Source organism: Caloenas nicobarica, chromosome 26, assembly GCF_036013445.1.
Source record: "Caloenas nicobarica isolate bCalNic1 chromosome 26, bCalNic1.hap1, whole genome shotgun sequence".
In the NCBI taxonomy this organism is placed as follows: domain Eukaryota; kingdom Metazoa; phylum Chordata; class Aves; order Columbiformes; family Columbidae; genus Caloenas; species Caloenas nicobarica.
In genome coordinates, this window is record NC_088270.1 from 5,581,399 (window position 1) to 5,650,674 (window position 69,276).

A 69,276-nucleotide genomic window follows, 5' to 3' on the forward strand; every position below is an offset into this window, starting at 1 on the left:
TTACCCGCATCTCTTGGGGTCCCTGATACCCCCTGCTCTCTCTTTGCCCCTCTTTTCTACCCTTAGTCCTTCATTCATTCACCCCCATGAGCTTGAGAGGGTCGCCTCCCCACCAAGCCCTCCACTAGGTTTAACCCAGTTCTCTTCCTAAAGCTACTTCATGGGCTTTAAAAATCTGGAATTAAGAAACCTGTAACTTGCCGCTTTATCTCATTATCTCCTGTTTTGCATTTTAATGTGCCTGCTCTAAAAAAGACCTCATTGATATTCTGGTTCGGCATGTGTTTGTTTGTGTCTCTTGGGAAAATTGGCTGCAGATATTACTAAGTCAAAAACACACACAGGAGAGTTTGCTGCATATTTTCCTTTCCTTTTTGCCTTCTTTGAAATAAGATGTTATTTTATTCATTTTCTCGAATGGCAAGCGAATTGATAGCACGGAATTTTGAGGCAGCTCGGTGTGCAGGATATCATCGACTGATCTTGGAGGTATCTGTCTCCAGCTCTGTGGCCGTAGCTCCCGGATTCCTCCTCCCCTTCTGCAAAAGGACCCGGTGATCCCGCTCTGAAATGCAGGTCACTGTGCCTGGCACCCTCCCTGGGGACCCACGGGCAGCGCTGAACCAAAGGTGACCCCAAAAGCCGGTGTTTCTGGTGCCGAGCTCAGCGCCGTTGACTCTGGAAAGGGTTGGGTGACAATTTGGATGGTTTTCTTTCCACCAGTCACTGCTCCAACAAAATGTTGCCGGAGCGTTTTTTCCCCCTCTCCCTTCTGAGGCGCAAAATTAGCTTTCTGCCCTTGTGCAACTGTTAAAGATCCCTCTGGTGCTCCTCTCGAACGGTCATTCAACTGAAATGGTCCTGACATGTTTCTTCTGCGTAACTGTTTGCTGCTTCCTCCTATAATCCTATGTTAGGAGGTCTTAGGATGGGAGAAATAACCCTCTGGAGGTAGTGATGCCTCTGCAGACCAGAGAGGGAATTTAAACAGCTACTTCAGACTAGACATTGGATTTTTTAGGGGGATAGAAATTAGATAATGTGAATCCCAGCTTGGCTGCTTGGGAAATCAGTGTAAAATGAATCCTTGAACAGATTTTATTTTATTATTTTTTTTATGCGGTTGTTTTCAATGTGATCTCAAGCACCATAAATGTTAAAATATCTGTCCTCAGCCTGGGACTCGGCGTACAAGGACTTCTTGATTGTACCACCCTGGGTTTTGGCACTGCATTTTGTACAGGTGCATCTTTGTGGTGAGAGGAGGGGATAAATATGAATAAACAAGGAGGCTCTGAGTACATGTGAATTGGCCTCAGAACCGTGGCAGCTTTAGGCTTTACCCAGGGCAGGGGATGGTTTAGTTAAGTCCTGCCATCACGCCTTAGGCTGGATGGCCCAGCAGAGGCATCTTCCCACCCAAAAGATGTTGTCATCTTTATTAATTGATCTCCCTTGCATGCTGCACCACGATGCGCTGGTGTAAGCAACGAATCCTGTTACACAAGACCCCAGGTCCATCCTACTGATGGCAGCAAGGCTGCTTCTGCTGCTCTTTTTGTAGCGGTGCCACAAACTCCTCCAGCAGCCTCCCCATCTCCCCAGAGTTCGCTGCATGTCAGCAGCAAATAAAGGCAGTTCTGAAGAGTTTACCTCTCAGTTTCTGCAGCGCTTTGCCCTCTATGAATTGGAGCAGTGAGCAGCTCGGTATTGCTAATGGCAAAAAACTGCAGTGAAGCATTTTTCATCTTCATTGCTCTTCGGGGGCTCAGTATAAGAGACTAAGCAGGGACTCTTCATGCAGAGTTTGAACTCCGGGGCCGGTTCGTGTGTACACGCTCCACAGCACGGCGCGTTCGGATCCCTGCGTGGCAGACAGAAGTGCCCCCACCTGCACTCGCAGCGCTTCAGGCACTGCAGCCGCCACCCCGAACCTCTCCCGGGAGACAAAAATATCGAACAGCAGCACATCCCGGCGCCAGGGGCCCGGCGTTCGTCGCAGAGCTCTGCGCCGGCAGGTATCCTCCCTGCCCCTGCCCTGTGGCACCTTGGAAACGACTTCTGGCCGAGGTGGTTCATTTTGCCGTCCTGCTTTCTGGACTCCCAAAGCTGAGGCTTGAACAAGACCTGCGTTTTGAAGGAGTAGACTCGTTGTGGGCAGCAGGGTGACCATGAGCCAGCGCTGGGCCCTTGTGGCCAGGAAGGGCAATGGGACCTGGGGGGGATTAGAAGGGGGTGGTCAGTAGGTCAGAGAGGTTCTCCTGCCCCTCTGCTCTGCCCTGGGGAGGCCGCATCTGGAATATTGTGTCCAGTGCTGGGCCCCTCAGGTCCAGCAGGACAGGGAACTGCTGGAGAGAGTCCAGCGCAGCCACCAAGATGCTGAAGGGAGTGGAGCATCTCCCGTGTGAGGAAAGGCTGAGGAGCTGGGGCTCTGGAGCTGGAGGAGAGGAGACTGAGGGCTGAGCTCATTCATGGGGATCAATATGGAAAGGGGGAGTGTCAGGAGGATGGAGCCAGGCTCTTCTGGGTGACAGCCAGTGACAGGACAAGGGGCAATGGGTGCAAACTGGAACACAGGAGGTTCCACTGAAAGAGGAGAAGAAACTTCTTGATGGTGAGGGTGCCAGAGCCTGGCCCAGGCTGCCCAGGGAGGTTGTGGAGTCTCCTTCTCTGCAGACATTCCAACCCGCCTGGACACCTTCCTGTGTAACCTCAGCTGGGTGTTCCTGCTCCGGCGGGGGGATTGCGCTGGGTGAGCTTCCGAGGTCCCTTCCGATCCCTGACATGCTGGGATTCTGTGCAACACGGATCTGTGCGAGGCACCATTGTAATCTAATTTTTCATTGCCAGTATTTCTACCTCTTAGGCGTGCACGTCTTAAAGTGTTGTAGGCACTATTTTTTTTTAAATGACGTTTTTATTTTCCCTGAGTTTTTGGATATTTCCAGTGGGGCTGTTTGAAACCAGTGCCTTTCTTTCCCGCCTTGCACTGCTGACCACCCCGACACAGCAGCCCCGGTCAGAAGCGCCGTGAGCCAAAGGAGCTTTCTGGGGACGGCTGTGCGAGGGAAGAAACGGCACCGTTGCCAGATGCTCCAGCGAGCAACAGTGTCAGAGCCCCGTGATTTCCCCCTGCTGTACAGAGGGCTCCCGACAGCACCGCAGCCACGCACTTAACTGACTTTAAAAGGGACCGAGGTGAAGTAACCCTTCTTTCTTTATTTTTTTTTTTTAAATACCCTGTGGTGCCAAACTGAAATTGCAGCCAGCTTCTATTTTCAGAGGCCTCGGTAAGAGAATGTTTTTATCTGGAGATACAATGACTGTCGCCCTGTAGCCTGCAGTTCCCATGCTGGTGCTGCCAGGGCCCATGAATGCGTGCTTTATGAGCTGCTCTCGCAGGTGTTCGGGGGGCATGTAATCACTAATGAATAGTACGGAGACATAGAAACTCGAGGCAGGCTCTGGCACAGGGAGCTAGGCCAGACTTTTTTCAGTCTGTGAGAAAGGGGAGAAAAAGGAAAATACAGTGCCTTTCGTCCGTTCCCTTTGCCTGTTTGACTGCAGAGAGCTCTCCCAGCCTCTGCCGGGCTAGCTAGTTACCCGCTCCGTTTATACTGACACAGATGTAAATTTGGCCACAGAATTCGATGTGTTTTGTTTGGGTTTTTTTTCCATTTTATCTCCCTCAGGGAGAAACTGGCTGTAGGAACCCTGAGCGATGCTCCCGCCAACGTGGAGTTTGCAGGAGCTGGTCTTTGGTATTTGGCGCAGCGTTTTGCACTTTATGCTCCCCGTTCTCTTCGTGCCAGAGCTCATGCATGAAATAAGTCAGGAACAGTGACTGCAGGATGAGTGCCGTCCTCGGTATAATTTGGAATGTGTGTGCTATGGACGGGGCCTATTATGATAATGAAGATTAATTTGCCATTAAGCCTGTCTGATACTTCCCCTTCTACAACCCTATGACAACCATAAAAGCTGGCGTGGTAATGCACAGGCACAAAGGGACGTGGACTGAGTTGCACGGGCAGTTCCAGTTTTGGCAGGCAGGACTCTCAAATGCTTGACTTTGCAGCCAAATAACACGCTCTTAACAAAGTTCTGTGTCACATGTGGAAAAAAGAATAACAAAACCAACCCCGAGCACGGTGTATTTTAAAAGAGGAAAATATATCTGTAATTTTTCTGAATTTTAACTGGTCTAATGGCAGAGTTGCTGGGTATCTGTGCCCGCAAGATTTTGGGAGCAGAACCTGAACGGGAAGCTAACTACCCGTCAAAGTGGTAGGATTTCCCCTGGGAAAACTTCCAACAATTTCTGTTTCTTATTCTTGTTGTTGTTGTTATTATTTAAACATTCTGTGGAAGAGAATGGCCCTCAAGTTATGATTACTTTTATCAGTCGGTGTGAGGTTAACAGTTATCTATAAAGCAATATAACCTTAAGCTTAAAAGGAAGACGCTATTTTGGAAAAATATTAATATTCAGGGTGTGCAGCCTCAGCCAATGTTTTTATTTGTGCTCATAATTTTCATTGCCTTTCTTTTACACCTCAAGGACTCATTTATGATCTCCTCATGTTATTTCACTTCTGAGGTGATGGTGATGCCTTGAGAAAAAACAGAGCTCACATTAATTTGGCCCCCACAGCCATTAAAGTGCTTGTGGAACAGAGAAACGTGAGTACAGTTCTTGGATACTTGGCTGCGTTTATCAGGAATTTACCATTTTTTGCTTTATATCTGCAGTACCAACATGTGCAAAGGCCTAATATTAGGGTAGCGCATGTTTTCTTTAGAAACAGAGGAAGAGTCACACACTCCCCACCCTCCTGGAAGTTGCATCCCTGAAGGATTTGTCCATTACATAAAAATCCAGGGTACGGTCTGAACATGCCAGAGAAAATAAAACCTTCATCACTTTGTCTATGTTTGCAAGTAGCGTTTTACCCTCCAGAGGAGGAAGCCGAAATGCCGAGGTGATCTGCCAGTAAATGAGGATAATTAACTGATGAAGAACAATAACATTGCGCTTGCAGGACACGTTTCACACTAGTCTCTTCTAGTACTGGTCTGGTGGTTTTCATCCAGTTATTTCAGATGATTTCTCAATTTATCCAGATCGTTTTGAAGGCCAATTCTGCCCTTAACATACTGACGGTCTCTCCCAGCTCTGTGCTGTCCGCACATTTAATAAACATACTCTCCGTCAAGGTCATTGCGGAAAATGTTGACTAGAAACAGGAGCATAACAACTGCTTAAGTTAGACACCCACCATGCAAAAGTTGGCCCAAATCATGCTGGTTTTAGTATCAGGGGAATTAACTTCTCTCAGGAAAATCACAAGCCAGCAGCTCTCCCAGATACTTCCCGTTCTGCTTTGTTGTCAGATCTGTGTTTCACCTTAAAAAGGAAAAAAAACGACCTCCCCCATATGACTGAAGTATTTTGAGATTTTTAAATAGCACCTTTCCACTTACAAGTAATGGGACCGCGTATGTACTTAGGATCACATTTTCATTCATAAAGATTCCAGGATCCACCACAACTCTCACTAGCATATTTTACTATCTCCAGGGTGGGGTATAGCAGCCGTTTTAATGATGCACAATTTAAATTTGCACATGATTCACTCAAGTCGTGGGTTTATAATTCCGTGGGGTTACAAAGTTCTTGTTCTGTAATCAGTTGCTTCCTAACTTGAAGTCATCTCAAATTATAAATTGCTTCTCTAACCAATGCAAAGTGTGGCAGCATAATATCATGATTGATGCTATAGAGAAAACTCCGGTACAGTTTGCACGCTATCAAATATAATCCTGGTGCAGGTGGGTGACTGAAGCACGGGGTAAATGCAGTTGATTAGATATTTTGTCTCATTCAGGATCCTTTTCTGTGAGCACTATATGACTAAATGCATATTGCATGAGGGGCCTGTTCCAAAGTCCATTGAAATGAACGGAAAGACTCGCGTTTCCCTCGGCACGCTTTGGATCAGGGCAGACAACGGCGAGGTTTTCTCTTCTAGTGACAAAAACCTATGTTTTGTCCATGATGTACGGAGCTATTAATGACAGTAATTCCTTTGAGAGCCTGATGATTTGCAAATATTGGATATATTCCCATTTTATAAGGGAGCGTTAGAAGTATGGAAAATGAAATGAGATGGCCAGGTCCTTACAGAAGAGCCAGAGCTTTGACCTCTGTTATGGTCTAAATACGCAGGGACACTTATCCCAGCAGCATTGCGGGGAGAATATGGCTGTGATTGTGTTTCTTGCCTCTACATTCATTCCTGATGGGGAAATGGATGCTCTTTTCTTCACGGTGTGTGAGTCCAGCCGGGTTGCTGCCAGTCTATGGTAGGAAGACCTCGGGTCACACCAAACACCAGTGAGAGCAGGAAAAATGAAGTATTGGCGTTTTCCGAGTCCCTTCAGTAGCCGATGTGCCGTGGCAGGGACAGGCCCAGGCCGCCAGCAGACTGTTCGTGTCCCTGCGGAGCTGCATCCTCAACTGGGACCCAGGAATTGCTCCCGGAGCCCAAACAGGAGGGGTGAGGGTAGGGAATTGCAAAGCTGAGTATATTTTTCTCTGTGTTTTTCAACCAAGCCTAAGGGTTTTTCTGTTTTCCTTAGAAAAAGTGCTTTACCTGGCTTGTATTTACTTGTTGACGGTGATGGGGAAGCAGTGTTGTCTGAACCAGGCGGCGCAGAGGCTAAACCAAGACAGAAAACACACGGGCAGCCAGGAGAGAAGGAGAATTGTTCAGGTTTTGCAGGGGTGGGACAGACATAGGGACACCATTGCCAGGCTGGGAAAGGAGTCAGGGAGTGATGCAAAGCGTTGGCGTTGTGCAGGGAGCCTGAGTTGTGACCAGCCATCCCGACCGCCTGCGACAAACTCCATTTAAACGGGTTCCGGCTTCTGCTAAATGTTCATATTTATACGTGCAACATTTCTCCTTCTCCTGCCCCTTCTTCTTCCTCCTCTCTCCCTATATAGCCGTGCAAGGCACGGCTTCAAGGAGCTGGGGCAGCTTGCCAGAGTCTCCGACCTCCCTTGCCAACGCCGACTGCTCTCAAGAGCTGAAAATTCAGTAACAATTTGCTGCATCATGAGACGTTATTTGCGCAAAATAAAGAAATGGGGCGATGGACACCTAGAGCATAATGCAAATCTGCAGCTGGAGGTGCAGCCACCACCTTGCAGCCCTCACCAGGGAGCAATAAGTGGAACTTTGTTCCCCCGAAAGGCGTGTGGGGTTTTTTCGCATTTGCTCATCTCTAGCAGTGCTCGAGACCTCCAAGAGGTCTGGGCACAGATTGCAGTGACTTCCAACCTCGGCTCCAGCTCTTTGTGCCAATATGGCATTATTTGTGCCTTTTCTTCTTTTTCTTCTGCTGCTTTCTTTAAAAAGCCGTAAAACAACAAGTACTATTCAGTGATTAAGATTATTTGGGTTCACTTCAGTCCTGGCATGGTGCTAGTAAAAAAAAATGTTAAAGGGTTTGTTCTCTCATTTGCAGAAGAAGCTGTCTCACTATGGGAATGAACAATTAACAACATTTAAATGAGCTGAACTTGGTCCTTTTCTTCCATTGTCTTTGTGCCTTTTGAATCATCTGGAATTGGATTTTCTCTGCTGTATATTTTCCGGTGCGCTAAAATGTTTTACATAAATTGTAGACCAATCCTGAGATGTAACCCCCTCATCCCCGTGGTCCGCAGCGCCTCGAAAAATTATGAAATGTTCTGGTTAATCACCTGGATCACTTGTACGATTATAATCTTTGCTGATCAAGATTTTTGTCCCTGCCTTTTTTTTTTTTTTTCCTGTAAAGGAAATACAGTACAAAGATGGGGAGGGCGTTTTCTCCCATTCTGTATCTGCAGGCATTTCTGCCTTCATTAATTAAAAATGATAGCAAGGAAGGCAAGCAAAAGGTTTTGATCTCTGCATCGAAAAAACAGCGCGCAGCCTCTGCTAAAAGCTTTTAGCGGCAGAGTTAAGCGCTCCTTTCACACGCTGCAACCTCAGTGGGCTGTTGGTGTCTTAAAATATCGCCTCCCTTCCCCGGGAACGCGGCGGGACGTGACGCATTCGATCGGACACAGGGCGAAGCGATAGTGAGAATACCTCGCGGGGTTTATGGCTGTCTCGTAGGTGCTGCCTCGGGTGTTCCCACCGGTTCGTTTTGCAAAGCGCCAAGTGAGGAGCTGGTCCTTTGGTCGCAGGGATGCGCGGAGGGGTGTTTGGGCCGGGCGAGCTCGGGTTTGCCTCAACGGCCGCCCGCAGCGGGGAAGGCGATTTGGTGGCGCCGCGAAGGAGCCGGGGGGAGGATCGAAAGGCGTTTTTCTGCGAACTGTTAACCTGCATATGGGGCTGGGGAGCAGGGGAAAGCGCAGCCGGCGCTCGGCGTGGTGTGGCTTTAAGATTCGAGACTGAAACACCTCAAATGAACTCTGCAGCAGACAGCTGGAGAAAAAGCGCCCTGGCCATGATGTCATTTTTCAGGTGTCAGTTTGCCGGAGCGAGATTGGAGCAGGCCTTGTTGCTAGGACATGAATGCCAAAGTGCCTTCCCATTGGCCGCCAGAGATTTCCCGGCCAGCCAATCGGGAGGGAGCAGTCGGCATAGAAATGAGAAGCAGAAAAAGCCGCTGACTGGGACAATTAATGTGTTTGCGGTGTCAGAGCAAATTGCGGCGCAAAGTACCGTGCGGGTAGCATTAAACCCCAAAAATCTCCCCCTGTGCAGGCTGGTGATGCTGCCCTAATGGACCAGCCTTGGGTCTGAGGCAATTTGCCTTCTGTTTGAGTTGGCAGCTCGGAGCGGCTAGCGCGGAAGGGGGACGTTCTTCACTTGCACTGCACAGAAGATTATATAAAAATTTTATGACCTTCAGCCTGCAGAAATAGAATAGGTAGAATTCGTTTCCTCTAATTTTTGTAATTATTGTCGTTTATCACGCCAAGAGGAAAAAGTAGCAGCATGCTGCAGCGACTGCATGTAGGAGGAAGGAGAGAGGGGAAAGCAGCTGGTGGGAAAGGTTGGTTTCCTACCCTGTGCAGCCCTGGAATAAACACTGCAGCAGCGACAGCAAAAAGCTGGCAGAAGCCTGCTTTCTGCAAAGGTCTTTGAATAGAAAGTATCGCTTTATAAAGTGCAATTGAGTATGATTCTGTTATTTCAGACCCCGGCTATAAAAAGCATTCCTGTTTAATTTGTCGGTGGTGCCTGCCTGACAGAGGAACAGCCAAGTAAGCAGATTTGGCCGCCTGTCACCCTTAACCGTTTGCTGTCGCCGCGCTCCCGCGACGCTGCTCTAGCAGGGCTGGTTTTCTTGCATAACCGCCCGGCTTTTCTGCAGCCGTCCCCCTTCCCTTCGGGTCACCGCACCCAGCCCCTGGTTTGCCGGCAGCCGCCGCGCACAGTGCATCTCGGAGAGGGACGGAGCTCCCTCTCCAGCCTCCCCGGGGCTCCTTTCCATCTCTTCCCCATCATTACTTTTCCTGGAGAGTCTCCGTCAGGAGCCCAGGCCTGCTGCTGGCACATACCGGTGGCGCATGGTCCCCATCTGTGGCCACCGCTAAGACGGTTTTGCAGGGCTGTGCACACCCCAGGGAGGTCAGCGGTCCTGATAACAAAATTATGAGTGTCATGTGTGGAGCGGGCTGAAAGTCGACATTTGCTCGCACGAATCGCCGCGGGGTGCAGGGTCCCGCTGGCCGTGGGAGGCGGAGGAGCTCCGTGCTCTGGTCTCACCCATGAAACGGCAGCAGGTACCACGCTGGCTGGCACCAGTTCGCGTTACCAGCCCCCGTAGCTGAGGAGGCCTTGGGGCTGTAGGATGGAAGGAGCAAGTGCCACAACCGGTTGCTCTCCTGCACCGTGGACAGGACGGTTTGCTCTGCAGCCCAGGTGAAAACCACACCGACCCTCGGACCGCATCTAAAACCGGCCATTTCATTTATACCAGCCCAGAAGCACCGGGTCTAACCTACACCAATTCCAGATTCGGAGCATTTGCATTTCTGGCCCCTGTCCAAAATGTAACAAAAAAAAAATTTCTGTGTGTAACCAGAGCTCATCCTTAAAGCAGCCAGTTAACCGTTTCAGTTCCTCCCTTCTCCCAGAGCAGGAGCTCCTTTAGGTGGGTTTCTCGTGGCTCAAGGAAACTTTCATTTGCACCTTCACCATCTTAAAATATGTGAATTTCCATGTAAGAGGCTGGGGGGGTGCAAAGAGGGAACACAGACGCACAAACCAGAGCCCTGATGCAGAATTAGGGCAAAAGTCCGGCCTTGTTTATCCTCAATGTAAATCAAAAGTAAACCCAGGCAATTTTGTCATTCTCTGCTCTGACGCATTACTGTAAATCCTACTTTCGTAACTCTGTCATTATTTATGAGTATTACCGCAGTGCTATATGAGATCAGGGCAGAGATATGCCTGGTCACATGTGTGTTTTAAGGACTACGGCTTGTACGTTTAAGTAGAGGAGACAAAGGCAGTCGATCATCTTCATTTTACAAATAGAGGCGTAGGATTACACGATCTGCTGGAGAGCGTGCAGGAAGCCAGTGTCTGGTCTGGACAGGAAATGGTTTTCCTGTCCTGAAAAAACTTTTCGTAGTAGGAAAAAAAAAAAAAAAAATCCCGTTTGACATTTGGGTGAAGAGTTTCGAGGGCAGGAAAACGTGGCCTGACGAGAGGTCCAGATTTGAGCCTCGAGTCCGCAGGGAGCAGGTGAACGATGTGGCTGGGGGGAGCTATGGACCCTGTAGGATATATTTCTGCCTTATCTTTGCTATTACGTGTACCACATCACCTATTTACTCATCTGCATGGCAATTTGAATGTTCCCATCTCCTGCCCAGGCTCTTGCTGGCATTGCCCTTAGTCTTTGCTTACAAGCTGATCGCCCTTAGGACTGGACCACCTTTTCCATTTCCGAATTGCCAGTATTTACCACTCAAAGACCGCTGACCTGTTCGGTTCTTGTGTGCTGGGATATCTTCTGCTGGTATTTAAGGATTTTCTCCTGTTTTGTTTTGCCATATTATTTTCCTATATCTGGCCGGACGACTTAAATCATGGAAGACAAATGTAAATACCATACAGTATAGTAGCCTGCCTTGTACCGACGAGGTCATGCATGCAGCGTGCGCACAATCACTGCGTCTCGGTAATCTCATGTTTCTGCATAACTCCACACCCCCCGTCTGACTTTTCCATCTCAAACACAGTATCTGCTAAAGCCAGATCAGGTAAATTTAATGCCTCAGTATTGACCTGGGAGGAGAAAAACGACTTTCTAATCTGTTGAAGACGGTGTTTTCTTCTCGAAGCAGCCCGTCCCCTCCTCCTACCATCATGCGGGAAAGATGAGGTCTCAGCCCAGATATTGCAGTCTTTGTTAGGCACAGTGTGTGCATACTGCAAAAAATACTTGGGAGAGCTGAGCAGGTATCTCTTGGAGGAAAAAAAAGGCAATTAATTAGACTAGATAAACATATATTAGGGTGCAAAATATGCACAGCCAAAATGAAAGCCACATTGTGGTTCATTAAATCTGAATAGACTTCACACATTTTAAGCCGGTAATCATATTCACAGATGCATACCCCCTTCCCAACCTGCCCCCCTCCCGCGGATTTCACACCTTGGTAATGGCTATTGTAAAAAGGAGCTGCCGAGCGCAGGCAGGGGAAGGTCTGGGGGGGAGCGGAGGCACATGCGGCAGGAAAATGACTGTTTACGGTGGCATCTATGTCAGGTCCTCGCCGCAGAGTCTGTCATTACCCGTTCAGGTGCACGAGGAAGAGGAGGAGGCACGAAACCCCAGCCCGTCCTCCCCTTCCCACCCCGTTCCCATGTCCTGCAGCCCCTGCTCCCTCCCCTGTGTTACCAGGGAGCCGAGCTACAGAACATATGGAAGCGTCATGCGTGTATATATAGAGGAGAAGCGAAAATGGATGCTCTTGGGGACAATAAACATTAGTGTATCTGCAGGGGAGGGAAAGAATTCCAGCTATTTGTGCTGCTTTGGTGAATTTTTGTCAGTGGTTTTTCGCTATTGTTTGTAAAAATAAATATATATATATACATATAAAATTTATTTCCATTAGTAATTCTGTGCAAGCCAGGAGTCATTCTTTACACGAAACTTCTGGTTTGGTTTGGTTTGTTTTTTCAAAATGGCACAGTCAGAAAGAAAGATGTTATGACTGCATGCCAGCAGATATTTGTAAGGAGACATTTTGAAAAACCGAAGTGATCAGCATGAACGTTTTCAAGATGTTGGGGCTCGTTCTGGAATACCTTGGTGATTCAACGCTTTCCTCTGGTTCTAGATAAAATGAGATAAAAATTCAAATGTTTGCAAAATTGCACACGCGGCTTCGTTCAACTGTTTCTTTCTTTTAGTGTTTTTTCCTGATTCAAAAAAAAAAAATCCAGTGTGTGCATATTATTCAGCAAGGAGGCAGCTCCCTGGCCTGCAGCTCACCATATTCTCTCTTTTCAAGAAAGCAATCCTGAGGAATTTGATGCAATTACTCAAGAAAGTAAGAAAGCTCAGCGTAAGGTGTCTCCCACAGAAACCTGGATATCGTGGTTTCTGTGCCTGGATATCTTGATCAGTTTAAGCTGATTAGAAAAGCTTCTCGGTTCATTCTTGGGCAAGCTGGAAAGTGATCCCTGCTTTGTATAATGAAGGATGTTATCTATCCTGCCCTATCATAAATCGAGAGCGGGGTTGGAGGGGGATTGTCATCTGGTCTAAATTAGCATTGCTCCACTGATGTTGATGGCGCCTTGACATTGCTCACCAGGTGAGGATGTGGCCCGTTTAGGGAGTTCCCATGGGGTTACAAAAGCAGCATTGAGGACCACAATTTGAGAGAAGGAAAGAAGCCAAGAAAGGAACAGGACAGCTTGCAGGGAATCTTAAATGACATTAATTGAAATCTTATCACTTCCTTCATCTTAAGGTGAACCTGGGGCACAATAAAGAGCAATTATCTGCCATCTTCCTTCATCTGTCCCAAGTGCAGGGAGGGGAAGGGTATATCCATCACTCTTTCTGCTCTCCCTTTTTTTTTTCAGTAGACAATACGATATATTTACAGACCTGTCACCCCTTCAAACCCCTGTCTTTCATGGTACAGCTGAACAAAAGCAGGTGAAAGCAGTGGAACCGGGAAAAGAGAGGGGATCTGGAAACTGGAACCAAGTGAAAATGGGGGGTTCAGCCCTCTGAGAAGCTGTTTAAAAGACTTGGGTTTCCTCACGCCGGGTGAGCTGTCACGGGAGGTTTTGCTGCAGACTGGAGGGTCAATCATCTTCATTTTACCAATAGGGGCGTAGGATTAGACGTATTCTATCCATTCTGCAAATACACAGAGGACTGCAGTCCTGGGGCTGCTAACTTGGCACCCTTCAGTGCTAAAATCCCATGGAAGGTTTCAAAAGCCACAAGGGTGTGCAGGGTTCTGCCTGGATTCCCTTTACCTGCAGGTTATGTGTCTGAAAGCAACTGCTTGGGTACCTGAAGCATTTCTGGACAAATCAGCTCACTCTGCAAAACGTAACCCCGGCTTTTGTTTAGGCATCTGGGAGGAAATTTTATCAAGTCTTAATAGGAAAATGTGACCGGAACGTTTGAGGTGGGTCAGGGAGTGGAAGGAGGGAGCAGAAGGACATGGTGTAACCATCAGAGTCTAGAGAACCAGATTTCCTTGGTTTTGCTCACTTTCTCGTGGTTCCCTGTGAGAAGAGGAGTGACATTTCCCCCACAGCACTACAGCAGTTGGAGGGGAGCAGGAAAGGGCACCGGTACCTGAAGTGCAGCCCATCACGGGGACTTGGGGCAGGTTCCTATCGGCTGGATTTCGACCGAGCGTATGGAAACTCCAAGGCCATGTTGCTTTCTGACAGCAAATCGATGCTGCTGCAAACACGAGAACAAAGGAGCTCGCGGAGGAGAGGGGGGAAGGAACAAGGAAAAGGGAGAGATGGAGGCAGCCAAAGCTAGAACAATGTTGGGAAAAGCTGGATGACTTCGGTACCTATTCATACCCTGGCCAAAGCTGGTTGCTCGCCCGTTTCCCAAGGCCATCGAGGAAGTCGTGGCCTCGAGCGGATTAGGTGTGAGGGCGAGAGGGGAGCGGGGGGCTCGGCCGCTGCTGTGCTCGGTAGCCCCGGGCTGCTCGCTGGGAGCACGATTCACTCCCAAGGTTTGGGTTTTTAATCCCCGAGCCGAGGGGCTGGATGAGGCAGACGCTGTACATGTGCAGCTGGTTAGGGCTGAGTGTGCCCCTCCCCTGGAAAGAGTTGTGCCTCATGATGGATATCACTGGCAGGGTGAATTCCCATTCATTTGTCCTGCGGCTTCAGCAGCGCGAGCGGTTTCCATACAGATCCCACAGGAGAGAATACCGTGGAAAAATGGGGTTTTGGGAGCCAAGACACTGGGACTTTCTTCTTTCCAGCTCTGCAGCAAAGAGCAGATCTGGGGCCCGGAAGGTTTAAGTTTGGGACGCGGTCTGGCTCCTGACCTGACATTGAGGTCGTGTGGATACTCGGGTTTGGGGTTTAACCCATCACATATAGGGTTCTTTCAGATGGCCCAGCTCAGAGCACCGTGCTGATCTGCAGCCGTTTCCACCAGCGCTGATGGAGCAGGAATGCAGTCAGATGGTTTGCAGGTAGAACATGCTGTTGGAAGGCTCACGCTGCAGTGAAGGCAGGGTTTTCTTGTTTGGTTGGTGTTTAAGGCTCCTGTATTTTCTCTGGCTGACGTTGGGAAAGGCACATGGAGGAGCTTTAAGGATCCACCGTGAACGGGGAGAGGGAAGTTTGGCGCGCACAGCTCGGTCCCTGAGTCTACCCATCTGTAAAGAATCAGCATAACAACACTTAATATACTCCCCCAACATGGCAGTTGTGGGGCTTAATTAAACTGTGCAGAGTGCTCAAAGATCCTCAGATTAAAGGCTGTGTGTACAGCGAATTACAAAAGCAAACAACATGAAATTTTCCGTGTGTTGTGCTATAGCTGTCTTCATTTACCAGAAACAAATCATTAATGTACCTCTTATATGTAACTTGTTTATATAGGATGTGCTTATTATTCCAGTAGGAGGGAAATCTGGTAGATTTTGATTATCGTTTCTGAATACGTAATCCAGATAAGGCACAAAACGTGAATATGATGGTAAAATAGTACAAATAGGATTTTTAACTATATATGTGTGTGTAATTATCCATGGGAAACGTCATCAGTTTTAATAGGCCTGAAAGACAGAGGGAGGTAAATGTAATATAGTATAAAAATAAAGGTAATCCCAGCAAAAGACAAGCGTGGAGCGGTTACTAGAGTCACCGCAGGCAGAGACAGTACATGTTTTGTGTCCAACAATAGCAGCGTACGTGACTTGAAATGCTCTTTCCTTATAAAACAAAATACCCACTGGTTTGGCTTATTAGCACTAATCTTCAAAGGGAGAAGCAGTCCTGAGGTTCCCGGTTCGATTCATAAGTTCAGCTCCGCTCCGGCAGCGCCGGTTTGACAAAGTGCCATTGTTGCCCACGGTGTGTGTGTGTGTGAGGTTTAACCTTCAGCATTTCCCCTTCTGGGCTGCACAAGGAATGCCCAAAGCCGCGCAGAAATATGTCTCTGATGTATAGTTTACACGTGAAAACGCCGCATTTGAACTTGCACTGACTCTGCTCAGAGTGGATCGGGTTAAATGGACTATTACAATGGCAGGAGCTCATCTGGAACTAATAATTTTTGAGGCCACCAAAAGTAAAAAGTAAAAAAAAAAAAAAAAAAGAAGAAAGAGGGGAGAGGAATCCCAGTGAGTTTGGTGGCTGGTGACTCGAGCTTCTGCTGCCATCTACTGCAAGTGGGTGGCAGTAGGGCCGGGAACAGCTCGATTTGGACCCAAAACAGGTTAAAGAGTGAACCATCGGTTCTGGTACGGATGGAACAGGTCCACAGCCCCGCACACCTCGCTCAGCCCTTCGTATGGCTGTAGCTGGGGTCTGGCTTTTCTCTAACCGGAGCATCTGGTGGGTCTGTTACAAAGGGAGCCGAACACGGTGCTTTAATTGTCGCAGGTTTCGAGCCGCGCTCGTTTTGCTTTGTTGCCGCTTGCTTAGGATTCACCGCCACGGTGGAAGTTTTTGGCTCCATTTTGGGGGGGCCGTTAACAAAGCTCTCTCATCGATCACAGGCAAAGGGGCCGCATCGCAAACCACACGACAAAACCGGCGCTTGGTGACCGACATCTGTTTTGTCTCAGAAAGCACAGCACGAAAGAGTGATGCTGGTCGGTAGCCCCACCCGCTGGAACCGGCTCAAGCATTACCGTGCTTGCCGGCCTGGCTAGACAATAAACGGAGTCTATTTATTTATGATGGCTGGACTCTAGCAGGTCATTGGCATGGTCTCCAAGGACGATGCATTCGAATCCCTTTCTCAATTTTCTCTCTTCCATCTCTCCAGGCTGCCTTCTATTCTTTGTGTCTATTCTCCCAGGAGATCTGGTCTCGAAACAAATAGCTCACCATCGTTGTGGCTCTTGGTTGCGAGGTTAAATAAGTTTAGGAGGAAAAGTACATTTGAAATGGTGCTGATCCAAATAAATGAGCCAAGTGCGCTATTGTCTTTACCAGCTCCGAGTCCACCATGGTAATTTCCTGGGCACACAGACATGCTGGCTATGAGTTACATATAGCAAAGTGGAACTGGGTTGAAAATAAGGAGAGGAATGGAAAAGTGTAGAAAAATGTTTGCGAATGGCTCATTCAGGTTCTGAATTCCTCCTTGGAGGATGTCTGCTTTCCTTCGCTGGCTACAGCAAGATCCAGGGAAAATAAGCCTTCTTGTTTGGCCGAGCCACCCTGGAGATGCAAGGCTTGGTGATGTGAATGCCACGTTTTGTCCAACTCCGTATCAGATCCTCCGTCTGTAAAATATGTTCCCCTCCTCCTGTACAGCCAGTATCAGGTTGTAGCAAGCTTCAGGATGTATTTAATTAACTCCTGGCCGGTTCACAGCAACATTCCCCGACTGTCTTCCTGGCTTTCCTCCCCAAATCACTCTTTAGTTCCTTTTCCATCACCCTCCATTGTACTCCAAAGAAGGGGGATTTTTTCCAGCCCACGCAGGTGCTTCTGCTGAATATGAGGTCAGTTCCACTCCCCGCTTGGCTCTGCAGGGCCCAGGGTGAGCGAATCTGCTGGGCATCATATGAGCCCAGCCATGAGAATTTGGGGGATGTGGGCTTTTCGATGCCTATAATTTAGAGGGAAGAAATAAACCACACATCCTGGAAGAGCCCCGGGCTGCCATTTCTCTGCGTCCCACATTTGGCAGGTTGAGAGGTTTGTGGTGGCAGCCAAGATGTTGATGGTTAGCATGAATCTTTCCTTCCCACAGAGTCTCTCCTCCCTCCTTAAAGCAGGGGCTGGACTATCAGGGAGCTCTAGGCTTCCCCATCCCAAATTCCAGCTTGAGTTCTGCTGTGAAATATCCTCAGTTATTTCATCTTTCCTGCCGAGAAAGGCTAAACACAAGCGTTCAGGAGTCTGGCACAAGAAACTCAGATTGCTTGCTCAAAAGAGGAGCAGCGAGCCAGAACTTCAGCTGCTCTCTCTCAAGATCAGAGCGCATCTATTTCGTGAAATGCTTAACCCATGCTGGGAAGTGCTTTTGCGGTCTTGGCCTCGCTGTGTTTCCACCTGGCTTCCTTGCTCCTGCAGGCAGCTCACCAAGTCCTAAATCAGCGGTTGCGGTCCATCCGCTGGATGTTGTGGGACAGAGAGATGTAGTTTCAGGAACAGCAGAGTGAAGGGAGCCTGGATCTGGCTGGGTTTGCGCCCTGTGCTCCAACCGAAGCTCCTCCAGTGGTTGGGTTTCTCCCCCTCGATGGGTTCTGTCGGTTTCATAGTGGGGAAAACTGTTTTGCAGCAGGAACGCTCACTTGGATGTCTTTCTTCTGCATAGCCTCCTGTTTTCAGTGAACACATAGGATAGTGGCACCTTCCCTCTTTTGTCAGATGTGCTTGATTCGGAGGGTGCTGTGGGGAAGGGGACACGGGGAGAAACGCACGTGTGAGTGATGATGCCTGGCTGGGTTTCTGCACGAAACTCTGACTCTCCAGCCTGAAAGCTGGAGGTTCCACTGAAAGAGGAGAAGAAACTTCTTGATGGTGAGGGTGCCAGAGCCTGGCCCAGGCTGCCCAGGGAGGTTGTGGAGTCTCCTTCTCTGCAGACATTCCAACCCACCTGGACACCTTCCTGTGTAACCTCAGCTGGGTGTTCCTGCTCCGGCGGGGGGATTGCGCTGGAGGAGCTTCCGAGGTCCCTTCCGACTCCTGACATCCTGGGATTCTGTGATTCCGTGAAAGCAGTGGGGAAAAGAGACCCAGCATGCTCAGGTTGAGATGTAAAACAAAAGGCAACTGGGGTCTCAAAGAGAAAACGAAGTCACATAATGAGCAAAGCTGGGAGATTCATCTGAGAACTGCCGACGTGCTCAGCAATATTTAAGATACCGTTATTTGTTGTTATACGCTTATCAGTGAAGCTTAAGAGTCACGGTGACAGCTTTAGCAGAAAGTAGGTGCACAGGAATGAGGTGTAACTTCTTGTACCTCCTGTGGGGAGCAATCTATTTCTGCAACAATAGTGAAAAACCAGCTTCATTCACGAAGAAGGGGGCAACAGGGAGGAAGGAATGGCTGTTTGTTAATGTTGCCTTAAGCTAAACATTAATGAAGTGCAACACTTAAGATGCTTGCGTGCCTCAATTATGTCCACCCAGCTCACATGTTGCCTTGCCAATTATGTAGGCTAAAAAATGAGGTACGTGTGAAGAGACTGGTGCCTGCTCATTACCAGTAATTCCGCTCGCTTTGGGCTGCTCGGGATTTTAAATAGCAAGAGGCAAACGGTGCAATCGCTCCACGCGGCACAGGAATGGGATTGTTGTGGAAAGGGATTTTAACCAGGGAAATAATGTCTGATGTGAATGGCAAGTTGTTCTGCAGACATGGAGGGGAAGCTCGGAAAGGCTCAAAGTGTTGTCTGGTGTCTGAGGGTGTTGCTTACTGACTGGTGCTGCCCTTGACTGCGAACCAGCCAGATACGTGACTGCATTATCAATGTTAGTGGTACCTTCCTGCTGCTCCTTCTGCAGAAAAGCTCAATTCTCCTGTTTGAGATCATCCTGGTAGGTTATACAATGTGCCTGTCTAATGTGAAATAAAAATCAAATACAGTTCAGGAAAAAGTCTCCTTTTTATTGCACTAGACACACAGAGGCCAGATAATAATTTTAGAAACCAGAAATTGTTTTGTTTACCCAGTCCATTTTTATTATTACCATTAAGTGGGAAAAAAAAAAAATGACAGACAAAAATTCCTTCAAAATTGTGCAATAATAACATAGCAGAAATCAGTGAATGAAAAAAAAAATGACACAGGGTAGCAATTTAAATGGTATACTATTAAACTTCACTTAAGGAACCAGATTAGACGTTGACACTACCTCTAGAAAACTCATTAGACTGGCTGCTTGTAGACTGCTGCCTGTTTTGGAGAATTAATTATAAAGGTTATAGCTAGTTCCAGTAACGAAGGTGCTTTCTGGGTCCAAGAGAAAGTAAATTGCCCCATTTCCCTTCTGAAGTCCATTTGCAAGAGACTTTAAAGTTGTTTTGGAAAATGGTATTTCCAAACATTTCACTGGGTTGCTATGAGGTAAACCCACATCTCTTCCCAAAAGTTAGGGTAAAGGGTCATGTCACATTGCATAAGGCTACTGAAACAAAACCAGAAAATATGCATCCACATCCACGTACCGTATTTACACCAGAACCCTCCCACCCCATGTACATCTCTGTGAACAAGATCCCGTGCTTCAAAAGTACATAAAAATATACAATTTACCCAGAACTGCATCTGTCCTGCTCAGTCCCCACGTGGGGCTTAGACTTCTCTCTATATAAAACACACTAGCCCTGTGAAGTTGCTTTGCTTAATAAGGAGGGGGTTCAATGCTCTTTATCTCTGATTTCAGGCTTTCTTTCCTGTATCAAATCTTTAGATTTGAATCTTTGGAATAGTTCAGCCTCTGGGTCAGATTCTCATTTCTCTATGTAGCAGTAATTCTAGACAAATTGATCTATACATGCTGGGTTGATTTACTCAAAATTTTTACCCCTGAACAGCACCTGACCCACTAACAAGATAAAAATAATGCAACTCTGCAAGCTTGCTGCTACTTATAAAAATCTGAATAAAGTTTGGTCCCAGCTTTGGGGGAAAAACTATCACCGGGAATGAGAACACTAGTAATTGAAAATAGAGTTAGTATTTCTATAGAGTATCAAACCATACAGAATTTCAACTTTTTATACATATTCTATATGTGAAATTAAATGGATCAGTCATGTATCAAAACATAGTTGGCCTCTCAGTTCATCTGTAGGAAGACTGCAATTATAACTTACTTTACACAGCAAAAATACTTTTGGTTTAAACAAAGGAAACAGTGTGATGAGACAGTGTGCTGTATTTCAGTGGTGCGAAGCTTTGCATATATAGAGCCCGGACAGGCGTGACCCGTGAACACCCACTCGTGTCGTCGCTCTGGGGTTGGGGGGAAAAATAGATGTAAAAATAAGGATTTTTATTATGGCAAGAACAATGATGGGGATGCCAAGATGCTACTGCCTTGCAAGATAAAGTGGCACATGTTCTACACAATAATGTGTACCATGTCTGATGACTTTGGAAGTCTGTTCTCAAGCAGATTTCCCAATAAATTAACACAACAAAAATACTTTCATATAAAACAAAGTACAAAGGATTTTTTTTAAAGTAGAAGCAAAACCTTCAGGGACTATATTACTTAGCTCTCTCTCTACATATATAATCTCCTGAATTTTTTTAAAATAAATTTATTATTGTCTTAGAAAAATAAAATGAGTAGCCAATTTAGTCAACGGAAAACATCTCACAGACTTAAAAGCATGCCCAGCAAGCATAGCCTTGTAAGACTAAATCAATGTTAAATCAAAGCAATTTGTTACTAAACCAACCTAGTCTGCAATTCACAGTTGATTACTACAAAGTGTATTTTTTAAATTTTTTTTGGCCCATATAAAAATAACATATTGCAACTCAAAGTGCATTTTTAAAATAAACAATCAACTATTTTTATCAAATAAAATATTTACACCATTTGGTTTTTACAGTCAGAAACGCGCTTCATGCGATGACCATGGGAACATCATCTGAAAATCCAGTTATCATTGGGGCTTCGTCATCTTCATCTCCTGAAAAACAAACCCAGAGCTCTGTTACGTGTTTCACAGAACACACGAGTAAATCGGCTTCTGAAGCTGGCCACAAACTGCCCTCAAAACCCGCACGTTGTGGCATTGCTCGCGCTGATGACACCGAACTGGGAGGAGCGGCTGACACTGCAAGGCTGTGCTGCCATCCAGAGACCTGGACAGGCTGGAGAGATGGGCAGGGAGAAATTGAATGAAATACAACAAGGGCAAGTGTAGAGTCTTGTATCGAGGCCAAAAAACCCCAAAATTGGTTCCCCTGGGGTCGCCGTTTTGAGCCCTGAGGTGATTCTGGTGCCGCCATTTTGAGCCCTGAGGTGATTCTGGTGCCGCCATTTTGAGGCAGCTTGGGGGTCACTCCCTTGTTCTCCTCCCCCAAACAAACTGGAGCACAGGAGGTTCCAGTGAAAGAGGAGAAGAAACTTCTTGATGGTGAGGGTGCCAGAGCCTGGCCCAGGCTGCCCAGGGAGGTTGTGGAGTCTCCTTCTCTGCAGACATTCCAACCCGCCTGGACACCTTCCTGTGTAACCTCAGCTGGGTGTTCCTGCTCCGGCGGGGATTTTGGGCTGGATGAGCTTCTGAGGTCCCTTCCAGTCCCTGACATGCTGGGATTCTGTGTGATTCTGTGCTCTCTTACCTGGTTGTTATATCTGTTATGTTCAGGTTTTAACTGGTGTACGTTAGAGGGAGTGGTTCAAGCGAAGCTACTAAAAACATTTATCTTGGGCTAGCTTTGTACTCTTAGAACAGGATGAAACACACAGGTTTTTACACCAAAGGTGGCCCAAAGCACGACGGAGAATTTAGGTCTTGCACTGATTTCATGTCCTGTGCATGAAACCGAGGGCTACGTACCTAAATCGTCTCCCGAGGAGAATATGGCCGAGCCCAGGCGGGAGCTGTAGTGGCTGTTGGCGAAGGCGGTGAAGCTGTTCTGCAGCCGCCGGTGCCTCATGTACAGGACCACAAAACCGATCCCCAGCGTCACCAGCAGCAGGAACAGCACCGGCACCACGATGGCAGCCACGTCGGTGGATCTGCTGGCTGCCGATGCAGAGGAGCCTTCCCCTAAGATGAGGGAGGGAGACGAGTGCCATTAGTAACCGTAGCATATTTTTCTAGTGAGGTTGCGAGGCTTTTATTAGTATTTGTTAAGGAGGATGGTGAAAATGCCAGGACTTACCAGTTCCTAGCTCATCATAGAGAAGCGTGGCTGGCTCGCCGCACATCTGCCCGCTGTACAGGCACCTGGCCTGAACGGTGAACGAATAGTTGTGACCTATCTTCAGGTTGGAAACTTTGAAGAAGTTTTCTGTGGTGTTCCCGAGATAAGCCGTCATGTTCATCAGGCTGTCAAACATGTGAATCTCGTAGCCCTGACAGTTGTGAAAACAAAGACACAAACCCCAAATTACTCGGCTGCAGAGGTCGGGTTTTGCTCCTTCTGACAGGGCTTTGAAACTTGTTTTTCCTCCCGAATCTAGCTTTGATGCATCGCCTTGCGCTATCAGCAGGGAAGGAGAGCAACGTGGAGCCTCCTCCAGGCATCTGTCTGTGTGCAGTGACCTTGGCTGGTTCAGGGAGGAGAGAAGATTTCGGTCTGTCTGGTTCACTCTATTCTTAGCATCCCCCGAGACCACCCAAAACACAGAGTCCAGTAACAGCGATGGCTTTTTTTGGCATAGTTTTCCACCTGCCTATGCCCCAACAGAGAATGTCACAGATTTTCTATCTGAGTCTAAATAATGGCAACTCTCAGATGCGACCGATGTGCCTCCCAGCACTGTGGGGCAGTGTCCTGTTCCCAGTCCTTTCACACGAGACAGTTGACCTTTTGCAAGAGGATAATTATGTTCCTAAAAGGTGACTGATTGGATCTATCAAGTATAGTGCCTTAGCTGTGATAGGAATTGAAGTGAGCTCTGTGTCGAGGGCCCATCAAGGACACTCAGGGGAGCAGAGCGTACTGGGGTATTTTAAAGAGTCTATCAAAGGAGCCTTGCGGTGACTCTGCTCTATGTTTTTCTGAAAAGGACAGGAGAGATAGCACAACTTACCCAGCTTTCATTGAAATGACTTTCCTTTAATGCCAAACTCTTCCAAAAAAGCAGAATATGGTCGTTTTCTGTTATAATTTTTAAGGCGTCTGGTGCAGACAGTGGAACTGAAAACAAGAAAACATGGCAGGCAGGTTAGGTTTTCTCATGGATGGCTGAGAAATGGCAATAAGAGCAACTTCAGAAATTTAGTAATTTCTAGGGATCAGCACAATATTCCGCTTAGAAAGGGGCTGTACTGGAGGAGAGGATACTGTGGCATGTGATCTGGTTGGAGATTTTCAGTGGGTTTTTTATGGTAGGACTGCAATGGTATTTCACAGCCAAACAGGTATCTTTCCCATCTCTACCTGGACAGGAGAAAAATTCCCTGGGTATTGTTGGAGAGGCTTTGGGGCGGGGGGTTAATTGCCTTCCCTGGCAGGTGCAGGGAGGCCTTTCAGAATAGGATTTTGGCTGTGGGAGAGGACTGAGCAATGCAGAAATGCTTGCGCAGCCTCCAAGCAGAGCAGGGGTGGGATGGAGGGATGGACGGTGCCTGGGACAGGCGCTGGATTCCCTCTAGTGGACACTGCCCCGGCACCCACCCAGCAGCACTTTCCCCTTCACCTGTGTTGATCTTCAAGCTGGATTCTTTGCTCATATTCCCCAGTTGAACAATCACGAGGTATTTGCCTCCTGGTTCAAGTTTCTTAATGGTGTACTCCACCGTGCTGTTGCGGGTTTTCACTTTGTAGATTTTATCTGTTTTTCTGACTAAATCTTTAACTGCGACAGCGTATAACTGGGGGGAGAAAGGAAAGGCACAAACGGTGAAAGATCTTACTGGCCTAGCAATCTCATAAAATGGTAGGACATTATACAGGGAGGCAAAATTTGTATTTAACCATGCCTGCACTCTATGGAAAGCCTGAGAAGTAAGATTTCAAGTCTCTTGCTGGACTAGCTGGATCCCTGCCCCAGATCAGCATTTACAGATACAGAAAACGCAGTTACTGGAACAGATAAAGGCAGGAGGAAAATCTCAGGTTATATTTCTTAATTAATCAAAGGGATGCAATGCAAACCTCTGCTCTGTCAAAATTTCCAGTTTTGCCGAGAAGATTTCTACCTTTAAACCTTAGCTGTTAAATGCTCTGGACCGTGACAGGAGAGGAAAGCTTGCTGAGAAAATGACTCGCCTTCAACAGAGCGAGACCTGACCATACGTGCCAGAAAACAGAACCAGGCTTTGTCGGGGCTGCGCAAAGCTGAAGCCAGAAAGGTGTTTTAGCACATGCCTGCGTTTGCTTTCAGACTCTGTCAGCAACAGATATCCCAGACCTGACTCTTTTTAAACGCGGTGTGAATGTTGTAGGCCTCAGCTAATGTAAAGAGAGGAAATGCAGGTCCTGGAAGCATCAGCATCTAATGAGATGGAGGGTAGACCTGATCTCAGACTCGGTTCTCTAGCAGCAGCAGGGCAGGGATCTGTCATTGAGCCAGGGTTTTACGTGCAAAGGGACAGAAGGCACTGCAAGGCAATTACCATGTCCTGGTCGGGCGAATCGTAGGGCGATTCCCACTTAATGACCGCGAATGTCTTTCCAGTGTGCACTGAGTGGAGGTGCCGAGGGGGAAGCCGGTTGTCGGGGATCATCTTCACCACAACGTAGTCAGATGGTGGCCCTTGGTATGGAGACATCACACGGACCTTGAAGGGATGACAGAGCTGTTAATGCCGTGCCTGCACCCATGGGTAATCAGGCACAGCCCGCAGCGCGGGCAGGAGAAGGAGCCCACCAGAAACAGGTACTGCTCGTCCCGCTGCACAATCACAGTGATGTTGTGGGAGGCCGTGGTGGTGTTGTGAGGACTTCTGTACAGCTCTAGGAAGGATGTGGCGTAGAAGATGCCATAGACCTGCAGAGGCAGAGAACAGTTCAGATTTTCACAAAATCCCAGAATGTCAGGGATTGGAAGGGACCTCAAAATCTCATCCAGTCCAATCCCCCTGCCGGAGCAGGAACACCCAGCTGAGGTTACACAGGAAGGTGTCCAGGCGGGTTGGAATGTCTGCAGAGAAGGAGACTCCACAACCTCCCTGGGCAGCCTGGGCCAGGCTCTGGCACCCTCACCATCAAGGAGTTTCTTCTCCTCTTTCACTGGAACCTCCTGTGTTCCAGTTTGCACCCATTGCCCCTTGTCCTGTCACTGGCTGTCACCCAGAAGAGCCTGGCTCCATCCTCCTGACACTCCCCCTTTCCATATTGATCCCCATGAATGAGCTCAGCCCTCAGTCTCCTCTTCTCCAAGCTCAAGCGCTCCAGCTCCCTCAGCCTTTCCTCATGTTGGCATGGGCCAGAGTTCCCACCCAGACTTTCACTGTCTGTCGCTTTCTAGGGACATGATGTAAAGACCCTTTTTTCTCTGGGCACTTTCTCCTGCCCAAGTTCAGGTTCCATCTGCCCACTCGCATCTGCACTCCCCACTCTAAAATCCTGGTCTCGGCTCTGATAACACCTCAGTCAATTGAAAGACCACTACGGCATCATGTTGTTATCTCTATTTCATGCCCTTCTCCACTGGCTCAGTGGCTGAATAGACAACAAGACAGCTTTCTTTGCGTCTGTTTAAGGGGCAGCAAGCGCTTTTCCCCATTTTGAGAGCATAAAATTTGCAAGGTCTCATAATTCAATCCCAACTAATAACCCTGTTTTAAGATTTTGCTTGTGTTTTGAGGGTCTGAGCCTGGCACCCCATCCCAGCTCGTGATAAAAGAGACTCGATGCCTTACGACGTTCCTCGGTCCTGTCCAGCTGCACTCCACCGCAGTCTGGTTGATGGCCTTGGCTTTGAGACTTGGCGACGCTGGTCTTGTCCCACTGGTCACCACGTGTACAAAAGACAGAGGGCTGTCACCCAGCTCCGTCTTAGCCCAGGCGGAAATTTCATAGGGGGTGTGTGCTGTCAAATTTGTCACTGAGCAAGAAGAGAAACGTGCACTATTAGGTGAGGGAAAGCTCTGCAGGGGCAGGGAGAGAGCACTAGGAAACAGTTAGCAGCATCAAACAATCTTAGATGGGAGCCTGCCTCTTTTGCTTTGTGTTTTGATTAATTTTGAGTAATTTCCTTTACACAGAAGCACCTGGGACTCTGGTATCTAACCAACCTGTACTTTTCTGTATCAGGATGTTTTCCCGTATCTAGACTCTGCACGTCAGTGTTTTTTCCAAACCAGAAAGGAATCTGATTAATAGGGACATGTACTGCATACAAGCCCAATAAATTGTTGACCTTTTGCAGAGTAGATAAGGAAGCACAAACAAAATCCTGTGTGATGAAAAAAGGCTAGTGCAGCTCTGGGGGATAAATCCCAAATCCGCGTCAAACTCCAAGTCCTAAGCAGAGAGGCCAAGGATTTGCTGTTTGTCCTCTCAAGATTTATTGTTTTCTTTAACAGAAACTACTCTGTTGATTAAAAAAACCCAAACAAACCTATAGCCTTCTATAAAACATTCCATTTGGTGTCGACTCAAGCAGAATTTTACGCTTTGCACAGAATGTACCTTTTTGGATGGACTTTTCTCCTTCTACGATCAGAGTCCTTTTTTCCTGCCAGTGAGTATCAAATGTCCAGTAGATATTCACCACGTAACCGCTGACCTGTCAAGCAGTGAGGGCACACAATAGGAATATCAGTTCAGCTGGTTTTGCACGCAGGGAAAGATTCAGTGCTGAAAGTCTCTGCATTGTATTTCCCATCCTACTTCTGAGAGCTGGGACAGTTCATGAGTAGTAAGAAATTACTTTGCATAAAATAACTAGTTTCAAAAACCAATTGCAATAGGGAAGTGGGTGACAGCCTATCCCATCCAGTATTTACCATTTACCCAATGCAGGCTTTTTTTTTTTTTTTTAATTCTAGTTTCAGAAGTAAAGGTAAAAATTTTACCTTGATATTAGTAGTCATTTTAAGGCTGAAACTTATGGAGTCCTCGCTGTAGCTCTCAACGTGTATGACAGGTGGAGGAATGACTGGAAGGAAAGGGAAGAAACAGCTGTTACCACATCACAAAGAAATACGAATGCTTATCGAGAGGGGACAGGTACAATACAGGATTTCATTATGAAAACCATCTCTCGGACACAGGTATTTTACTCCTGAACTCAGTGGGACAAGCTCATGTCCCAGGTAATGGCCTCAGGGCTTCAGAGGATCTGGGGAGGGAAGTCATGAGCTATAGGTGGGGACAGCTGCCAAACGCTCATGCAAAACCTGAAGAGAAAGTTATTTCAGGTCTTTCTACCTCTGTTTTTCTAACCATCAGGTATTCATGTACTTCATACTATCTACATCCTGCAATTTTCATAGCATGGTGTTTTCTTTCCTTCCTTTGTCAACATAGCGTGGATGCGCTTTTATCTAACAAATTAGCAGACAATTTTGACATTAGAATATAGAATCAGAAGAGAAACCTGGCACGAATACAAATGATTTCCAAAGGCTTTTTTTAAAAACATATCAGAGAGAAATGATTTGCTGTGTTGTTCCAATTTATCTACTGTCAGACCGTAATGTTGTGATCATTCTTGGGAGTCTTAGTGGTCTTTTAGTGGTCTAACCTACATGAAATGAAGAATCCACGATAATCATAACCTAAGACACTTATGCTAACACTTCAGGCTTATATTCCACCTTTATGCTATGTTGTCAGAGTTGACTGAAGCAGCAACATTTACCTTTGCCTTTTATGGTGGTTATGGATTTGGAATCGCTCCAGTTTCCCATTCCTCGACTAGTTACCGCAGCAACCTTTTCAAACAAGAGGGTTGGTTAATATGAACAAACACAAGCTGTCAACATTGTATAATGCACACAGAGAGCGAGATTAGAGCAAGGTTACGGACGTGGCAGAGCTCATGGGAAAAGGACTTTGAAGCAAACAATAGCTTAATTACTTGGCAATAAAATGTTTATTACAGAGATAAAGCAGATTACTTTAAGTCAATTAAAGGAATCTAAGAGGAGGGAGGTGCATTCTTTTTTTGCAGATAACGGTTCTCTTATGAGATCTTTCTGAGGAGTCCATCAAGATAAGGAGCTTTGGACTCTATCAGCCATAGCATAGGCAAGAACAGTGCTGGTGAATCCATTTCCAAATAATTATTTTGGAACAGATTAATATGGGAAGGAATAACAAGGAAGGACAGACTCGCTCCAAGCGATTGTGAGAATAACAGTGATTCGTGGGGTGCGGAGAGGTGTTTATCCCACTCCTTTTAAATTCCCCCAAGAACCCTTGCTCATGCAGCACGGGAAGGATGGGCAATGGCAGAATATATATTCCCCAGAGCTCACTGCGCAGACTTTTATTTCCTGTTCTTATTAGTTCTGTCTATAATTACGCAGCTTCTCCCACGTGCATGCATTCCCCGCAGGCGGATCTGCTGCTTTTCCCCGTAATGCAGCAGCAAGGACCAAATTTATCTTTGGCCCAGATCTGATGCAATTGCTGTGACATTGAAATGGGCTATTAGTAGTGCAGATGTTGTAATACAGCCCAGCCTTCTGGGAGAAGGAGCAAATCAAGGGCCTTAATTCAGGCCTGGAAACTATAGACATTAGCAGCGCAAATGCAAAGCCCCCGTTGTGGGTTAACTCTTAAGGGCAGGATTTTAACAAGATACTTTTTTAGCAAGTACTTGACCATGCAGGATTTAAACCATCTAGTGAAAAGTGATGAGAGCATGCATAGACAGAGCTTTGAAAATACTCACTCTAACAGTGTACAACGTGTTGACCTGTAAGTTCTTGATCTCAGTGTAGTTCCTGGTGGTTCGAAGGGATGACCACTCCTTGGATCCACTGCTGCTGTATTCCACCTAGGAGCACCGAAACAAGAGATGAGGAACAATACCGTGGAGTGACGGTGTCGAAATGTCAGCAGAAAGAAGTACGAAAGTCTACAAAGGGACTGAGAAACGAAATTATGAACTTGAGGGCTGTGTTGCTACCTACAGCATTTCTTGTCCCAACTTGCTCGATGCTCTCAGATTTACTCCATGAAATGTCCTATTCCTGGCCCACCCCACTATGCAAAGATAGGTGTCCTGAGCAGCCTTCCCTGTCCCACCACCGATCTGGACTCAGTCCCGCCGGGCAGCAGGACTCACAATAAATTCCCGTATGAGGCCGTGGGCATTTACAGGGGGACTCCAGCAGCCCGTCACCACACCCTCAGCTTCTTTCTTCAGGGAGAGCTGAAGGTTCAAGGGAGCATCTGGTACTAGGGAGAGAAACAGAGGTGCTAGTGACAGTCACATCTGTTTTCTAAGCTGGAGCGGCACAATCAGGTCACCGATACAACCGCACAGATCTGCTTACATCCTTCGGGCGTCCGGAGGGTGATGAAGTCGTTGGTGTTGTAGACTCGGCTGAGACACTGCACTTGGACTTTGACCTGATAGGTACAGTCGGGCTTGAGGACTTTCAAAACGCTGTTTGTTTTTTTGCTGTGGGTTTCCAAGACCTTCCAAATGCTTTCGCCGACCGTTCTGCACGAGGAAGGAACACCCTCCAGTCAGGATGGCATTTAGTAACAACGAGGGGGACAGCTTGTCCCAAAGGGTGAAACCATCTATCTGTATTTTAAAAGCTTGCTGCTTAATTTCCTTTTCAATAAAGCCACACCACCAGTTTGAAAAGATGCTCTTTTAAAGCCTGAACTAAACAGAACTCAATGACTTAGAAGCACTGGCCTCTGAGGTTTTCTAGAGCTTCTGTGCTCTAATTTGTTGACTTTGTTCTCATTGTTAGCAGTCCCACAAAGAGCTGAGCTGAAAAACCCCACCGAATATAGCCCTATTTCTCTCTGAGTAAACAATCATAGAGGAAGCAAACACAGGTCTCCACAAATGCCCCCCAGGTACAGCTATTTTGGGTTTCCTTTGCAACCAATTAGAAGATTTTTCCGAGCAGAAATAGATTTCACAGCTCTCGGTCTTTCAGACCTGATTCTGTATGGTTCTTTGCCATAATACATGGGCATACCAATACCTGTGCTCACGCTTCTGCTAGCCTTTACTTGATAAAAATAGCAAGGAGTCATGTAGTGTAACATGTGGCGTACCTGTAATAGATGTTGTAGACACAGGAGGTCGAGGACATTCTTTTTGGCCGAGCCCACGTCAGAGTGACATCGCCGGAGAAATCAGCTGTCCACTGGAGGTTCTGGACTTTGTACACAATTGTGTCGTCTAAGCAGGCAACGGGAAAAGTTAGTCTATCAGAGGCAAACAAGCCCTTTCTCCAGAACAGAATCAGGAATGATGTTTGTAGCACAAACAACGTGTGGAGGTAGAAAGAGTAATATTAGGGAAGGGAGTATTTGGACTCCTCAAAGTAGACATGTAATTTAGGCAGGTCTTATCAGTGGAGAAGAGCAGGCTGCTCAGAGCAGGAACACACCTCTGGTGTGTTTAGTTCTCCCTGAACCATCCTGGTTGTCTTTATGCAGCATCATGCAAACATCCCCTTTCCCCCAAGGAAAGATAAAGCGTGGCTGTTGATGAAATACTCTTTAACATCATTTTGGTTGTGTATGAGCGCATCCATGCAAGCTAAGTCACTCCTCTATTTGTGCGATGAATCTGTGCTGTTGCTGTAAACCACCCAGGGCCTTTCTTTGCATGGTTTTCTCTATCGCATCTCGCATTCAGCAGAAGGACACAAGTGAAGGTTGGTAAATAAGGCAGCAGTCTGGGGATTGCCTTGATGCAAGCTCTGTGGCCGAACTGCTGCCTGACCTTGGTCAAGGCATTTAGGGCACAACGGCACAGTGAAATCCAGTGCTGGGGACTCGGGGTGCTTGTCTGAAACAGCCCAAGTGCCCCCGGGGACCGCGTGTCGGAGCCCACGTCCAAGCGCTGCGGCTCAGCCCCGCTCGGGTGCTCAGCTTCATTCCCAGGCGGTACAGAAACCAAGCGGAGCGGAGCCAAACTGCTGCCGCTTCGCTTTCCCTGACCAGCTGGAAATGAAAGCAGGTTTGCGGGCAGGCACGGCAACACGAGCCAGCCGAGGGAAAAGGGACAATTTCCCCTTGGCATAGTAGCCAAGCCATGAATCTCGGCAGCTCCTTCCCCCTCCCTTGAACCTGCTAGCCTCTCTCAATCAATATTTAATTAAATTTCTAAGACCTGATTGATGCTCAAAACCCTGAGCGGTTCTGTAGGAAAGCGGCTGAATCTTTCAGCTGGCCGGAGACCGCGACTGATCGCTGTTATCTGGGCGTGCATCTCTCCTGCCTCCGCAGGGCCACCAAAGGCCAGCGTGGGAGGACCAGTGATGGCTGTGGGGCACATGCCATGGCTCCCGGGGTCATCTTGCAAAGGAGGACAGAGCTAGAGACTATTTCTTCACCTGTGGGCCATGTAAAATAGACAGCATTGCTCCTATGCATCCTAAAGCCGTTTTTCTGTGTCTGAGGCTGCTGGAAGATGATCTGTCAGTGTAGAAACTGTCTGGGAAGTTGGTCCCAGCTGGTTATAAATGGGTGAGGAGGTAACTTGGACAGCTGAACGGAGGCAGAGATGTCTAGGATGCTGGGAATGAAAGGTCGCGTATTGAGGAGAGCACCTCTGCTATTAACACAGAGCAGGGCACGAGAAATGGGAGAGGGCTGCTGCTTACCGGTACAGTTACTCTCATCGCTGCTGTCAGAACAGTCCAGATATCCATCGCACCGCTCAGTCACCATAATGCAGGCCTCTCCGTCCTCACATTTATAACCGTTAGGGCATGACAGGGTGCTGTGAGTAGCTGAAAGAGGCAGAAAGGTTTCGGGACTCAAGGCAGGGAAGTTCTCTCAGCAGCACTGGGCTGTTTGCAGTGCCAGCGCTAGTTCAAAAGCAGGAACGATGCTGGGGCAGCTGCACATCAGGGATGGAGCCCAGACAAAGTGTGTCATTCGTAGGGCTATCTCGTTCTGGCATGATCACACATGGTGGCATTAGAAGAACCTGGAGCATATTTCAGTGAAAACAACAGCTGGACTTCTAACAGGAAGAGCACTGGTTGGTTGGCCTTATTTCCATTTTTTTACAATAACTCTGCATTTACTGGATGGATTTCACCAGCAATAAAACCACTCAGTGGCTCCCCTGTCCTCACAAAGAGCTTCCAAAGGGAAAGAGCTGGGTGTGACGCTCTCCCCCGCCCGCACTTACGGCAGTTCCTCTCGTCCGTGCCGTCCTGGCAATCCCGCCGGCCATCGCACCGCTTCCAGTTGGGGATGCACTTGTGCAGCTGCTGGCACTCGAACTCGAATCTGCTGCAGCGTCCCGGGAGCACCGGGGAAGTGGCCGTCACATTGGGTCCTGCACACAGCAGCTGGTGAGGAAACCACCCAAGGCACAACCAGGCTGCCACTGCCACCAGGAGGGACCAAAACCTGTCCCCAGGTCCCAACTCCACTAGATGGCAATCTCCTTCCATCTAGCAGGTACGTGGCTTCTGCTGAGATGACGCCTAAGCCATCATCTCTCCCGACTGCAGAGGGCTGGAAAAGCAACTGGTTTGGAGGCTTGGCAAGGACCACAGCAAGAAAAAACCTCTCTTTTTACCTTCATCATAGGTGTGAGCTGGAAACCCACCCTACAGCCCTGCTCTCTGGGCCCCTACACAGTCTGGGATGTGACATTTGAGCAGCAGTAATTCATGCTTTTGCACCACGGTGTGATTTCACCCCGTAATCTGGCCAGGCTCTGAGACTGAATGGCCAACCATTCGTGCAGATGTGATCCTACCGAAAAAGGAAAGAGAAAAGCTTACGCGAAGTGGGGCAGGCTTCCTCGTCGGAGCCATCGGTGCAGTCCTTGTAGCCGTCGCAGACCCAGCTGTTCGTGATGCAGGCGCCGCTGTTGCAATGGAAGTGATTAGGCAAACACGTCAGTGGGATCGATGTGGTGATGGGATGAATCGGAGAACCTGAGAACACACCATACAGAGCCGATCTGAGAGGCCTGCTGTGCAGGCTGTGAGCTGTGCCTGTTCCCAACTATCAGCAGAGGGAAGTAGTGAGCGGGCAAGACATTACAAACCTAGTATTTTTGTCTGTGTTGTAACTGCACAGCTCCTAATAAGGATGTTAAAAAATACAGAATAAAAAAGATGCATGGAGTGCACACGCAGCCCATGGGGGACTTTTGGAGCCCTGGGGGTGTCCCAAGCAGCCCTACGGGAAGGCAGGTGATGCTGAGAGTGGTTCTTCAGGACAGCGCAGCCCCGGCTTGGCTGGATGAGGAGACCGGGGTTGGAAGTCTTGAATTGTAGGCTAGGACTGACCGAATAGGCAAAAGTGGCAGTGTGGGAAGAAAGTGCCACGAAAGAGGAGGAGAGATGGGGACAAGTCAGTGCAGAGAAACCAAATTGTGAGGAGAGTGGGAGGAAGATGCTCCCCCCCACAGCCTGAACCATCATCCTACTTCCTTGCTGTCAGCAAATATTGGTAGAGCCCCTGGCAAGCCACTATATATCACCTGCCACTGCAGTGACCCCACAGAAAAGAAGGATTACAATTAAAACTCAGGAAAAGAACACCCTGAGCTCTTTTTCCTTCTGAAGACATACCTGTCTTCTTCATTCACATCCCGTACCAGTTGCTGCCATGTTCTCCAAGTAAGTAACAAAATGAAGCCCAGGAATCTAGCCTGTTTAACCAGTAATAATCCGAAGTTGGCCATAATTTAATTTCTGTGGCCCCTTTTAATAATTGAAAGGAATTCTATAGGACTTGGTCCTTCGCACAGACCTGTCTGAAATGTTACCAAAGGTAACAAATGAAAAGCTATGCTGAGCACAGCGTATATTAATCATTAGGTAAATCTTATTTATAATCTCCCGAGCAGGGCGGGGCAGAGCGCTGGGTGCCCTTACCCTCGCAGTCCTTCTCGTCGGACCAATCCCCGCAGTCGTTCTCCTCATCGCACTTCCACCGGTTGGGGATGCAGTGCCCATTCCCACACTGGAACTGGTAGTACCGGGAGCAGTTTGGGGCCTCTGTTGGGTTTTCTGCCAAGGAGAGGAGAGTCCCGGGAGCCCCAAGGTTATTTCACCAGTGTTCAGCATGGCAGCATCTCAGGCCATGCCATGGCTGGCCCAGAGAGCATCACTCTGTCTGAATATCTGAGCATGGTTCCATCTCCTCCAGCATCTCCATTCCCCACAGCCCTCTCCAGCCCGTTGCCATCACTGTTACGTCTGTATGCTGAGTGCTTCGTGGCTGAACACCGCCTGTGATCCCAGAACCAGAGCTGACAGCGAAATGCAGACAGAGCATGGCGAAAACAGAGAAGCGAACACTGCAACACTGAAATGAAGATGCAGCTGCTTCGTCTGGCTGGGTACAGCTCCTACAGCTACCCAGGGAACAGTGGTAAATATTGAGTTTGGCTGAAAACTGCCTGTCTGCTTCGGGCTCAGAATCTGTGGAGTAAATACGGTCACATATGACTTAGTCAACCACAAGATGTGCCAGCCATATCAGATTTTCAGCGTGCTTCAGTTTACCTCTCTACAATATGAGGAAAATGATATGGATCTCACTGTAAAATGCTCCACGATGTGCAAGTGGAATGCTACACGTGCATGTATATGTATGTATGCATGAATGCATATAGAAAACATGAAGAAGTCAGTATGCTCCTGAGATTCAAAGGAGGCTGGAAGTCCAGTGACAAGAGACCCCAAGGTACTGCTCACCACAGTTTGCTTCATCGGAGTAATCGCCACAGTCATCCATCCCATCGCACTTCCACACTAGGCTGATGCACACGCCATTCTGGCACTGGAAGCTGAACTGGTCACAGGTCCGGTGGAACTCAGGGTCCTGGGCTGCAGGGGAGGCACGGAGGGACATCAGAGGTTTGGTGTAAAGATCAGGGGCTCAAGCGAAGCTCAACATTGAGGAAGGAGCACACTCAGAGGCAATCATGGGCTTAGGAGCAGAGTATTACGGTCCAGAGCTACCTCTTAGGAGACCTGGCAGCTCTCTGGAACCCCAGGGAAGGCAGTCTCCTCTCCATGCCTCTGATGTGGCATTCTCTATGCAACCTTCCTTTTGCAAAGATGCACAATATCACACTTACAGCAGCCAGCATAGCTGGCATCTTCGTCTGATCCATCTCGACACTGGATGATGCCATCGCACACCATGGAGTGAAACAAGCACTGCTGCCGGTTCTTGCACACGAAATCCATGTAGCGGGTGCAGAGGGGTTCTGGAGAGATGGGAGGTGAGGAAGGGAGGGGATGGCACCTCTGCTGTCCTCGGCAGCAGGAATGCCACCTGCTGTCACCCGCGCAGACCTGAGCGCACCAGCTGGATCTCAGGAAGTTACAGAAAGTTGCCAAGACAAATCGCTTGAGCTCTGTCCCAGCACAGGCTGCCCTTGAGAACACATTGGGGTACAAGCAGCTCGGCACAGGCATTGGGAAGGATTTGGTCACCTCCCTGAATGCAGCGTCCCTTTCCATCACAGCCCTGCGCACTGTGCCTTGTGCTGACGCTCACAGAGCAGCCTGTTTCCCAGAGGCTGCTGAATGCTAACTAAGGCTTTCCCATTATCTGAGCAGGGCTTTTCTCCCAGCCAGACAGACTTTGGCAGGCGGTAAAGGCCCCGGCAGCCCCCACTGCCCTGCTACTCACCACAGTGCTGCTCGTCGGAGGTGTCGGCGCAGTCATTGATGCCATCACAGTGTTTGCTGGTTGGGATGCAAGTGCCATTCGGGCACTGGAAGCCGTTGCATTTTTTTTCTGAAATTCAGAATTAGGTGGCTGTTGTGCGGGTTTATTTTAAAGCTGCCTTCAGTTAGTTACAAAACACCTTGGCACAGCACTAGCTGCTTTCTCCAAGTGTCTGCCTGCTTTTGGAGGGATGGGAATCATCCCCCTGAGTTTTCTGCAGGTTTATCTTGGTGAGTTTGTAGAAATCCCTCCCGCCCCATGGCAGGACTCCCTCCATATGCATCGCACGTTACCACAGCTGGCAGGGTCCTCGTCGGAGCCATCCTGGCAGTCGGTGTCGCCGTCGCAGGCCCAGCGCTGTGGGATGCAGTGGCCGTTCTGGCACTGGAAGCTGGAGGCCTCACAGGTGTGAGATACTGCTGGAACCAGAGCCGGGGGGACCGTCTGAGTGTGGGGTGCCCTGACTCGGGCCATGCACCCCTGCTCCCACCGCCTGCACCAGGACTTTGTGCCGTGGCAGGTCCCAGCGCAGCTCCAGAGCAAAGCTATTGCCCCAGGGGCAAGAGGTTGCTGAGAGTGAAGGTTCTAACCCCAGGTTCCAGTATAAGTTGGGGAACGAGCTGTTGGAGAGCAGTGTAGGGGAAAGGGACCTGGGGGTCCTGGGGGACAGCAGGGTGACCATGAGCCAGCACTGGGCCCTTGTGGCCAGGAAGGCCAATGAGACCTGGGGGGGATTAGGAGCGGGGTGGTCAGTAGGTCAGAGAGGTTCTCCCCCAACCCGTCTACTCTGCCCTGGTGAGACCACATCTGGAATATTGTGTCCAGTTCTGGGCCCCTCAGGTCCAGAAGGACAGGGAACTGCTGGAGAGAGTCCAGCGCAGCCACCAAGATGCTGAAGGGAGTGGAGCATCTCCCGTGTGAGGAAAGGCTGAGGAGCTGGGGCTCTGGAGCTGGAGAAGAGGAGACTGAGGGCTGAGCTCATTCATGGGGATCAATGTGGAAAGGGGGAGTGTCAGGAGGATGGGGCCAGGCTCTTCTGGGTGACAGCCAGTGACAGGACAAGGGGCAGTGGGTGCAAACTGGAACACAGGAGGTTCCACTGAAAGAGGAGAAGAAACTTCTTGATGGTGAGGGTGCCAGAGCCTGGCCCAGGCTGCCCAGGGAGGTTGTGGAGTCTCCTTCTCTGCAGACATCCCAACCCGCCTGGACACCTTCCAGCTTGGAGGCTAGCGAGCAGTCCCAAAGCTCTCCCAATGTCAGGAGGCTCTTTCCCTTTGATCTCGGTCCTTGGCGTGTTTGGGTAAAAGTGATAGCGGTGGCATCTTGCCGGAGACGGCAAGAAACGTCACAGCAAGCAACGCTTGGTGGAGCAGCAGGGTCCCGCATGCAGGGAAGAACAGACTTAGAGACAGCCTTTAATTAAGGCAGGCAAGGCTCTTCTGTCTTGCCAAGCAAATTAGAAATATAAATCTCCTTGGGTTTCCAAGGGAGTAGGGCCCTGGCTTTCCTTAGTCTCCTGTTTACAAAAATATCTGCCAGTGGGGTATCTCGGTTGAAGTCTGGGCTATGTTGTCACTTTAGAGACAAATGCCACTCTTCAACCAGGAAAGCACTTGTCATTATTGAGAAGAAAAGCTATGTTCAAATTAATTAAATCGCATGCTACTGAATTTTAGGTTAGCGAGTGACATGCACTTTGCAGATATTTCAAAATACTACAATCTTGTGTCAGTAATATTCTATTAGGTATTCAGTGTGAAATGTAATTATTTTAGATAAGAGCAATAATTGCAGACGGTGGAGTCAGATGAAATGTTTCTCAAATAATGGTGATCCTCTTAGATAATTTCAACTTTAGGCTTTACACACCCGATATGCTTTTTGAAGTAGGTTCCTTTCCTGTACTAATTCTCTCTGGAGAAACTCATATGAGAGATAAGTGGTACCAATATAAATTAAACCTCCTCATAAAGCCACGCACTCAGAATACTGAAGTGCTGCCTACTCTCAGAACTCTCTTTTCATGCAAATATTTAGGTTTGTGGCTTGGTTGGTTTCTGGGCGTTTCTCTGTTTGTTTCTAATGAGGAGAAGGCTCTATCTAGATGTTATCCTCAGGAGACTGCTGAGGAACATCAGTTTTACAGGCGGTGCCGAGGACAGCTGAGGCTGCTGGGCAGGTAAACTGAGGCACAAGACATCGGCTGATGTCTCTACAGCACCTCAAGGCTTTAAGAAATGACTGACAGCCACAGAAGGTTATTGATCCCGTAAAAGCGCTTACCAGTGCAGTTCACTTCATCAGACCAGTCCCTGCAATCGTTATCACCATCACACTTCCAGGAAAGACGAATGCACATCCCGGAGCTACAGCTGAATTCATCGCTTCTACACTGGTGAGCCTCTGCAAACAAGCACACACAGTTCAGATGCTGTCAGGACCAGAAGAGAGGAGGAGGAAAGATTTACATGGGATATCGACTGAGGAGAGGCGGCTAATATCTCAGAGGTGACAGCCTACACAGCCCCGCAAAGCAGAGAGAGTGGTCTTAAAAGCCTGTTTTCCTGCCTCATCCCTAGACCTGATCGACCAAGAGCTGCCACCTTGCTGTTTACCAGCCTCTTGGGTGGGAAAAAATTTAATGGAATATAACAAGGGCAAGTGTAGAGTCTTGCATCTGGGCAGGAACAAGCCCAGGTTCCAGAATAAGTTGGGGAACGAGCTGTTGGAAAGCAGTGTAGGGGAAAGGGACCTGGGGGTCCTGGGGACAGCAGGGTGACCATGAGCAAGTGCTGGGCCCTTGTGGCCAGGAAGGGCAATGGGACCTGGCGGGGATTAGGAGCGGGGTGGTCGGTAGGTCAGAGAGGTTCTCCTGCCCCTCTGCTCTGCCCTGGTGAGGCCGCATCTGGAATATTGTGTCCAGTTCTGGGCCCCTCAGGTCCAGAAGGACAGGGAACTGCTGGAGAGAGTCCAGCGCAGCCACCAAGATGCTGAAGGGAGTGGAGCATCTCCCGTGTGAGGAAAGGCTGAGGAGCTGGGGCTCTGGAGCTGGAGAAGAGGAGACTGAGGGCTGACCTCATTCATGGCGATCAATATGGAAAGGGGGAGTGTCAGGAGGATGGAGCCAGGCTCTTCTGGGTGACAGCCAGTGACAGGACAAGGGGCAGTGGGTGCAAACTGGAACACAGGAGGTTCCAGTGAAAGAGGAGAAGAAACTTCTTGATGGTGAGGGTGCCAGAGCCTGGCCCAGGCTGCCCAGGGAGGTTGTGGAGTCTCCTTCTCTGCAGACATTCCAACCCGCCTGGACACCTTCCTGTGTAACCTCAGCTGGGTGTTCCTGCTCCGGCAGGGGGATTCGACTGGATGAGCTTTCAAAGTCCCTTCCAATCCCCGACATTCTGGGATTCTGTGGACCAACACTTGCTGGGCAGCTGCCAAAGCTCATCTGCCCTACGGCATCTCTGAGCAGCACCCTGCCCCGCAATGCTGCTGGGCTTTCCACCCTCTCACGGGGTCAAGGAAGGAGACGCGCGTGAGGGCTCTCACCACAGTGACTTTCATCGCTGTTGTCCCCGCAGTCATCCTCCAGGTCGCATTTGTAGGACAGCGGGATGCAGGTCCCCGATCCCTGGCAGCGGAACTGGTTCTCGGCATCGCACACAGTGGTGGCTTAACACAGGGGAGATGAAGAGGAAGGTGAGGTTGTGGTTAGACAACAGTTCCTGCTGGCTGAGCATGTGCACTTAGTGCAGGGAATTGAGAGAGACAGCGTCCTGTGAGCTTGGGTCAGTGCAGACCGAGTTACTGTTATTGTATTTTAATGTCATTATTAGGAACTCTGCCTACTGGTATCTCAGTGTTGGCAGGAAAATAAAGTCTTTATCATGACAAAACGGGCATAAATAGCATCTCTCCAGGAACACCTGGTTCTCCACCAGTTCATTACTTTAAACATAGGCCTTTTACCACAGTGCACTAATCCAAACCCTTCAGGCTCTGCAAAGCCATGTAACATCTGCCCCTCCTGCATGTGGTGTCAGTCCCTGATTTCACTGGAAAAGGTGACCTCCTTGATTTAGTAGTTCAACCAGAGGCCCATGTCTGTGTGATGAAGTCAGAAAGTCACTTTCTATCTGCACTCTTTACCTCAGCACTGGCCGTGGCCCCCATTAGCCTCAGAAGACAATTATTGCGAGAGACAAACATGTGCCCTCATATGAGGGCTGGCATCAGTCTCACCAAATTTTAGACATTGGCACTGAGCTGGTCGTGGGGGAGATATCGGCACAACTCCTCCATTTAGCTGAGAATGTGTGCTCAAGGAAGAGATGAGTTGCACCCCCAGAGTGGCTCTTGCTCTCCGTGACTATGAAGGGAGCACAGACCATCATCTCAGGTGCAATGCAGACATCTAAAAGTGGAGAGGCAAATGCAACCGCAGGACACTTACGGCAGTTCTTCTCATCACTCTTGTCCCCACAGTCATTGTCATTGTCACACTGCCAAATGCTGTTGATGCAGTTCCCATTGAAGCATCTGTACTGGTTCGGCAGACACGTGTTTTCTGGTGCAAAAGGGAAAACAAAAACAAGCTGAGGCATGACACTGTATTCAGAAGACAGGCCATACTCCTCCTCTTCCAAAGGGGAGCCGAAAGGTCCTGCTCTTGCAATGGCAGAACACAAAGCAGCAGCAAGAACCAAGCATGATTTTACCTTCCTTTATGCAAGTGTTGTTCTTGATGACATAGCCATGAGGACAGTCGCACTTCATCTCCCCCGTGGGCAGCAGGGTGCTGGACACCCCCTCGGGGCACTTGCAGCTCCGGCCGTGGTTCGACTTGGGCAGGCAGAGCAGGCTGCAGGGCTTGGTGATGCAGGCGTTTTCCCCTGGCACGAGGAACGGGACAGAGGGCTGGAGGCACCGCGGGAAGCCAAATTTCACCCACCACTCCAGGTTTTGGGTTCAGACCCCTGTTAGGAGCCAGCTCTGCAGCACCGAGTGCTCAGGCACCTGAACTAAGGTGCCACCACAGCACCCAGTGGGCTCCCTCCTTCATAAGGGAGTATCTCTTCTGGTAGCCCACAAGCTGGGTGCATCACCCATGAAATACATTCCTTACGACAGGAGCCTGAATGCATCAATCCCTGCAGAAATGGGGATATAATCAGGCTCATGAAATGTCAGCCAGGATGGGCCGGTGGCCTGGGGACCTGTGGAAATGGGAGACGAACATATTCCTAAACCACAGGAAAGATCATCTGCACACTCACGTGATTACCTGTTGTCTTTCCTCTGTAAAAGATCTTCATATCCATGATCCCATTTAATCGGCCGACTAAGATCTCCATTTTTGAGCCGCTATTTTTGGATGCTCTGAAAATGCTCAGCTGTGACCAGTCATTCCAGTAGATTTCATTCTGAAACAGAGGCTTTGCTCTTAGCATCTTAAAGGTCTTTTGTAACCAGAACAATTCTATGAGGAGCAATGCTGTGTACCCACCATACGCATACCTTAAATACAGCAATAGCATAGGGGTGAGGAAGGCTGTCCAGGATCACAGATCTCTGCAGCCCATTGAAATCAACTCTCTCGATCCTGTCCATGTAGGCTTCGGTCCAGTAGATCCAGTGGTCATCCACAGAAATGCCGTTTGGCCAGCGCACGCCCTCCGAAACGATGCACCTGGCCGATGACCCGTCCATGTCGCTTCTGTAAATGCCAGCTCTGGAGTTTCCCCAATCTGTCCAGAACATCAACCTGCCGGCAGCCAGAGAGGTTACTCGAAATAATAACAAAACAGCTCATCAAAGAAACAGCTTATGAAGCAGAGATTTGAATACTTTTATATTCCACGTCTCTTGCAAGACATGTATTTGGAAAGGCAGCTCTTTGCAAATCTAATGACCACCAGCAGCAGATCTACACGCAGTAGAGAGGCTTATTTATTATTTAGCTGCAGGTTCTGTGGTGCAAGTGCAGGTGTAGGTTATGTTGCGTTGAAGTGCTTTGCGTCAGTGCATACAGCTAAAGGTTTGTTAGTGCTACATTTGCAGCACAGCAGCTGCAGCAAAACTGTACTTAGAAAGATGTAACTAGCATTTGGCTCTTGTATTAGGGCACAACTCTGTTTCTCACGCGTCACTGCAGCTTCCCCCCCGACCTTATTGGTTCTACTGGCAGGAAAAGTTGTTTGCAATGCTTGCTTTCTTACCCGTCTTGGGGAACCAGAGCAAGGGCTCTGGGTCGTTCGAGTATGGAGGAATTGAGGACGGTGAGTCGCAGGTCTCCGTCCGGATTGGCAACCTAGAGTCATAACCACAATCAGGAGGGGTGTGTTGACTGCAGGCAACACGGGAGATAATTGCACTGGTTAAAGTGACAGGAAATCTGTGGCAGGTAATTACAGCTCCCTGATAAAATAGCTGCCGTGGGCACAGGGAGCAGTCACAGTGAGGCAGGTGATAAAAGACAATAGATCGGTGTTCGTATTGACACTTCTGTGTGACCAAGCGACCAGCCGGCTACCGCAGCACTCTGTCTGTGCCCTGTTCAGACTGTGCGTACTGTGCGAGGATGTTGGTTTTCCCCCCCCTATTTTTGCCATGCAACTTGGCTTCACAAGCTGACCTTGCTGTAGGTACACAGGGCTCAATGTTATCGTACTTGCATTTAGATTCAATGCCCTGTTTGCATTTAGAGCCAATAAAGTGGCATGTGGGACAAGGGGCAGTGTTCAGTAATGCCCCATCAGCAAGGAGAGTTCAGGGCGGCGTCCAGCTGCCAAAAGGATGCACTGACACAATCAAGCTCTCTGTAGCAGGGGTGGGCATAGCCGTACCTCAATTTTGGGAATCCCAGCATTGACCCAGTACAGCAACTGACTGAGAGGTTCGAAGGCCAAAGCTTCCACTGTTTCCAGTCCGGTGCTTATGATTATTTCTTGCCCGGAGCTGCCGTTGAGACAAAGACGCTGAAAAAATAATTTAAAAAAAAAGAAAAAAATCAGAATTAAAGATGAGGAAGTTCTGTGGTCGGGCGTGCGAGGAAAGCCGCGACAGCGGCGAGGAGGAGCACCCCTCCACCAAACATTTGTATTTCGGGGTGTGTATGGGACACCTGCCCCTGGCACTGTGGCGGCCCCTCCGCTCCCCGCTCACCTGTATGATGTCCAGAGTGACGTCGGCCCAGTACAAGCAGTTGTGGTCGTAGTCGAAGTCCAGGGCTACGGCCCCGCGCAGCCCGGCCAGGGGCAGCTCCTCGCTGATGCCTGAGGCCAGGTCATAGCGGTGGATGGAGTAGCGGGTGGCGTAGAGAATGAACTCGTTCTCCTCTGCAAGAACAGGGAGTGCCTTGTTTAGGTGTCTCTGGCCGTTTTAGGCTCCAGGTATTTTTTTTTTTTTCTTATTCCTGACTGCAGGTTTTAGCACTTGAGCGTAAAGGAGGCAAAGGCCCTTTGTCTCAGCAGGATTAGGTTAATGAGAACACGCTAATAGCCTTATGTGGGTCCCATGCGCACTCGTGCCCCTGTTAGTTCCTGGGGCTGAAGGAGGAGGTAAGATTGGCAAAAACCGTCATGACCACTTCCTTCCCACATTAGCGTGACGCCAATTAGAAACAAAATACCAATGTCCTGTTCCTCAAAAATCTCATTTAAAAGGTGGGAGTGATGTAAATCTGCAAGTCCCAGGGGACACCGGCACTGTGGTAAATATCCCAGAGTGGGTTTTGTTAGCAATTTGCACAGAATCGAGCGTAATGGGATCCTGGTGCGGGACAAGGTCTCCTGGGCACTAGTACACTACCGGTAAAGTCCAATAATGCTATTAATGAGTAAAGCTAATGTCAGTAAGAAACTCTGGCTGTGCATCCCTAATGAGATTATACGGAGATGCGAAACAGATACTGTACATGAAAGTGTTACCATGGCGTGAGCCAACGCATAGCTGAAGACGACCAGTAAATACTGTGGGAACACGGCACTTCAAAGCCCAGCTCAGTGGGGACCGCAGGTTTATTTTTCAATCAGCAGGGCCCTTCTCAGCATGACTAATGCAGCTCTTCAAATAGCTCAAGAGGGCTCGGAGGGGTGAGTAAAGTGTCAGGCTCTGAACAAGGAGGAAAACTAAAGCACGGCATTGCTGTGAATCCCAGCAGAGGGAATGCTTCCCCAGGCACCCACCGAGCCATTTGGCACCTGGTACATCTTTGGTACCCTGAAAAATCTTAGGACGGTGCAGGGAAACCTCATGCTAGTGGGGCTGGTGGCTCAGCCGCCCCATCCTTTCCCGAGCCTCTTCCCTCTCTCGGGCTCACTCGGGAGCTGCTGCACAGCAGCATGCTAATCATGCAGCTCATGACGGCAGATTAAATTAAAGCTGTAACAAGCAGAATGCAAATCACTCTGGCAGCACAGAGGCACGAGACCGCTCCGGTGCCTTGTATGTTTGAGAGGAGAAAACAAGGATGGAGGCGAAGCCTGGCAGGGATGTGCATGGCGGTTGAAGGGCAGTGTCTGCCCTTCTCTGGCCCCAAATAGCCATCGTTCAAGTGCATAAGGTGGCCTGTCTCAGAGGGGTATTTTCCCAAGGGTTTGGGGGTATCTTAGGTCTAACTCCTGTCCCTCTGGTTGGGTTAAGCCCGCTACAGCTGAAGCTGCTCCCGAGCAGTCCCTCAGAAGCTCTTTGGCCTCTGGACAGAACAGGAGATGATGGATTTGTAACCCACCAAGGCATCTCAGCTCCTGTGTCGTAGGTTTTGTCTCAGAGCCCTCTGAGAATTTGTGCCAAAGGTTTTATGAATGAAGCCCCTGTGCCCAAAGCAATCCTGTACGTACTAACCAGCCAGCGGGCATGGGACAAGCTCCCCTTCAAGCCGCGACTCGATGTCTCCACCTGTACAGGTGTCCCCAGAGATCTTCCGGTATCTGCAACATACACAGGCAGAAAATTTATGTCATGGAAACTGTTAACATGCAATCAGGTGCAGCCAGAATAAGCAGCGGTGCTTAGTTGCAATGTATATCCAAACATGCAGTTTGTTTACTGCCATTCATGGGGCATTTGTGTGGGGGGTTTGTTGGGTTTTTTTTAATCACCAATATGATAAATCCCAGCATTTGGAAGATCAGGTTCCCCTTCCAAGTGCAGCACATACCCTCGAGTTTTCCTGTAGGTTGAACCAACGGGGCAAGGGACTGGCAGGTCATACGGTTTTCCAGCAAATTCAGGGTCAGGGACGCAAACTTCTAACGATAAGTCATCGCTCAGTTTAAAGCCAAAATCACTGCAAGTAGAAAGGTATGAGGAAGGAGGGGGAGAAAGAAAAAACGCAGCCATGCTATTCTATTAGTCTGCTCTGTTTTTGCATAGAAGTTGTAAGAACCCAAAGTATTCCCAGTTGCTCGTGACGAGCCAGACCCCTTTCCAGGCTCTGTCTCAGCATGGGACAAGCAGGTCTGAACCCCCGTCCTTACTAACACCAAACTTTTGCATCTGTTTGCCAGAGTGTTTCCTAATCCTGAGAGCTGTGCAGAGTCGGTAACGTGCAAATTGCAGGTGAAATGATATAGCAGGGCCAGTCGCATCCCTGCGGCTAAAGGGTCACCAAGCATTTTAGTGGACGATCTCTATACGTGATGGGATATCGTCCACTGTCATTTGAAAGATGGTGATGGAATAACAATACTTTTCTCTTTTATGGAGCCTTTTAGAGGCTTCTGAAAGGGTCTAAAGACATTAATGAAATCTCATGCGCTGTGATTAATGAAAGGATGTTTTCAGTCTATTGTTTTCAGTCCTCCTTGCTATAAAATGAAGCAGTGATACCGAGAGCTAAGTAAATTGCATGTTTGTTCACTCTGAGCAATTGGTCAGAGATATTTATCTCAGACTTACGATCCAGACTAAAAGAAAATCATTGGTATTTACCATTCAAAGTCTTCCCTTGTACAAGAGCAGTTGGACACCATGACAGGCCTGTCAAAATCTTCCCCGTTGAAACAGGTCGCGTGAGGAGTCCTCCTTTTGAAAACGGTTTTATGCCCCAGTAAGCATTCATTGCCTCGCTCGTCGGAGGGTGACCACAGCTTGTAGTCATTCTCTGTGCAGGGGACCCCTAAGAGAAGCGACAAGGTTGGGGATTGCAAGGCTCAAGCCCTGGCCCAAAAGAAAGGGCAGAGCAGAAAGCATGTCTGCTCGGAGCGCGCAGCGGCACTCGGTGACAGGAGGCAACAAGCAGCTCTGTCACAGCGACAGTGAATTTGCGATGCCTCATTTAAATGAAGTCATTCTAGTTACCAAACAGATCTGTTTCGAACAAAACGTCGAGGGAATCAGTTATAAATTTCAGTCAAGCAAATTCCTCTGCTGGGTTTAACTGCTCTTTGATTAAAACGCTGCCTTACAATCAAAGCTGAAATGGGTTATAAAACATTCATGGGCACAAGCCTTCAGAAGGCTTTTTTTTTTTTTCCCGTTCTCCTTTTCAACAAATCGCTCGGCAAGGAGGGAGGGGGGTACGGTGAGAGACGTGAGGGACAGGGCTCCTGAAAGCGGATGGTGGTTCCCCACAGGAGATGCCCTCTCTCCCCTGGCTCCCATGGAGCTAACGGGACTTGAGGGCATCTCTCCAGGGTCTCTTTTGGCAAACAGGATGGAGGGCATGAGAAACAAAGGTTTTCTCTGTGCTCGTTGGGTATTTAGGTGCTCGACTTCACGTGCACGTCAGCAGGAATCTAATAGCCTTAGATGACTAAACAGGATGGCTCTGCTGCCAGCGCAACCAGTGTCAGCGCCAGCCCCGTCACCCGTCCCCTTACCCAGCACGTCTGTGGTGTTGATCTGCAGTATCAGCCAGCTGTGGCCGCTCTCTTTGTAGGAGCCGAAGATGGTGAATATGGTGCTTTTCTCCCCGGGCTCGGTAAGCAGGCCATACACAAACACCGGCTTCTCGGAGAAAGTGAATGTTTTCCAGGTTTCCCCTTCATTGGTGCTGTATCTGGAGAAAAAGCATTGAGAGAGCTGCCCACCGCAGCCCCGGTGACAATCCCCCTGCCCTGCCACTTACTTGAGCTGGTCGGTTTCAGTGCCTTGCGCGATGGCCACGAGAATGCCACCGTGGTCCCCCCAGGTATAATAGTGGGGTCCAGACAGCGCCTGGAAGAGAAGGGGTGCTGAGGGCTGCACCGAAGCTGTGCAGAATTCAGGGAAAAGCTTGTTGCGAAAGCGTGCCTCGCCAGAAATGCTGCCTGACCAGCGCTTCGGGTCACTGGGGCCAAGCCAAGTATGTGGAGGCACCAGATGTTCAAGTGTTTATGGACAGACACATTCTGTCAAGAGCAGCCACACCAATTTCCCTCAACATATAGCTGCGCAGAAGAGCAGCAGTGTGCCCTGGACTCTGCTCCTCCTGTGCCATGTGCAGGGAAAGAATTAAAGTGCCATTACACAGAGCTGGAGTCTATCACACAGAATCACAGAATGTTAGGGACTAGAAGGGACATTTCAACCTACTAGCCACACTGCAGCTCTTTGTCATGTCTGCGAGGCTTTCCCCATGCTCTCCAAGTTCCTAGGACTGCAGGTAAGTTTTGGTTGTCAGGCTGTAAGGTTTCTGGAATGCTTAAAGAGAAGTGGGGCCGTGGCATGCAAAACAAGCACCAGAGTTGGTTCATACCTCCATCCCACAGACAGAAACCCGTATTTCACAGTCATCTCCAGCTCTATATATTAGCTGCCATCACAGAATGACCTTTGCTTTCCTATCCATGGAGGCTTTGGCTGCTCAGGATGGAAACAGAGAACATGTACACACCTGACCCTGCTTGCTAACGCTCTTGGGGACGTTCCTGCACAGGGCATCGAATGCATTGTTCCTTTTCTGTGAGACCATACCAGTGATCTGGAGAGCAACAAGCCTCCCAGCCTGCCGCTTGACAAAGCTGAGAGAAGGGAGTTGTGTTACACCACTCGGCCGAGGAGCTGCAGGGCCGGGTCATTCCGCACCTCCGCTCACGATACAAAGGGCCAGAAAAACTCAGGAGCTCGACGCTGTTAACTGCGGTTCAATGGTTCCTCGGCATGTTTTAATTGCACTTCAGCACAAACCTGCCTGCGAGCCAGGGGAGCTTGGCACCTGGACATCTGGGCTCTCGGATACCCCTCCCCTGCTGATTTCTCCTGTCTTGCTGCAAGGCTTCCACAGGGAGAACTGGTCCCCCAGCCGAATTTCAGAGGTGCCCGCTCTGAACCATGGGCGGCTTTGGCAGCAGCCAGACCTGCAGCATGTCCCTACCGCCCTGCAGCTGCCCAGACATTCACCCGGACTGGCGCAGCACTTACAGGAGGAAAAGGAGGCTGTTTAACTTAAATAGCTTGCAGATGTCAAAATGCCATATTGCACTCAGAGCAAAATGCACAGGCGGACCACAAGTACCGCCGCAGACCAGAACACCCACTTAGTAAACAGCACTGAACTCCCCATAAACGGAGGGCAACATTTCATTTATCGGGAAGGTGCCAGAGCCTCTCCAGATGCTTTCACATGCAAAGTCCTGGCCATCAGTCCCATCTAAAAGGGGTCAGATAACGCATGCTGGGGGCAAGTCCTGCCAGTTGAAAAGAAGAAATGGAGGAGCGAGGTTTCCTGTGTGTGATGAACCTACCACCTTCACCAAGAGGACCAAGGGGTTCACTCTGTGCCAACCCCCATCTGGTCCTTCATCTAAAGACCTTTGTGCCTTGGTCTCAAGAAACATTCATCCCCTTATAGCTACAGCTCTCAGAGGTCACTGTTAACGTCCAAGAGTGGCACAACACTTATCTACATTGCTGCCAACATCCTACCCGCTGCACGACCACGCCAGCAAGCCTTACCTCTCTCCACCTTGCTCCGGCACTGCTCGAGACATAGACATTTGTTTTCTTTGCCATGTTCTTGCCAACGGAGCCTAGAAGAACGAGAGAAATCTGTGAGAAATGCAAAGTGATCACTTAGAATGAAGCCAGACACCTCTAAACTACTTTTTTCCTGCGAGGAAATTAGCAATTGAGGAGCTGGTTTTTCACACTATAAACTAATCCCTTCAAAAGCAAGTATTTTAAAGACTTTCAAGTTTGAAACGCAGCTGTGGAAAAACCTATGGCTATAAAGATGATGAAAGAAAGTATGTGTTTTCTTCGGGAGAAGAGCAAGATAAACAGGAATTTCTGTATGCTCAAGAAACCCTTCATGTGGATTACAGCAGGAAAGAGGATCAGGAAAAAGCAGGCAAGGTTTCTCATGTAACTATGCCGCAGTAAAATGTTCACGCTGTAATTACTGTACCGGGACTGCAGCAGAGAAGAGATGGCAAAACACACAATTTCACTGCATTTTTGTAACCTGTGTGTGCAAACTAGATGCTGCCAAGTTCCTCACATCCCGAGAGCAACGCGCCACGAGCCCCCGCTCAGCTGTGGGAAGGAAAGCGGGTACCCGTGGCAATGATCAGTCCCGGCGCTGACTCCTTGGAGAGAATGGGCATCCTCCGCAGCTGGAAATTCAGCAGCTGGCTGAGGCGCTGGGCCAGGTGGAGAGAGCAGCCCTGCGACAACTGGGGAAGAAAAGCACAGCGGCATTAATCCCCCGTCCCACGTTCGCCCGTGCCCTCGTCCCACCTAGTCCAGCTTGGGAGGGTGAGGAGGGACTCCCGCGCAGTGGCATTGCCAATTTAGCTTCTTTTCACAGAATCCCGGAATGTCAGGGGTTGGAAGGGACCTCGGAAGCTCATCCAGCGCAATCCCCCTGCCGGAGCAGGAACACCCAGATGAGGTTACACAGGAAGGTGTCCAGGCGGGTTGGAATGTCTGCAGAGAAGGAGACTCCACAACCTCCCTGGGCAGCCTGGGCCAGGCTCTGGCACCCTCACCATCAAGAAGTTTCTTCTCCTCTTTCACTGGAACCTCCTGTGTTCCAGTTCGCACCCATTGCCCCTTGTCCTGTCACTGGCTGTCACCCAGAAGAGCCTGGCTCCATCCTCCTGACACTCCCCCTTTCCATATTGATCCCCATGAATGAGCTCAGCCCTCAGTCTCCTCTTCTCCAGCTCCAGAGCCCCAGCTCCTCAGCCTTTCCTCACACGGGAGATGCTCCACTCCCTGCAGCATCTTGGTGGCTGCGCTGGACTCTCTCCAGCAGTTCCCTGTCCTGCTGGACCTGAGGGGCCCAGCACTGGACTCAATATTCCAGATGCGGCCTCCCCAGGGCAGAGCAGAGGGGCAGGAGAACAAGGGAGTGACCCCCAAGCTGCCTCAAAATGGCGGCACCAGAATCACCTCAGGGCTCAAAATGGCGGCACCAGAATAACTCTCCAGCAGTTCCCTGTCCTTCTTGACCTGAAGGGCCCAGAACTGGACACAATATTCCAGATGCGGCCTCACCTTGTGGGGGTTTCTGCCCCTTCCCCCCCCTACCTCACAGTCTATCTGCTCCCCGTAGCGCGTCTGCGCCGGGGGCTGCAGCAGCTCCCAGGTGCCCCCCTTGTCGAAGGTGATGACGGAGCGCATGTTCTCCTCGCTGAAGGAGCCGTTGATCAGGGTGGCGATGTAGACGCCCCGCACGCCTTCCACGCGATGGAAGTCAGCGAAGGGCTCGTTGGCAAAATACCTGCAAGGAAATGTGAAGATGGGCTCCGGGAATCGCAGCTTCCCTGGGTCTGGGAGCGGGCGACTATCAGGCCTGGGGATCAGGGCAACACTTTGATCAAACGCGGCAAAAAACTACTAATTCTTTGACCGATGTTCTCATTTACTGCAGGTGATTAAGCACACTCTACGTTACCTGACCAAGGTGTCACTCCCAGCTCCTCCTGGGCTGTAGTAGAGAATATTTTCCAAAGACAGGGAGAACTTCAAGCTTTCTGCCTCCGAGATGTAGAGGTTGGTACGGTTGTCATCATGGCTGACGCACACGAACACCTGGTCCTCCAAGGCATCGGCAACATAATATTCCTTTGGGATGTAAATGACAGGTGAGCAGGCTTTTTATATATGGGCACCAAGATCAACCCCTCTCTGGGTATCAGGGCTTTGCCACCAGCTTCCACCTCCAGTGCTGGAGCAAGTCGGTGTCTGTCTCTTTCCAGGACTGTACTGGACCTGCACACTGCTCTGGGAACGCCGGTATGTCCCCAGAGGCCTGAATCGCTAGAATAAAGTTCCAATATCACCCTAACAGGAGGTTTTGCTCAGCCAAACCCCCAAGCAGGGTCATCCGAGGTCCCTCCCCAGCTCCAAGCCCTGCAGCGTCTGGCAAAACGCAGAGAGCTGCTGTTGACATCTGAAGGCATCCTTGGAAAAGGAGGGAGAGAGAAGGTCTGCTCGGAAAGCACCACTTACCTTAATTGGATGCTTGGTAACGAACTGTGCCACGCGCATCGGCTTGCGGTTGAAGGAAACCCAGAGCTGGAGCGAAGGCGGCTGCGAGGTGCCTTGCAAATGCTGCAGCAGAGCGGAGGGACACGTTAGGAGTAGCTCTCACTGCCAAAACACCCTCATTTCCTGCGGCAGCCGAAATGCAAAACTGGGGCAAATCCACAGACCGGGGGGCTGGGACTTGAGCCGCCTTGCGTGCAGGTAAGGAGGCTGGCTTGAATGCGTCCTTGTTCTGCAGAGCAGTCTGTCCTGTCCTTCCTATTTGTAATGCTTTCTACAAAGTGAAAGGCACCAGCGCAAAGTAAAAAAAAAAAAAAAAAAAAGTAAAAAGCTGGGTGCAACCTATTTCATACCGGATGTCAGTGGTAAGAGCCTAAACCCAGATGTAGGCTCCAAAAATAAGCAGCCTGGTTTTGCCAGGCTCTGTATTGCCAAGCAACCGTACCTCCCACGGTGAGGAGCAGAAGGCAGGTCCCAGACCTGAGCATGTCATTTCCGAACCAGGGGTCTGCAGCCAGGCTGGCCCCCCTCCTAGCCTCTGTGTTTCCCACTGGCCTGGTTGATTTTAATGTTGTTTTGTGTAATATTGTTTATTGGAGTAGCAGGAGAAAGCGTGATGCGACCTCAGCGCTCTCCATTAGCAGAAACATCTCAGAGGAACCTCCAAATCGAGTTCACGCTTGGGAAGGTCTGGACCGAATCCAGCCCCAGGCTTTCAGGGCGCTGCACCCCAAGTCTGGTGGTTTCTTGGCAGAGAAAGAGCTCACCCCCCACATTCATTCAACACCACCAGCCAGCCTAGATAAAATCTTCTGCAAACCACAGTAGGCTGCAGATCAGGCGTAGCGCCAAGGGGATGGGCCCAAAGAGTTGCTGGCTGTACTGCCTGAGAAAGACACTTGTGACAAACCAAAAGTGCTTTGCAAACGGGTCCCCTGGCAGCGTCAGGCACCGCTGCAGCTGGAGGTGACACGCTCACCGCTTCCTGCCTGGGACCCCCGATGCGGTTTTGCAAGGAGTCACCCTATGTGGCAAAGGCAGCTCCTTCAAACAGACTTGATGGTAGCAGTGGGGGAGACAAGCAATGCTCGTGACTTCTAAAAAGAAAACTGCTCTTTAACTTCTAGAAGGAATAAGACTGTACGTGTCTGGTGGTGTGTCTCTGATCATCTAGAAAGGACTTGCCCTCAGAGGAAGCACCAATGTTTTCTAGCTTTCTTTCAGGCTAGTCTGAATCTGGCAAATGGCTGCAAAAAGATTAGGCTGCAGAGGGACCAAAATTCCATTTTTGCTCACCCACATCCTCTGTTCTTAGGGAGCGCAACAGCAAATCCAGCTCCCTTGCCAGGCTGGAGCACATGAAGCTACTTGGAGCCAGACCACGTTTGATGGTAATCCTCTCTGACAAGCAGCCTCCAAACCACCGAGCTGCCGAGCCGCATCCCCCCCTTCCTCTGCCACTGTCCATCTTCCCCGGGTTTTTTTCCAGGTCCCAGCACTTTGCAGCCTGACCTACTTCTGCCCAGCCTGCAGACACTCCGCTCCGCATCCCAGTGGGAGAGCGGCATCGGTAGGTGCTGCTTCGTGTCCGCAGAAGCATGAGGCCAAGCGGGTGTCTGAGCAACACCCGTGTGACAAGCGAAACGCGAGGTGGGAAGGCTGCGAGGTACCGCAGCAAACAGGAGCATCCCTAGAAAATGCTCTCACTGTGCTTTAGACCCATTCCCCGCTGTGGCTGTGCTGGTACTCTACCAAAAAGCATCAACCGTCCCTCTCCACGCTGAATTGCTCACACGGTACTTACCACAGACTTTGTGGCAAACATGTATTTGTCCCTGAGCTGGAAGTCTTCAACGTCTTCCAGGATTATTTCTTTATTTTCTCGGCTTTGAAAGAAATCGGTGCTGCGAATGACAGTCGAAGCCCCTGAAGGCTCGTGACGCTCGATGTACACCGTATTTGGCTTATCGTAGGGATCTACTCCCCTGGAAAGAGCAAAAAAGGTGGCAGTGTTACCTCAGCACTCACAGAGCAATGCAGAAGGCAGCAGGTACCAGGGAGTAGGAGCAGGAGCCCTTTCAAGAAGTGGGGTGAGTGTGTAAGAACCAGGGGGAATGTGGAGCACATCACCACGGTGCAGGGGCTCTGCTGGGCAAGGGGAGCGGGCGGCCGAGGCTGGAGCACACTTTGATACATACCAAGAAAAAGACTTCACGTGTTCTTGAATCATGATCCAAGTCTGGCCGAAATCATCTGATTTCCAGAGCTGCAACAACAAAGAAAGTCCAGTAGGACCAAACAGACCCAGTCCTTTAAGAGACCCAGCCCCAGGCAGCAAAGGCAGGATGGACGTGCGTCCATCACAGAACCGAGAACTACTTTGATGACTGCTCCTTTCATAGCAGCTGCCCAGAGCAACAGCAATCCTTATAGCTGCAGAAGTATAACTCAAACAGGTAAAAACTGTCCTTTAGTCTCTTATCAGTAGAATATTTTACTGTCTGTTGATCCATCTGGCTTGCCGCTAACTCAGAAATAAAACCACCTTGTAATAATGTAATCATGTGGGTGTGATAGCAAGGGTAAATATCAGGGCCGAGCCTCAGCAGTCAGTCCAGGTAAGGGACCATACAGACCGCGCACACACCCTGCTTTATTGTCCCCATTCACGTGCTGGGTGATGATAATTTTATCTCCAGTTTTTCCTTATGCTGCCCGTGTCTATCTGAAGGTGCTGTAATTATTTTCACGCTGTCGCCGGTAGCTCTAGGGCAGAGAACAAGTGTTTGTATCCCAGAAGCCATTTGTTGTGCACAACCCAAAGCCAAACCACACGCCCGCAAGTGATACTGCCGAGGTCAGTCCTGCCCCGGCTGCCAGCGCCCGGCAGCGAGCGACAACCGCAATGAGCAGGGAGATCGATACGGTCCGGAGCAGCGTGGATGCAGGACCAGCATAAATGAAGGAAAAGGCAAAGGAAGCATTTAAGGCTGGTACTGTATTCTCACCACTCCAGAGGGCAGAAACCAGGGCGATCTGTAGGGAAGGGGGTTTTCTGGCCAATTTGGGACAGCTCTGCACGCAGCAGTCACAGAATCACAGAATCCCGGAATGTCAGGGGTTGGAAGGGACCTCAAGAGCTCATCCAGTCCAATCCCCCCGCCGGAGCAGGAACACCCAGCTGAGGTTACACAGGAAGGTGTCCAGGCGGGTTGGAATGTCTGCAGAGAAGGAGACTCCACAACCTCCCTGGGCAGCCTGGGCCAGGCTCTGGCACCCTCACCATCAAGAAGTTTCTTCTCCTCTTTCACTGGAACCTCCTGTGCTCCAGTTTGCACCCATTGCCCCTTGTCCTGTCACTGGCTGTCACCCAGAAGAGCCTGGCTCCATCCTCCTGACACTCCCCCTTTCCATATTGATCCCCATGAATGAGGTCAGCCCTCAGTCTCCTCTTCTCCAGCTCAAGAGCCCCAGCTCCCTCAGCCTTTCCTAAGCAGAACTGCTCACCTGTTTTTTAGGATGAGACCTGTCAAAGCCCAAGAGGAGGTTGGGGTTCCTGCCATGCAGGAGGAGGTCTGCGGCTCGGAAGGGAATCGAGAAGCCCTGAATCTTGTTGCAGAAGTCAGTGGTGATCCAGAGGTAAGGGACGAACGCATCCACAAAGATATACTGGGAAGGAAGAGGGAAAGCAGGCTGTCAGACTCCGGGAGGTTAGAGCAGAACTCGGGCTGGCAGTAAGAAAGGTACATGTCCCAGGGAAACCTTTGGGAGGGCAAACTCTGGAGGACAGGACTTTGCTGGCCCCAGCTGCCCCCTCTCCAGCCACGCTCCAATGCCCCCAAGCATCACCGAGCCGTACAGGAGGTGCAGCAGCGTACAAGCCCCTCGTACAAGCCGCATCTTCCTCACCCTCTTGTTGTCGGCCGGGCTGTGGTAGAACTGGGCAATGGCCACCTCACTGCTGTTCCCCCCGCCGAAGGTGAACCTGTCCGAAATCTTCTTAAAACTCTTCCCGTAGTCATACGACACGTAAACCTGCAGAGGAGAAGCCCGAGTGGGAAAAGCGCAAAGCTTTGGGTTCTCTTATGTCAGATTTGGTAAAAACTCTGACATCTATGGGGGAGAAAAGCCTTAGAGTTTGCCTGAGTCGGCCTCTCAGGGCTCAAATCCACGGGGCAACACAGAGGATAGTAAAAGTTTATTTTTTTATGCCTCTGAACTCAAACTGATGGGCCTTTATGTCATTTTCGCAGCACAGCAGAGAAGGGCTGTAGCTCAGCAGCCGCCAATGCCTCTCCCGGTACAGAAGGTGCCCCGGGACAACACCAGGTTGCGTTACTTACGTCGCTGTTTTTGGGACCCAGCAAAGACAGGCTGTCTCTGGCCAAAGCCACAATCACGTTGCTCTTCTCTCCCGCCCAGTGAACGACCATCTGATTGTGGGAGTCGTTGAGGCTGACCTGCAACGCCAAGGAAAAGGGACCATCGAGAGGGCAAACAGCCGCTCGACCACCGCCCCTCGCAAATTCACAGAGGGTGGGAAATTAAATCAAACCACCATTTTCTGAGGTTTTTGTGCCTTCATCCCAGTCCCACCTCCCCCCCGCAGTCTCATTTTATGCCCCCCCATGTAAAACACAGCACAAAGGGGTTGGAAACCTTTGCTGACCCGACAGAGATGACGCAGACAGTGTCACCGAGCCAGGGCTGGTGTCACATCGCGGCCACCTCAGAGAGGTATTTGTCACAAGCCACCAAAGAGTTAAAGAGAAGACTACCCGGGAGGGGGAGACATTAGATCGTGGCCCTACGTAAACAGCATCTCTCAAAAACACGTTACCAAAATGCACCTAAAGGGGTTAATTTTCCCTTTATTATCCTTATAGAAATGGATTTGGGGGGATGATGAGAATAAAAACTGTGACCAGGTGTCAAGAAGTGATTTGAAATCTTGGCTGATTAGGGAAACAGCCACCTCTCTACCGGGATTTTTGTACCCAAAAGGACACGATGGGTTGCAAAATAAATGCGGATGTACGCGATCCTGTTTTTCCCGTTGTGTGTGTGTTGTCTCTGTCACGGCGCCGGTCGCAGGGGGATGGTTTCTATGGGGAAGCGATCGCGGCATCGCTGGGGGTGCAGGAGCCTCCGCACAAGCGCAGTGTCCACACAGCTCAGCCACGGACGGACACCCCAGTTGCCCCAGTCGCAGACATGCAGCTGGGAACCCCTAAGCTCACGGCCTTTGGAAGCTGTAATACAGGGCTAAGCCCTTCTTAGGCCTGATACCCTGCAGCTCCCGGGATCAGCGAAAGCACCGCCTGGGGCTGGTTGAGCCGTTGACAGCGCCCCGCGAATAAAACGCTGGGAAAAACAAGGTCTTTATTCTGGAAGGGGGAGGGCAAGTGAAACAGAAGTCCTCAAATCCCTCTTATGCAATAGGCTCACACAAGGAAGTGGGAAATAAAAGAAAAAAAGCCAAACTTTGCAGGGGGGCTGCACCTCCAGCTGCACCCCCGCCTGCCTGGCCAGAGCCCCCAAAGCAGGCAGAGCACACCAGAGCACCCGGAGAGCAAACGCGGCAGAGATTTAGGTCAGAGAGCGGCATCAGCTACAAAGCAAGACAGCCGCAGGCTTGTGTGGCCACTGGAAAAAAAAGCAGCGATTAAAGGATGCAGGGAAACAGGGTGGAGAAGAAGGATCTGCTGATGCCCAGTGAGACAGCCCACAAACAGCCTGAGGTCTGAAATCCAGAACAGCTCTGCGCTCCCAGCCCCAATCCCCTTCCCCTCCTTTAAAAGCAGAATAAAGAATAACCCCATCAAAGTCTTTTTACGTCTATTTTAGTTATTTTGCGTGCAGTTTTTGGGGGGTTCCCAGCTGTGCCCGGACTGAGGTCGCCAGCCTCAGGCAAGGGGCTCAGTTCACTAGTCTGTGTAGAGCGTCGCTGCTATTTGGAAGAGACGGGGACAGCGAGGGGGAACATGGAATTGTACAATCGGAGACAGAAGACAGCAACCCTGCCCCAGGAAAGCCCCACACGACGCAGGGATGAAGGAGATTCCAAGTCTGGATGCGCCTGTCCCGCCCTGCATGCTCCCTCCCCAGCTCCCTTCAGCCCCGAGGGGCTCGTCACGGCCACCGTGGCTATTTCGGTTCACTTGCCATTTGCACTCAGCAAGAAATCCCATGCTAGGACAGTTTCAAAATTGGGAAAACCACACAAGGCTCCTACCTACACCTTCTGCTTTAACCGCAGCAATAAATCTCTCCAGCGTTTTTTTCCCCGTGGGCTCACAATGACAGAGAGACCCTCCTGAGAGCAGGGGGACCTGGCAAGTGTAGTGAAAGCCAGAAACCAGGGGCAGCACATCTGGGCTTGGAGGAGCCAGCTGTGCCTCCTCACTCATTAGGAGCCACGGGAGCCTAATTAGGGCAGAGCCCCTAAATAAAGGCTGAACCGGGCACAGGTGAGGTTTGGCTCTCACCCAAAGGATCCTTTACACTGTAAATCCCTCGGGAAGGGTGAATGCAGTGTTATTTCAGGTTTAGGAGCCCCACACATTTGGCTCCACTGGTGCTGAGCAGCCCCCTATGGCCCTTTGGAGCTGTGCGGGGTTCCCAAATGGCTCAGAGGGGCAACAAATGGGACCCCGAGTCCCTGTTCTCCTTGTGCCCCAAGCAAACAGCACGTGACGCCTCACTGAGCAGGACGTTTTCAGTGAAACAGCTTTGCAATAAGGCTGTTGTTACCCCCGACGCGAGTAACCCTGCCCCGCTCGCTGGGACGAAGCTCACTTCCAGACTCCCCTAATGGGGGGAACCTTATACCTAATGGAAACAGCATTTAGTATAAATTCCACTTAATAGGGAAGTGTTTGGGTCTTTGCCAAGTTATTAAGTGTATATGAAATATGCACGAAATTGTAATTTGTCCTCCTAATATGTAAAGTGCCAAATGAAGTCCAGGAGGAGAAGACCAGAGCCAAGGCATAGTGCAGGTTGCTTGTAGCTCTAGTTAATGTAGTAAATGCTGCTAGTGTTGCTCACACCATACATTATTTTTTTTGTTCACAGTATTTTCCCATAAATAAATCCCCTGCAGAAGCGGCGAGAGGAGAGAGTCCCCAGAGCTGCCGTCCCGCGGGAGCACGTCCCAGAGCAGGTAGGAGCTCCCGGGCAGGGCTGGGAGGGGAAATGTTGTCTGGGGACGTGGTTCTGTGCTGAGATGGTAGCGGTGCCTTGCCAAGCGTCCCGAGGTGGCGACCATCCATAGGGGAGCAGAGCAGGGTGTGTGTCGTGCAGTGTCCAGCTCCTCCAGCGCCCCAAACCCGGGTTCCTCAGCACCTGCAACGCCTAAGCACCAGTTTCCCTTCCCGTCGCGTCCCTCTTGGTCGCTCATGCCCAGAATTGAGAGGTCGGGGTAGGATTTTGGTTGCCAAGTTCGGCACGTGACAAACCGCAGCATTAGCAGAAGTCCCAGGCTCCAAAAGGGTGCAGGCTGGGCAGGAGACGAGCGACTCTGCTGTGGGCACCTCATTGTAGCTACTTGCGTGGCCACTGGCAGGCTAGACGGTGATATCTTGGTTCTTTTAATCTCTAGAGGACTTTAATCCCAGCCTTTGAGCCACCAGAGAGGCTGAGGTGTTCCGCGTAGGAAGTGTAACTTCCCTGTGCTGCAATCACACCGTTAGCTGTGACGAACTGCAAGCAGAAATAATTTGCGCGTGGTGTCTGCACCCACGTGCGGTGACAAGTGTCGGGACAGCATTAGGGGCCATTCTCAGTCCCAAACAGGCTCGGGAGAGGACTGTTTGCATCAATCTCTGTCAAGAGTTAGTGCTCGAGCTATAGGACTCGACTGCAGCTCGACACAGGTTGTTGCTGTTAATCAGGAGGTGATGTGGTGCAACTGCTCAGAGGCTGAGGCTCGATGCTGTGCAAATGGGGGTGTGCTGAAAAAGGACTGCTAGGGATCATTGATGTGTTTCCCCATTCTGGTTTCTTAGTGAAAATGGGATGCCTAACAAACAAATGCAGGTTGTAGGGGATTTCCGAAGAGGGTATAAGTGATTAATATGGGTCAATAAGGGAGGGTATAAGAGCAACGGGCCTCTGCATCTGCCAAAACTGTCAAAAGTTTTTCTGGCAGCTCGGATCTCGGCTCAAAGGCTGTCGTTTCCATAGGAGGAATCGGCTAAACATTACGTACCTGTTAGGCAGGGCAAGGAGGACGTGGCTCAAGAAAGCTGCACCTAAAAGAGTCAGACGTGAAGCCGCCATTCGGCAAGCACAGGGTTGTAAAGCGAAGGTGTTGTCACCGGTCTCCTTGTCATTCCGGCTCGCTGGAAGCCGCAGCGGACAAGCTTTTGTCCCCGTGTCCTCCGCCTCCCCCCGGCGAGGCTTACGCAACATCGCGGCGAGCGCCATGGGCCCTACGGCGTTCCCAGCACGCCGCGTTCCCACTAAAGCTTCATTACTGCACCTTCTGCTCCGCTCCCGAGCATCTGTTTCTAGCCCTGCCGTGATATTTTAAAACACAGTCTGTGCCTGCCGGAGCGCTGCTTGTGGCTCGGGCTGAAAATGCCAGGGTCTGAAATCATTGATATGAAACACGGGTGACTCATCTCAGACAGTGCCAGGCCCAAGTTAATTTTGTTAATACTGAAATCATCCACTTGCGGGGCTGTTTTCTCTCCGCTACCGTCAACAGAGCTGCTGTTTGTAGGAAAAAGGGAAAGGGTAAGGGAGGGGAAAGACCAGGATGTCTGTGTCCCGGGCAGATGCAGCGATGGGAAGGGGTATCTCCCAAAAGGAGTAAGGAAGGAAGAGTCGTGGGGTGCAGGACCCTCTGCAGGGATGCGCCATCACCCCCCTGGCACCTCCAGAAGGTTAAAGTCTAATGTGGGAAGGGCTCTGCCAGGCTGGCAAACTAGGTCAAAATTAAGCACGGTTCAATTCCGCTGCGGCGTGATTGATGTCTGTGCTCACATAGCTGGATGGCGTTTATCCTGCAAAGCGCTTTGTATCTCGTCTGAAGGAAGAAAGGCTCTTTGGCAGTGTGCAGGTTGAGAGGAAAGAGAGCTAAGGTGGGTTCTCTATCCAGGACGCACAAACGGCCTCAAAAGAAGAGAAGCCTCGGCTTCTCTCGGTGTCCTGCCTCACAGATAGAGAGGGTAACTCGTCCCGCACAAAGTCATTGCAGTGGCATAAATCAGAGGCGAATTCTCCGTTGTGTTGAAAAACTCTGTCCTATAGATACAGATCTCTGAGTGGCATCAAGGCGCAGCATCGGTTTTAATGCAGGCTGCAGTAGCATGGGGTACGATAAGCGCTAGAAGGTCATTCTAGGTCTTCATCAACAAGGAGAGTCAAGCAGGTGGACTGATGAGAGGTCATTTTGGAGTAATCGGCCTGGAAATGTGGAAAACCTGGTCCTTGTCCTCAGAGGCAGGATTGGTTGTAAGGAGGAAACAGGAAGCTTAAGAGCAATGAACTCGGTCCTCTCAGGAGGGAAAGGGAAGAGCTGATGTCAGGGTTGGAAATGAGAGCTCCAGGGGACGGGGATGCACGAAGGCGATGGCCGAGGAGCAGAGGCAGCACAGAGGCCGAGCTGGCCGCGGCAGGAGCCCACAGCAGTTAGACAAGATGCATTTGGTCCCAGCAAGGCATACAGCAAAAGTTTATGGTGAGCTGTGTGCTTTTGGGTGAGGTTTTGGATAAGCCAAGGAGGGAAAGGGATGTCAGCAGATAAAGGGTAGAGCTGTATGTCTGTATTTGCAGCCTGGCAGCGTAAACACTGTCCATAACCGTGACTCTCCCTCTCTGCGCCTCAGGACCGGCAGACAAAGGCCACGATGCTTCTCCTCACCATCCGCCACGGCCACGACACGACACTCGAGACAGCCAGCGTCACGGTCACCGAGGACACGGCGACGCGGCGCCAGGTAGGCGCTCAAAGCGGCCACTTCTCTTCTCCTTGTTTGTTGTGAAGTCCTTGCAGGCGATGCGGTTCGTGGCCGGCTTTCCCCCAGGAGGAGAGATGCGATTTATGTGGGATGGCGAGGATGGACTGTAGACGTGTCAAATCGCGAAGCTGAGTGTGCAGGTGTGAGCAGGGATGTGTCGGCAGGAGCACGGAGGCTGTTGCAGGGCTGTGGATGAGCAGCCCCCTCGGTAGCACCAGGAGGAGCAGGGCAGGGTGCGAGGTCACCGAAGGGGGTTCGGGAGCGCCACTGGCCCCAGGGGCGTCAGGCAGCAGTTGTCTTGTTCCAGGGATGCTTCTATGCTGTCAGCGCGTCCTGGAAAAGACCCGTCACGTGTCAGTGCCCACTTCGCAACAGTCTGTCCATTGTATCGCGCATCCAGAGTCCCGTAGAGGTGAGGCCGTGCAAGGGAACAAAACGAGCTCTGTCTGGAAGCTGACGGTGTCTGGAGTTGCGCACTTGGTCTGGGTTGCTTGTGCTTAGGCGTTAGAAAAGCTGGGGAAACGCCAGGGAGACGCAGAGGTTTAGGCTGCTGGTCTTGTTGTTTGCAGTTCCCAAAAGGTTTTGTTGTAGGTGCGCAAGCCCGCCCCGCGAGGACGCGATCGGCGGTGAGGGTCCGGCCGAGGAATCCAAGAAATGTTTTGTGCTTGTGCCCTCGGTGTCTAGGGCAAGAGGGCTCTGAGCCCGTTGCTGGTGTTGCTGAGTAAGCCGCTCTTGGCTCTGAAGGTGCCACAAAGGGTTTGGACTTTGTTCCCCTCCTCACGATATGTTCCTTCTCCTCGGTGCTGTCCCCGACAACAACACCCATGGCAGCAGCGACCTCGCAGGCCATTCTACTTGGCCCCCGATCCAAGTGAGAAGGCCAGAGAAGCTCTCTGGCTTCCTAAGTGTTAGCAATTCTGTGTGGTCAGAACTGTACCAGTGCCTGGGACACGTGGGCTCCCTCTCCTTCCTTTTAATAAAGCAGACCTCGATTTGAAGCGCTGTTTTGCTCAGGAGAAATGTTGTTTAGTGCCAATAAAGTATTTCTTGTGACATGGTGTTTGCGTCCTGCCCCAGAGCAGTGGAAAGGGTGGGTTTTGCATGCCTGGCAGAAACGGGAGCCTCTCGGTTCTCCAGGCAAATCCCCTCAAGGCAAAAAGGAAATGCCAAAGAGTGTTAAATGTCAAACTCCCATAGCATCCTATTAGGCATGTTTTGGGTAGCACCAGGGTTACTGCACTCTCCTGCTGCATGTCCAGGCGATAGAGGCTGCTCCTGCCAAAGCGACTCTCTACCTGACCTGGGCAAAGTCCCAGGAAGACGGAAAGGGAAGCCCTACAAATGTCTTTCTGTAGATGGGAGACGAGTGTATTTGTTTCTAAACTGAGCTAGCTGTGTTATGCTTAAAACCAGACAAACGGTGAGGAGGCAGAAGAGACGAAGGAGGTTTGCAAGGGGAGCAGGAGCAGCTTTTCTCATCCTCTAAATGGGGGATCCGGAGCAGAGCTTTAGGAGCAGCACCGGTGCCTTTTGGGCATGTGGTGGGACACGGCAAAAACAAGGAGGGTCAAGCGGGGCAGCTTAGTGTCGTGTAGCGTGTGAATATTTAAAAAACAGAGTACAGTCCTGAAGGCTGAAGTGCAATCCCTCATTACCCTTAAAGCGAGGGTTGTCTGGAGAAGGGGGGGTGACAGGACACCGTAAAGGTCCCAGCAGCAAAACTTGCCAGTGGATTGAGACCATGCTGGGATATGCTCAGGAATAGGAGTTTATATGTTTTTCTGTGAAGAGCAACTCCTCTCTCTCCTTTCAAGGAGCAATGGAGGATGGATGAGAAATGCAGAGAGGAGCCCTTTTTAAGGAAAAGGGCACGGTGCCGCACAAAAAGCAATGTCACCTCCCTCTGCACGGCTTCTGAGCATAGAGACGTTCACCATAAGCACCTCTAGGTGAAGAGCCCCTGTCTGGGACTCGCTTTCCCACCCGGTGACCCAGCAGAGGGGACACAGCAGCCCCTGTGCCCTTGGCCATCCGGCAGCTACCGCTGCTCGGGTTTTTTTTTGAGAGGGAACAAACCCACACTTATCAACCACAAATCTGCCAGTGGCCCTAGTTTGAGATGGCTTTGGGAGAGGCAAGAGGAGAGGTGGGAGTTCAGCAGCACCTCACATCCAAGCGTCCGCCGCTTTGAAGTTGCGGGCAGCGAACGTGCTGTGCGATGCAGCCAGGGCTGCAACCCGGCTCCAGCCCTCCCCACGCGGAACCCACTCGAGCCCCAGCGGCCGTGGAAGTTATTTTCCGAGCGTGCATCCCCATCCCCGCCCTCCCCGGAGGCTGCAGCTCGTCCCGCTGTGGGCACGGCCGGCTCCCCGCCAGCCCACCCGCGGCACCGGTCGCGGGGGGACCGGAGCCAAGCGCTGCCGCCCCCCGTGCGCGCCTCCCCCGTGCGCTCCCCGCGGGGGCTGCACCGCGCGGTTTGGGGTGCGTACCTGCCCGTACACCTGGATGGGCTCCGGCGGGCGCGTTGCGGCGCGGCGGCTCCGCGGGGGCTCGGCGCGGGGAGCGGGCGGCGGGGCGCGCAGCAGCAGCGCGGAACGGGCGGCCGCGGAAGCGGGTCCGGGCGCCGCCGCCAGCAGCAGCAGGAGCGGCAGGAGGCGGCGGGGGAGCGGGGCGGCCCGGCGAGCCCCGCCGCTGCTCCGCGTCGCCATGTCGGTGCGGCCGAGCCGAGCGGGGCCGAGCCGAGCACCGCGCCGCCGCCCGGAGAGAACGTGCAATGGGCAGCGACGCCGCATCCCGCCCCCGCCGCCCGGTCCCCTCGGGGGATGCTCGGGAACCCCTCCCCGCCGCCCGGCCCCCTCGGGGGATGCTCGGGGACCCCTCCCCGCCACCGTATATGCACGTCTTGAAGTGATGCTCGGGGTCCTACAGAGATAAGGTGAAAGGAAGTTAAGTTATTGGTAATGGAATGCAGTGAAAGGACGTGAAATAGCTTCAAATAGTTAAATTAAATTAAGTCAAATAATATGAGTGTCACAAGGATGGAGCCAGGCTATGCCCTTGTGGCCAGGAAGGGCAATGGGACCTGGGGGGGATTAGGAGCGGGGTGGTCAGTAGGTCAGAGAGGTTCTCCTGCCCCTCTGCTCTGCCCTGGGGAGGCCGCATCTGGAATATTGTGTCCAGTGCTGGGCCCCTCAGGTCCAGCAGGACAGGGAACTGCTGGAGAGAGTCCAGCGCAGCCACCAAGATGCTGAAGGGAGTGGAGCATCTCCCGTGTGAGGAAAGGCTGAGGAGCTGGGGCTCTGGAGCTGGAGAAGAGCAGACTGAGGGCTGAGCTCATTCATGGGGATCAATATGGAAAGGGGGAGTGTCAGGAGGATGGAGCCAGGCTCTTCTGGGTGACAGCCAGTGACAGGACAAGGGGCAATGGGTGCGAACTGGAACACAGGAGGTTCCAGTGAAAGAGGAGAAGAAACTTCTTGATGGTGAGGGTGCCAGAGCCTGGCCCAGGCTGCCCAGGGAGGTTGTGGAGTCTCCTTCTCTGCAGACATTCCAACCCGCCTGGACACCTTCCTGTGTAACCTCAGCTGGGTGTTCCTGCTCCGGCGGGGGGATTGGACTGGGTGAGCTTCTGAGGTCCCTTCCAACCCCTGACATGCTGGGATTCTGTGATCTGCAGCTTGTTCTGGTGATGTACTGCATTTTTGCTCATACCGTGTGTTCATCAGTTTGGGGAAGTTTGTAAGTAGGTGACAGATCTGTGGCCACATACTCAGATGCCCATATATTTCACAGGCCAGCCACTATTGGGTATGTGTGGAGTATCTGTGTGCCACGGGGGACCTGCCACAGCAGAGATGTCCTAGACCCTTGTCAGTTCCAGCAGAGTCTGCCAGGAGGGGAAAAGGCTGCACGCTTTGTCCAAGCATCCCCCTTCTCCGGCTGACTGAATGCGTTGAGCTAATTTATTGCGCCAGATGAGAAGGGGTAGACAGGAGATGTTGTGGTCCTGGTACCGTAGCTGTTCTGGTTACTTTAATCCCACCAGTGATGATGTGGAGGGTGGTTCTCTGCCGCTCGCATCCATTCTGGAGCTGTGCCTTGCCTTTGTGGAAGGCAAAGCTGTGTTTATGGGTATAGCGACGCTGCTGAGAAAAGGCCTTACCTGTGTTTTAGCCTCGATCATCGCAGAGGTGCTGAGAGCAGACCCTCAGGTAGTGTTTTCTCTGCCTCGCGAGCCGCACTGGCATTTCTAATGCTGTCTGGAAATGTTCACAGTAAAAGGATGTCACCTGGGAGCAAAGGAATGGGACCTGATAAATCCCAGGGACAGCATCGAGGCGGTCACGCTCCCCCGTATTTTGTTTGTTTTAATAGGAGATATGTTGTCCAGAGCTATCCCGGAGGTGCTTTCATCAGGAAAAGTAGTTCATGTATTTCAGTATTTGAGTCAATGCAATTATAAGGGCTCCTAATGAAGCTTTTAGTGGTCTGGGCTCAGCATAATGTCCCTTGGGAGGACCAGAGGTCACCGTGGGTGAGGGCACAGTCAATAAAAGAGCCTTATCATGCAGGAATCCCTATAGAGGGTCACTCTCAGTCGCAAACGTGGCGGGCAGGTGAGAGGGGCTCAAAAAAGCTCGCCAAAAGCACCATCGAGTCCGTCCTGTTTTCCACTAAATGACCCCCTCTGCCCCACCAAAAAACCCTGACAAGAAGGAATAGAAGAACAGGAGAATAAGATAGACTTAGAAAAGAGGAACTGGCTTCGTAGCAGTGTCTAAAGGGAGGATCTCGACGCGCTGCGGGGTTCGCCATCCTCCTCCCGGTCTCCGTTTTGCACTCTGAGCGATGCAATAACTCGCGCAGGGATCCGAGAAGGGCCCCCTGTCCCCCGCCAGGTCCCCGCGGAGGCTGCGAGGGAGGGAGCGGTCACGAGGACCTCTCGGGAGAACCGAGAGCTGGCAAATGCTAACAGATGAATAGCTCTTTCTTTGCAGAAGGAAATATATGTTTCCTTTGTCAAGGTATTCACTGTGTCTTGTAAAAAGAACCCGTCTCCTGCCATAAAGGGGAGGGAGCACAGAGCAGAGTGTATGTTAAGGTACATCTGGATTTCATCAACAGCAAATGCCGTGTACTCAGAGAGCGAGGCGAGGAGCCTCTCGGCCCCCGGTTTTCCTTCCTCTCTCCCCCTCGCCTTTCCCCGGCAAAGCCCTGCAGGTCTCGGAGGGTTCAGGGGATTGCAGGGGCTGGCAGAGGCATTCTCCACAGACCCTCTTGGAGAGAGACGACAGAGTCATTTGAAGGATGCATTGCATGTAGCTGGAGCTGAGCTGGGGAGTAAAGCAGCTCATCCCACCGCCAAGTCCAATCTCAGCCCTGCTGCAGCGCGGAGTCAGGGTGCACGTCGAGCGGGCAGATCTCGGATTGGGGGTTGCAATTTGCTTTTGTTCTGAGTCGTCTGGGAAGTGCCAGAGCGCAGCTCTTCCGTGAGAGCAGGCCGTTGTCGTGGGGTTGTAGGACACAGCTTTCAAAGACCAAATCATCTGGTGTCAGCAGGACCTGCCTTTGAACCACAGGTCTCAGGGGATGGGTCCTCCGAGCCTTCTCACCCCCCTTTATGGTTTTGGGATGCCACATCTGCCAAGAGAGAGCAACTCGAGGAGCGATCCCATCCAGCGTGGCCGAGCGGCCTCCGCATTCCGAGGGGCGCAGAGGCAGGACGGGGGGCCGGTCGCGGTCCCCGCCGCAGAGAAGATGCCAGCACAGGTGTTCAGGGGTGCAGATGGATGTGCAAAGAGTCGTTCTGGAAACGATGGCCAAACCCAGCAGGCCAGGCACAAGGGTCAGCAGCCGGACCTAGCTGCCGACAAGAGCTGGACGGCATTCACGTGCCATTGGGGGCTCGAGGTCCACGGCAAAGGTCGCCCCGCTCACGGGCACGGTGTCAGAGCCTTCATTGGAGGTGGTCGGTGGTCTTTAGGTTTTGGTTAAGAAAATTCAGCAGTGGCATCTGAGTGCTAAGCTGGTGCGTCGTATGTCACTTGTTGTGCCCAGGGTCTTTCAGAGAAGGGTGGTGTGTCGTGTGCGGTGTAGGGGACACTGATGTGTCTCTAAGGGCCCACCTCACGCATGTCCCCCCGTAAAGCTGCTGCCGGGAAGCCGCTCTCGCCATTGGGTTCCACACTTTTGGGGCAATGAGGAGGAGGAGGAGGAAGGCTGTCCACGCAGGTGCGGCTCATGGCGGCGGCGTGCCATGAGCAACATCTCCACCTTGTGGCAACAGCAGCAGCAGGGTCCCAAATTCAGAATCGTGCCTGTACGTGGTACGGAGGCCCAAGGCGACGCATCCAGCGCTCGCCCAGGCCAGGGAACGCGGCTCTTGCGCTGTCCCACCACCACATGTGGCCGGAGCTGTGCCAGCTCATAGCTCAGAACGTGCGTGGGTTTCTCTCTATTTACTTCCCTTGAGAGTTGTCCTGTCCTGAGAACGTGACCCACATACCATGCGTGCTCCGAGCTGTTATCCCATGCTGTGCACAGTTGCAGGGAAGAGCAATTAAACATCAAAACAACGGTCCTGGCCACAGCTGCCAAGGCACCGGGCAAAGCGATGTGTTTTGCAGAGGGTCATTGCCTCCCCACCCGAGGGTCATGGTCGTGCGTGCATGCCAGGTGGCATACAGGCTGTACGGTGAGGCAGGAAAGAAGGGGAGCGTGGAAATGAAGGATGCCCAAGGCATGTTAGTGGGTGCAAGCAGCAGCGACACGGAGCTGCCGCAGGTAGCCGAGAAGGTCTGGCCGCGCATTAGCCTGTGTGAGCTTCGGCAGCCAGCCGGGCATCGGCAGAACGAGCAGGGAGGCGGAGGAAAACGCCGCTTGCACAGTGCATAGAGGCACGGGCGTGAGTGACGGTGGAAGTTAGCAGTTTTGTCATGGCTGGATGGAGCCATGGGGAGTATCCTTGTCAGACCTCTGTCCTGTGGCACGTAGCCTGTCCCCGGGGTTTTTTCCAGCCAGCGTTTGCACAGGCAGGTCACCCATGGGAGGAAGGGGCGGCAGGGGCCGCCGGCCCCCGGGGCGTCTCAGCTCTCGGCCCGCAGAGCTGGGCAGGGCAATGACCATACCAGGCTCACTCTGCGTTGTGATGTCTCACACATCATGCCTTGCACATCTTCACAGGGACAGCAAGGCCTGAGCCAAACACATACCAAGGCCCTGGCTGTTGCAGCCAAGGGTTTTGGGCACAAGGGGTTAAGGCCTTGGCCTTGCCGAGGCTCGGTGATGGCAGAGAGATGGGGTGACAAGAAGGCTTGGGACTCGTCCCAAGGTCCTCATGTCGGTATCTAATCAGGTCCCGGGTCAGCACAGCGGTTCGTAAGGGTCAGCAATGTTGACCCTGTGTGCACTCCAGGACTTGCCTTGACCCTGGGCAGGTTTTGGGGCAGGCTCCAAGCTAATCAGTAATCAGAGGGCAGGGTTCCCATGCACACCGGGCGAATGCGGGGCGTCGGTGGAACCCCCGAGGCGATTGGGCTCATCCACACCCCACGTGCTGAGGGGTCGAGTCCTTGCGGCCGATCTGAGGGAGAAGTCCGGGAAGGCTGGCTGGTGGGGATATTTGCCCGTCGCTTTTGCTGTTTTGGCAAGAGGGGAGCGGGGTGACGTACCCAATAGTTGTCTGTGTGGGGCAGGGTAAGACCGTCACGGGTGTCATAGGGGAGCAAGA

The 69,276-nt window shown here is 50.7% G+C and overlaps 1 protein-coding gene and 1 long non-coding RNA gene across 4 annotated transcripts; one reads left to right on the forward strand and one right to left on the reverse strand.

Annotated features, from left to right (window-relative positions):
* The first annotated feature begins 8,043 nt into the window (after positions 1-8,043).
* On the forward strand, positions 8,044-56,603 carry LOC135998758 (uncharacterized). Of its 3 annotated transcripts, none has more exons than XR_010607651.1 (5): positions 8,044-8,195; positions 50,963-51,176; positions 51,291-51,780; positions 55,098-55,218; positions 55,833-56,603. It is a non-coding gene; the product is annotated as an uncharacterized LOC135998758 (long non-coding RNA). The 3 variants fall into 3 exon arrangements; XR_010607652.1 differs by having other exon boundaries at positions 8,044-8,134; XR_010607653.1 differs by lacking the exons at positions 50,963-51,176; positions 51,291-51,780.
* On the reverse strand, positions 19,439-56,039 carry SORL1 (sortilin related receptor 1). Its single transcript, XM_065651969.1, has 48 exons — positions 55,923-56,039; positions 55,489-55,614; positions 55,087-55,248; positions 53,778-53,845; positions 53,384-53,564; positions 51,544-51,645; positions 50,987-51,156; positions 50,620-50,812; positions 49,643-49,760; positions 49,042-49,115; positions 47,234-47,322; positions 46,986-47,164; positions 46,096-46,282; positions 45,323-45,451; positions 45,007-45,092; positions 43,327-43,499; positions 43,008-43,139; positions 42,381-42,472; positions 41,680-41,926; positions 41,447-41,585; positions 40,881-41,054; positions 40,616-40,729; positions 39,712-39,834; positions 38,449-38,568; positions 36,459-36,584; positions 36,127-36,234; positions 35,567-35,698; positions 35,181-35,312; positions 34,356-34,490; positions 33,252-33,407; positions 32,648-32,797; positions 32,112-32,240; positions 30,553-30,679; positions 29,808-29,977; positions 29,597-29,709; positions 29,201-29,305; positions 28,163-28,235; positions 27,375-27,457; positions 26,989-27,085; positions 26,217-26,401; positions 25,223-25,342; positions 24,969-25,133; positions 24,050-24,224; positions 23,441-23,547; positions 22,567-22,759; positions 22,239-22,451; positions 21,267-21,365; positions 19,439-20,676 (listed from the first exon to the last, which is right to left on the reverse strand). The coding sequence occupies exons 1-47, from the start codon at positions 56,010-56,012 to the stop codon at positions 21,298-21,300; spliced, it is 6,330 nt and encodes a 2,109-aa protein (XP_065508041.1). The 5' UTR covers positions 56,013-56,039; the 3' UTR covers positions 19,439-20,676; positions 21,267-21,297.
* Positions 56,604-69,276: the final 12,673 nt, after the last annotated feature.

What these genes read in the sequence shown, in the direction of transcription:
- SORL1 (XM_065651969.1), bottom strand. Translation starts at nt 56,012, where the DNA reads ATGGTCGTTCACTGGGCGGGAGAGAAGAGCAACGTGATTGTGGCTTTG. An exon ending in CAGCGATGAAAGTCACTGTG is followed by an intron (nt 38,569 to 39,711) that starts GTGAGAGCCCTC and finishes GCTTGTTTGCAG; the next exon opens with AGGCTCACCAGTGTAGAAGC. An exon ending in AGAAAAGTCCATCCAAAAAG is followed by an intron (nt 26,402 to 26,988) that starts GTACATTCTGTG and finishes CTTCTTGCTCAG; the next exon opens with TGACAAATTTGACAGCACAC.